General features: G+C 31.2%; 1 protein-coding gene across 1 annotated transcript; it reads right to left on the reverse strand.

The window, feature by feature from the left end:
* Positions 1 to 18,163: 18,163 nt before the first annotated feature.
* Positions 18,164 to 30,619, reverse strand: LOC124371699 (the record flags this gene model as incomplete). Its single annotated transcript, XM_046830037.1, has 2 exons — positions 30,499 to 30,619; positions 18,164 to 18,312 (listed from the first exon to the last, which is right to left on the reverse strand). Coding segments are annotated over exons 1-2 (270 nt in total), but the record flags the coding sequence as incomplete, so codon positions are not given.
* Between the last annotated feature and the right edge of the window lie 22,732 nt (positions 30,620 to 53,351).

The following is a 53,351-nucleotide window of genomic DNA, read 5'->3' on the forward strand; positions in this document are numbered from 1 at the left end:
TTTAGACCATCAGGTTGTTGTTATTGCCAAAAATCATTTTATGGTGAGATAAAGCGGATTTGCAGTGAAGTGTATTCGTATCTCGTAAAAAATTTGATGTTATTTAGCCATCATTGATGTTTTTTGGACCAACACATATTATTTTGAAAATGCAGGATTTGCAGTGAAATAATTGTACCCCTTTTAAAAAATTTGATTTCTTTTGGGGGACCCTCAGTGGTGTTTTTTTCCCCCACAATCAAAAATTATCAGTGATAAATAGCAGTATTTGTAGTGAATGTATTTAAAACCCTCAGTATAAAAAGGATGTTATTTCCCCACTGTGTTGTTTTTTGACAAAAAATCAATTTTTTCAGTGATAAATAGCAGTGTTTGTTTTTGTATTTTCTGTATAAAATTGTGTTATTTAGCCATAGTGTTGTTTTTTTGAAAAAAAAAAATTATTACATGATAAATAGCGGGATTTGTTTTGTATTTCTATCAAATTGATTTTTTTTAGACCCACTTGAGTTTTTTTTTGACCAAACCCCAATTTTTTCAGGAGATTAGCAGTGATTTGCAGTGAGTGTTTCGTATCCTAGTATAAACTTGATGTTTTTAGAAACTCCGTGTTTTTTTTATGGACCAAAATCATATTATCAGTGATAAATAAAAATGATTTGCGGAAAAAAATATATTGTTTTCTTCAGTTAAACTTGATCTTAATTAGTTCACTATGTGGTGTTTTTTGACCACAATCTATTTTCAGTGAGATTCCGTTTTTAGCGGAAAAATTTTTTGTTTTTTGGAGTATAAATTTTGATGTTATTTAGCCATCACGGTTATTTTTATTGACCAAAATTATATATTATATATTTATAAAATATATATAAGTAGATATGAATAGGGTTCTAGTCACTTTCGGAGAACAGTAAACAAAGGAAAATCGTTTAAAGGAAAAAAAACGAATTGTAAAATAAAACAGTAATCACGAATGAAAATTCCCGAATTTAAAAGTGTTTGCTTTATTTCTCAAATAATCTATCAAAATGTTGTACGACGAAAAATCTTCTACTCTAAAAATTGATAAAAAACACGTCTTTACTTTAATAGTCTTCTTTCCAGAACAACCAAGTGTAATTTATCATGTTTTTAATTTTTTAAATTTTTTTTTATCAAAAACAGTCAAAAATCTGTTGGAAAATGTATTTAAAAAATCTTCCCCAATCGGCAATTTTTTTTAAAAACCCGAATTTATCTTTATTTTTCCAGATTCAAATTTTGTATTTCTTATTTTCTTTAATTCCTTAATTTCTTATTTCTTTGTCTTTAAATCAAAACCTTTTTTTAATCTTTTAGTACCCCTTTTTTAAAAAAGAAAAATTTTTTAAAAAAAGGTTGTAAGAGGAAAATTTAAATTCTCTATACTATTTTTTTAAAATATTTTAAGTCTTGTTTAACATTTTTTAAATAATAAATAAAAGAATCTACCCTTTTTTACCGAAATTGTGTGTTTCTGTCAAATTCAAGTAAAAATATTTTTTTTTTAAAAACTAAATTATTGAAAAAAAAAATATAGGTTTTTAAATTCCCCTACAAACTTAGTTAAAAAATTTTTTTTATATAAAGGGGGGTGAAAAATAACATGTCGTTTTGCAAAAAAAAAAATTTTAAAAAAAAAACTTGATGACATTATGGCCCAAAAATCCATGCCAAAAAAAAAAAATTTGAAAAGAATGAATTTTTTAAGCAATGGGCTAAAGAAAATAAATTGTCGAATGAAAGTGACAATATAGAAAATTGCGTAAATTTTAAAGAAAACTTTAAAGGGAAAGAAAAAAAAGATTCAATTTTTTTAATGTAAAAAATTAATCAATCGCTGAAAAATTGTATTGAAACAAACGAAAAATAAGTCAAAAAGACGAAAAATTGAAAAAACTTTAACAAAAAAATGAAAATATCAAGATGTAGAAGTTTTATTCTAAAAACCGGTTTTTTAAAAAAATATTTTTCAATTTTAAACGTAATTCCTGTTCAATTTCAAATATCTATAATTTGAGGCCCAAAAAATTTAAAAATTTAATAAAAAAATTTAAGAGAATGTAAAAAAATTAAAGGATATTCTTTTGGAATGTGAAAAAAAAAAGAACTTTAGAAACGGTGACCGAATTGCCAATGTATTTTACAAAAAAACAGACGAAATATTTGATGTAAAAGACTTTTTTTAAAAAATTTAAAAAATTATACATCGAGAACAGACAAATACCCCAAATGGGGTTCAGGATGGACATTTTAAAAGATGCAAACAACTATTTTTTAGTTAATAAACACGAATTTATGAACGCAGGATCATTATGATTTCCAAAAAGATAAAAGGAAAAAAAAGCTTGTGAAATATAAAAATAAAGTGATTTTGTTTTGTTTTTTTATCGATGTGCAGGGGAAACCCGAAAAGAATGCGCAGAGCAAAACATACGAGAAATTTGTAAAGACGAGAATTTTCGGGCTTTGATATCCCCAATGTCTTTAAAAGATATACAATTATTTGAGAAAAACAGCTCCCTTCCAATACAAAAAACAAAAAGTTATCAATGTCTATATTATGACGAAAACTAAATTGTTGTTTCAAAATTTTGAAAAATATGATGCGGTTAGAAATCTTTTATTGTATGGGTTAAAAAGAAGAAAATCTATTTGTTTGATAACCCCGTTTAAATAAACTGTGAGTTTTCAGTTATAAGTAAGGAAAGAAAATTTTTTTGTAAAAGATGTTTAAGCCATTTTAAAATTGGAGATTTTAAAGATCATTAAAAATTTGCAAGAAATGAATTTTTTAACCAAATTATGCGTTTCCCGGTCAAACAACAAATTTACAAAATTTTAAAAAAAGTTTAGACCGTAGTTATTTTAGGATTTTGGGATATTAAAAAAGTTTCCGAATGCAAGAACAACCCCCAAAATGATAAACCCAAGATTCGAAATATTCCTTATGGTTTTACAATTTAGTTTCGAATGTGCCAATGATGTAAAAGATAGTTATCGAGCCAAAAATGAAAGATTTCCCCAGTTCCCGCAAAATTTTTTTGAAGAATCAAAAAAATATAAAATACTAGTTAAAAATAAAATTCTAAGAACAAAAAACTATGAAATTGACTGAAGAAGAAGAAATTTTCCCCCAAAAAACAAACGTTTGTATTTTGGGAAAATGGTCTGCTTTGATGTTGAGTCAATTTAAAAGTAGGTTTTTATCCTGTAGTTGGAAGAAAAGGGTTTTAAAAAAAGGAAAGAGTATTGCTTTAAAGGTAAATTTGGGCGCAGCTAATTTTTTGTAACTAAATTTTAAAAATTTTCCACAAAATTTCCCCTTTTTGTCACAATATGAGAATACGACCCCATTTGTCATAAAAAATTTGGCTAAAAATATGGAAATGGATTTGATCGAAAACACGTAAAAGATATATAAATTATTCGTAAATTCTGGATATGGAATAAAATTCGAAGGTAATAAACCTGAAAATACATTAAGTTTTTTTCGTGTTTCAGATTTTGGCCCTCATCTAAAAAAAAGTTAGAAAAAAAAATTAAAGAAGAGATTTTAAAATAAAAAATTTTTAAGGGGGGGAAGAATTTTGAAAAAAATTCTAAAAAGACAGCCAAAAATGCGAAAAACGAGTTTTTAAAATTCTATTGGAAAAGGAAAATATTTCCCTTGAATTTATCTTTTAATAAAAAAACTTGATTCACAGAAGAGCTAAAATTAAAGATTTCTTTCATTTTAAAACAGAAGGGCATTTTGGGGGGAAAGATTTTAACATTATTTCTGTTTGGAAAAATTTTAAAGGTAAAAATTTTTGGTAATTACTAGATTTTTTAACATCCAAGAGTTTTATTTTTTGTGTTTTTTGAAAATTCAGAAACATTTGTTGAATTTTTAAAAAAAACTGCCCCAGAAATTTATTGATGTAAGTCTCGCATGGGAGCTATGTTAAAATTAACGAAAATAGAATTACATTGATTGTGTTTAAAATATTTTTTTGATGATTAAAAAAGGCATTCGTGGGGGGTTTTTCAAGTATTAAGGATATGTTAAAGCAAAAAACAAATTTGAAGATTCGTAAAAAAAAAACAAAAAAACTATCTGTTGTAGTCGATGCAAAAAATTTTGGGGTTAGGTTCTTATGCAAAATTTACCATATGGTGAATCAAGGGATAATCTAAAACATATAAAAAAGAAGAGTGGCAAGAAACAATTTTAAAAAACTCAGGCGACGAAGATTATGGTTTAATTTTTGGAAGTGATTAGGATACCCAAAAAAATTTCATGCATCAAAGGTTTTCCCCTCTTCCCCCCGAAATTATAAAAAAAAATTTGACAACTTACGGAAAAAATGAATAGTTTTTTTAAAAGAAATTTGAAATTTTTTTGGAAAAGGTATGATTTTGAAAATGTGAAGGTTATAGCATTCGATCAAAACCCCTTTTATGAAAAAGTACATTGTTTTAAAACACAAACTGAAAACCCAAAAAGAAAAAGTGTTTTTGAGAAAGTTTTTTAAAGTGATGAACACTTTTTTTTGGAAAAATCTATGGAAAATGTGCAAATAGATGTGATATAAATAGGAAAAGAAGAATTTTCAATGAAACAGGCAAGAAAACGAATTAAATGTTTCAATATTTTTGACGATAATGTTAGCGAGTAATGTTCAAACCCCAAAAGGTTTTAAATTTTAAAAAAACGATTACATGGAATTTTCGTTTTTGCCTATCAAAATTTTAAAAGTATGAGTTTTATTACGATAAATTAAAAAAAGTTTGACCAGATTTGAATTGTGTTCTGGATACAGAAGTTATTCTTGAATTGAAACGGATCCTTTTAAATTTTTAAAAAAAAATATAGATGATTTGATAAAAGTGATTATCCAAAAGATCAAAATTTTCCCATAAAAATAAAAGGTAATGGGGGAAATTAAAAAAGGTTAAATAGCGAGTTTAGAAAATTTTGGGGTTTGGGTCGAAAATGTATGTACAAATATCTAGAAAAAAAACCGTAGATGAAAGGGGGTTAAGAAAGCGTTGTAAATAAAACAATAATATCGAAACTTAAAAAAATGTTTTTTTTCAAGATAAAAAAAAATTTAGGGGATGACATAATAAAAAAATAAAAACATGATTTTTTTCCCCGTCACTTAAAAGTTAGCACTGAACGAAAAATGATAAGAAATTTTTCTAGAAAAATAAGATCGTTTCAGTACGTATGGTATAAAAGGGGAAGAAAATTGTATATTGGGGGAATTAAAAAGTTGGAAACTTTGATATTAAATGGAAGATGATTTGATTCCCCCCCCAAAGTAAGAAAAAAAACGAAAAATTTAGTTTAAGATTGTTCAAACTCAAAAGGGTTGTTAGAAAATTCAGCAAAGTTCAAATGTAAGAAAATAGAGTAATTTTTTTAAAAAATCCTTTTGAAAAAAGTAAAGAAAAATTAAGAATAAGGGGGAAAAAAACGAGATGAGCTAGAGAAATTCATGCACCATACGAAAAAAAATTTTTTAAAAAAGAAAAAATTATAATTTAGGAATTTCGATTTATGGGCAGCAGATTTTTTAATAATGTCTAACTATTCAGATCAAAAGAGGATTTAAAGTATTGTTAAATGTTATTGAACTTTTCAAAAAAAGTTGGCAAAAAAACATCAAAAGAAAAAAGGAAGGATGTTTTTAAAACTGTGTAAAAGATGTTTTAAAGGGTAATCACAAAACCCCTAACCTACTTATACAGAAAGGGTTTAGATTTAAAAAAAAAGAATTTAATGATTGTTTTTTGAAAATACAAATTAAGAATTTATCATATGAAAAAAAAAGAAAAATCAAGATTTTTAGAGAGATATAACAAAAACTCAAAATGAGGAATGAAAGTAAATTTTGAGATTAATAAAAATTTAAATGGATGATATTTTCAAAAAATCGTAAACAATTATAACGATACAGTTCACAGCACAATAAAAATGAAACCGAAAGACTGATAAAGATGAGAAAAGGAGTTATTGAGCCTTTTTTCAAGTATATTCCACCAGAAATTCAACAAAAACTAAATTTAAAGTCATGATATGTAAGAATTGTTAGTAAAAACAAACTTTTTCAAACAAATATAAGAACAATTGGTCAAGAGAAATTTTGTGTTTTTTACAATTATAACCAAGATCCTGTAACTTTTAGTATAAAAAATTTAAATAAGAAGAAATAACGGAAAGTTTTAGAAATGAAGAGAAGCAAAGTGTAATTTTTTCTATAAAAGGGGAGGTCAAAAAAATGTACAATTTGTAAGAATATAAATATTTTGAAGAATTTCATAAAAAAAGATAAAAAAGGAGGAATAGGTCTATGTGTAAAGTTTGTCGTAGTAAATATGAGAGAGAATTATCGATAAAATAGAAAAATAAAATTAGAAGAGAAAAATGTTGCTTTGAAAAAATTAAGGTATTTCCAAATTTACGTTTGGCTTTTATAGTAGAGATAAAAAAATACCCCCATTGTAAAGTTTTTGTGTATAAGAATTCAACGAAAAAATCAAAAGAAACCGATCTTTGCGAGTGTGGACGAATATTCAATGGTTCCCTTATCTTCAAAAAAACATTTACAGACAAAATATTAATTCGAGAGTTTAACTTTTCATCGTTTTAATATTTGTTCTATATAAATGGAGTCTCAAAAGAAATGTACAAAAGTGTCAAGGAAATTTTATAAGGAAAAGAATAGAAAGACTGTTATTGTAAGGAATTATATGTTAAAATGGACAATTAACTTTAGAAGAAAAAAATTGTTACTTTTGTAAAGAAATTAAAAATATTTCTGAATTTAATAACTGGCAGTATAGTAAAGATAGAAAAGAGCTTTTTGCAAAGATTGTGCTAAAAAAATTTTCAGCGAAAGTTATAAAACGAAATGCCTTGTGAATATGAAAAAAAGATTTTACAATGGTTTCCTAGTTATGCTAAACATTTTACAAACAAAATATAATAAATCGAGAGTTTTTAGTAAAATTTAGAAACAATTTTCATCGTGTAATTTAGATATTCTATAAATCAGTCGAGATTCTGCCATTATTTGTAGTAAAATGATTTCCGTTGTATAAAATATTCAAAGATTCTTTCATTTGGTTGTAGAGATTTTATACTATTTGGATCCCCATGTCTTAATAAAAATTTCCATTTTCTGGGTAATGAATTTCAAGTTCTTTCAATCTTTTCGGTATTTCTCTCTTTTGAGCTCTGATAAAGTAATAAGGATATTCCCACATGTGATTCTTCTTAATTAATACAAAACATGGTGTTTTTTCTTAGCAAAATCTTTAACAAACAAGGTTTGGTTTCATTAAGTCAATTTTTACACTTTGTTTTGCGATTATTTCCGTTTTGATTTCATCTTTAATTTGCAAGTGTTTTACTTCGTCCTCTAAAAAATTTAATCTTGTTTTCAAGTTTGTACTCACCAAATTTACGATACTTGGCAAAACTTCTTTTGTAACCCACTTTTTAAAACAATTCGATTCTGGCTATTAGATCTCAAAATTAAAGAATATAAACCAGATTCCATTAACGAAAATAGTATGTTTTTGAATATTTTTTTCGGGGTCTATGGTAGATACTGTAATTTATACATTCCAAAGTTGTTTTATCGTTCATTATCGACATTATTTATGATAGCTTGCCTTTGTGTTTTCATTATTCTAAAATTTCTGCAACATCTTTTGCTTTGAAAAAAAATTTCGTTATTTTCGTCAACCAATCGTAAAAATTTCTGTATTATTGAATTTGAGTTGATTATTTATTTGATCTAAAACTGTCACCATTTAGATAGAAAAGAAATTTAACTAGTAATTTTTATTTTGAGTGTAAAGTCCAGATTCATTGATAAAAACAGTGTTTTTTTTTGAAAGTTTGAAGGTAAGAACGATTCGTTCCCCCTTGATTCATCATTCTTTCGACAATCTAAATATATTGTTGTTTTACTCTCATTATTAATTAAATTTCCCTCAGAGTTTGTATAGTTAGAACGATTTTTTGAATTCTTTTAATATTTTTTCTAATTGGAATATAAATCGAATTTCATTCGGTTTTTCATGATTTTGATCCATAAGCAACATTGGGAAAAAAAGTGTACAAAATTTCAGATTCTTTGTGTAAATGTTCGGTGAGTTTCAAAACTAGGTTCAACGAGATTACAATGTACTTCAATTACATCAACGGTCTAAATTTTGGCGTTTTATTTCCTAAATATACCTGATTTGGCTCAATAGTTTCTTGAAAAACCCAATAAATCTACTATAATTGCTGAAAAACATTATTCTTACTGGTGATGTTATTTGAATTTTATTAGAGAGATAATTTTTTGCATTTCAAACTTGTTTTTTCGTCAAAAGTTTTAAAGATTTATCTGATTGTTTGAATGTTTTCAGATAATTTTTAAGGGAATTTTTTATTTGATCGAAGGTATAATATCTTTGTTTAAACCATAAAATTTTGTTATGTTCTTCTCACTAAATCCTTTACAATAAGGAGAACTTTCACTAATATTTATTACAAAAATTGTCAGAATAAAAACCGCTTAAACCGATGAAATAATTTGATTCTTCCTCTAAATGAATAGGATGTTCTAAGTTTAAAACTAATTTAGAGCTTTCTGAAGTCAACTTGAACAGCTCCTTTTCGCTATTTAAATGGAGAAATTTTTAAAGCAAAAAGATCAGATAAAACTTCAAACGTTTGAAGAAAAAAAAGAAAGATCAACAATCAGATTGTTAAAATTGTTGGTTCAAGTGGGAAAAATTGGAAAAAAACAATTTATTATTGAATTTTATTACAATAGGTTGATTTCCTTATTCCAATTTGTATGTTTTTAGTAAATCTTTAGAACAAGACGTATACAAAAATTACAAGACAAGATTTGAAAATATTGAGAAAAACTTAAACAAAGAAATATCACATTTTTAATAATGCTTTTGAGGACATAGTCCGTTAAGCAAATGTAAACCCAATTCGTTAATCGTTTTTGATGATTGTATTTTGGAAAATCAGGACGTTATTAGGAATTTCGAATGTCTCGTCACAAAAACATATCTTGTATCTATCTTTCCAATGCTTTTCAAAGGTTGATAAACAAGTTTTTAGAAATAATTTGAATATGTTGTGTGTTTTTAAGCAAGACGATCACTATTCGAGAAAGATTTACAACAATTATATGGGATCTGTTTATGAGTTTTAACCACTTTAATGAATTGTGTGATAAAATTTGGAAAGAAGACTACGGATTTTAATATTAATCTAACTTTGAAGCCTAAAAATGGTAAATATTTGAATAAATTTTCTAATATAAATGCTGCTCAATGGTATGAAAATCTATTTTGATAAAATATTTGTTACAATTATTTTTACATTATTTTACTTTTTATTTAAATTATAAAAAATAAAAGAAAAACGGTAAATCTGTTCACGTCACGTTCACGTTCATGTTTCAGTTCGTGTTTTACGTTTCACGTTCATGTTTTACGTTCGTGTTTACTTTTCACGTTCGTGTTTCACGTTCGTGTTTCACGTTCATGTTTTACGTTTCGTGTTCACGTTTTTACGTTCCACGTTCGTGTTTCACGTTCAATGTTTTACGTTTCGTGTTCACGTTATACGTTCCACGTTCACGTTTCAAAATTTTTCTAATTTAAATGGTGAAGTAACTTCTGAAGAAGCGAAAAAACTTGATCAAATCGAAAAGAAATTAATCAAAGAATTTTAAAAACAGATTCGAATTGATGAAAAAGAACAAGAAATTTATTCAAAAAATCAATCAACCTGTAACTTCTGCAATAAAAAAGTTGAGGGCAAATTGAAAATGTTTTAAGTGATAATCAAAATTTGATGAATTTGTTCAGTTGTACGACAATTTGCCGATATTTCAATTCCAGAATCTGAAGAGTTTGAAATTGCCAAATTACCATCTTCAACACCATTTAGACTCGAATCATTGGAAGACTTACCATAGTTGAACCAATAAGTCCTGGAAACAACGGATATAATAATTGGTGAAATTGGTAAAAAATTCCTTCCTAGAGTAAAAGATGATAAATTTGGTTTGTATTGGGATAAAAAAAAGAAAAGTTTTATGATTGGAAATTTCCCCCCTTAATTTTGGCATAATTATATCATTATTAATGGAAAACATATGAAGGAATCAAGGTTTATGGACATTATTAACAGACTATGGCGCTCAAAAGATAATTTATTTTGAAGAAGATTTAAAAAGTTACGAAATTTTATGGGAATCTGACCATTTACAAAAATAATGTCCACACTAAAGCCTAATAAGTAGGGTAAAAAAATAATGAAATTAATTAAACCAATTTGGGAAAAAGAATCGAAAGGCAGGTAAAAGAAAATACGTGATAAAAGATTGAGTAAGATATATCGACGATTTGACAAAACTGTGGAAATTTTAAATTATATTTATGCCAAGAAAAGGTGGAAAAACAATTTTTTGAACGAAAGAAAGCGATTAAGGATTTTATTTGAAAAACTTATGAAATGATTGAAAAACGAGGAATTAAATATTAAAACGATTTTGCCGGCAAAAATTAAAAAGGTTGAAGGAGCGGATTTGAATAAAATTTTTTAAAAAAATTTACCTTTGAATTACACGTACAATTATCAGTATTGGGGCCTGGCACAAAATCGAAAAAAACTAAAAAGAGGAGATCCTGGTAAAATAAATTAGATCAAGTGCTATGGAACCGATATTTTTAGCAAAAATAGAGACACAAATTCCAGAAATATAGCGATAAAGTTTTGCAAGAAAAAAGCAATGGTAGATTTTTATCAAAAGATGGCTGTTTTGGTGAAGTTTGTTGCGTTCCAAACAGCTGGAGCAATGTTTTTGAAGAGAAAACTAGAAGGGAATCGAAGAGAATTGAAATTTTAACATATAAATGGAGGTGAACGTAAACTTAAGCAAAAATAGAAAGAAAAAAATAAAATGTTTTAAGAAGAAAAAAACCCTTAGTATTCATTTAAAATGATCAACTAAAAAATGGCGAAGATAAGATATTTTTAAAAAAGACAATCAAAAACTCGAAAAAACATAAGAAAAAAAAAGGACCAGAAAGAATTTTTTATAATCAGTTAAAGAATTAAAAATGGGGATTTTGAAAGATTTATTAGATTTTGGAGAAAATAATTCCAGTTTTAAAAATTTGTTCCTTATTTCGTAAGCTGCTCCAATCGTTAAAAGGATGTGATTCCTATTGTTCGAAAAAAATTTTAAAGGTTAGAAAAGAGTTGGAAGATGTTACAGGATTGGATTAGAGAAAAAACTTTGAATTACGTGAAATAAACATTAAAAAAAAATTTGAAATCAAACCTTTAACTTCGGGGGAAATTGGAAAAATCTGAAAAAAATATTAAACAAAAGGAATCTTCTAGAAGATCAACGGAAAATTAAAAATTTAATGTGGAATTTTTGGAATTTTAACTCTTAGGGAAGTGGAACTTGGTTTTGTTATTATAAAAGATAAAATAATTTTATTTTGATTGATGGAAGAATTGAGGAAAACCCCTAAAGAATGATAAATATTTAAAAAATCAAGCGTCACTACAATGATTCTCAGTTAAGACAAAAATCCCCAATTTGTGGTCATTTTTGTTTTTTTTTGTTGAATGAATGAGGATGGAAAGTTTTAAAAGTTGTTAACAAATTATTACTTAATAAAAAAGGATTAAAAATTTTTTGAGTTTGGAACACAAATTATTCAAAAGTAGATAATAGTTTGAATTTTGATAGTTTGGAAATGATTTGAAAAAGTTAGAAAATTTTTTACAAACCTTCCAGATTAGATATGTTTGCTGGAGTTGAAGATTTTAAAGCGAATATTAACAAATTGCAAATTTCATGAGTTAAATGAAGTTGTGAAAAATAAAAAAAGGAAAAAAATCATGTGGTGTAAAAAATTTAATTACCAATTTAATGTCTCAATTGAAAAAGTATAAAATTACTGAAGCGTCAAAGTTGAAAGATTTTGTTATTTGGCAAATAAAAAAAGAATTGTCGGTGTTCGACCTGGTATTGACAAACATGATGTTGTTGTTAAGAAAAATTTTTAAAACCTCTAAAATTATGAAAAAACATCGATTTGTTGATTTCAGATCCAAAAGTTTAAAAATCCTTAGATTTTAAAGGAAAAAGAATTAGCATTTTTGTAAAGGAATTAATCCATTTGATGTTTTTGTAATGATTCAATTAAAGATCCTATTAAAATGTTTAATGAACTAAAAAAAATTATGGAATATAAACAGCTGTTAAAGATTTTTACAACAGAAGTCTATGAAAAACTTGATGAAAGAGTAAAAAAGTAGAGATGTTGGTGGAAATTAATGAAAAACTTACTAGTTTTTTGGGTTTTTTTGATAATTTAGTTTAGATGCACGAAAATTTTGGGGAAAAATTGGGGTCCTTTTGTGAATAAAGATTTTTTGGTAAATTTAAAATTAAAGAAAAAATTAAAGTTGAGGAAGATTTTGAAATAGGTTCCTTTTAGGGTTTTAAGAGATAAAAATTTTTATAAAAATGGGCCATATTACTGTGTGAGATGTAAAGAAAAAACTCAACAAGTGATATAAAATACTATGCAAAAATCAATGGGTTAAAGAGTTTTGGAAAAATGTGGAATGTAACGCTAAAAAGAGCCAATTTAAATAAAAACTTGAAATTTTTTCTTAAAAATAGGATGGCGGGATTACGTCTTTCGTCTTTTTAAATGCAAAAAAGAGATTTGAAAAAAGAACATTGGGATATTTTCCAAAATATGAATTATCCGGAAAAATTGATGAGATTATACGTAAACAAATTGAATTGGTATAAACTTTGCTAAATACAAAATCTGTCCCAGATTCATTCAAGAAAATATACATTATCAATTAAAAGATCTATTTGTTCTTTGTCTCATCAACATTGGTATAAAATTTTTTGGTAAAATAAAGTTAAGTTGATTGGAACAATATTATAGATAGCGGTTTTTCCTGGGGGCAGATTTTATTGAAATATGTACCGAGATCGCAAAATTTTGGAAGGAATCCGAAATGACGAAGTAGATCATTAAAAATGACGTTATCTGTTTAATTTTTTTACTAAAATTTATATTTTTCTTATTTAAAAAAAGTACTTGACGATTGAAAAAGTGTATCTTTCTTATAAGATGTTTTAAAATTTCAAATTTTCTCTTATTAAATGGCGGACACAGAAAATATTTGATATTGAAAGGGGCGGAGTTTAAAAATTTCCTATCCAAGTAGTAAAAAACTTTGAATGAACCGTTAAAAAAGAACTGAGTTTAATATTTTTTGGGATAACTTTTGCTCGTTAACTTCCATTTTATATTTCGGGAAAATTTAACAAAAACAAGAAGGTCAAGCATATCTTTTGGGAAAATGATAATGTTAGTTAATCGATAATTTTATACCGTTTTTATTTTCTAAGATTGAAGTAAGAAAAACAATAAATTGATAGAAGAAGTTCGAAAACGTGGCCATTAAGCCGATTAAAAAGGAACATTTCGATTCAAAAAAGTGATGTTATTTCTCAAAATTAAGGCTTTGAACAGATTTTAAATTTGGTGTTTTTGAAGAGCTGGAAATTTATTCATTTTGGGTTGGATTTTTTGAAAATGTTACTTTCCGATCTATAAAGGAGGATTTTATTAAGTTTTAAAGAAGAAGACGATGATTGATTCTGAAGACTGCAACTGGAAATGTTTATGCCGTTGATGGAAAAAATAACAATAACAATTTTTTTATTAGAGTTCCATGATTGTTTATAAAACCCACGAGTAAAAATAGGTTGATTGATGAAAATTACAAAAAAGTCAAAACTTTGTTTAATTTTTAGATGGCAATGTATTGAACAAAAAGGTTTTCCGGAACAATTATTTCGTTGAATTACAAATTTTTATAGAATATTTCAATCCCAAGTTCGTTATCTAGGTTTTCAAACAGATAACGAATAATCAAGAAAAAAATCCTTCAAAGTTTGTATTTGGGAAAAAAAAATATCAGAGTAAAATGAACGGTTTTATTACCAGATGAATATTACAAAATTTAAAACATTTCAGGAGGTCTTTTCAGAATATGTATCAGATGTATCAAGAAATTTTTTAAAAAAGTTTATGTAATAAAAGGAAAGTATTACAACCTAAAGAATTTTTAGCGAATAGACCTTTTTAGTTGATACAACAAGAGTTTGACAAATATTTCTGGTTTAAAGAACGATATAATTAACAATAGGTTTTCAAAATGTATACTAATCGACAGTTATGGGTGGGTGGTTCTGGAAAATTTTTAGCCTATGATGTGATTAAGAACGATATTAGAGAAATTCAGTAAAATTTTTGAAAAAATCGTCTTATTGTCTATATTATTCATTGGATAATTCTACAACTTTACAGAATTGTTAAAGACATTGATATAAGTATTCATTTTTAATTTCAAAAGAATATCTTAAAAAAATGGGGATGATATTAACAAAAAATTTCCAAGGTCATCTTAAGGGTTGGACCGGAAGTTATGATTTTAAAAAATATTTAATATTTATGGTCTATATACCAAATTTCAGCAAAAAAGCTCCAATAGTTCTCGAGATATAAGAGTATTAAGATAAGGGATGATTGGGGTAGATTTTGAAAATTTTGTTATTTTCATGAAATTTTAAGTTGAACTCGCTTGTTTTTGAAGTTTCAGATTTTTCTGATTATGTTTTTATGAATATTAAGAAATAGGGGATGATTTCACCCTTATGGATAGTTAAGTCGAAAGAGTTAAAGTATTTACTATATGTGTACCAAATTTCATTAAAATCGGTTGAGTGGTTTTTGAAATATAAAATTATTAATAAATTTGTAAATAGCACTCCTAATTGAAAACTTATATAGTTATAACTGTCGAGACTCTCCGTAGCTCAGTTGGTAAGCGCTTGCCTTGAAAGCTTGAGGTTTGGGTTCAAAATCCAGAGCTTCAGGCGCGCTTTTTATTGAGGAAGACATGGTTGTCGTTCAGTGGTTGGGGACAAGTCTTTACACGAGTGGCCATAGTGTAATGACTATAGAACAAGCCGAGTTAATGACAACTGTGGTTGGCGCGCCATTTGCTTCCTCACCTTTCCACTTCATTCCTTAATTCCTTTCTTCCTTAATTCGTTCATTACATTCATCATTCACATCGTTCATTAATACAACATTACACTTACAAAACACCGACACAAATTCCCTAATTGAATCTCTCATCACTTCTACACAGTAGTTACCAAAGAAAAAATGAGATTGGGAACAAAAAAATTCCAGAGTCTAAGACCCGAATTACAGCTCCTAGCCATTAACTTGGTTGGACAGTAGCAGTGCAGGGCCAAGTCTCTAAACAATAGAACCGTAGAAGTTGAATGTGATGTGATTCCCATAGCGCAAACACGCACACTAACAACACTACACCAGAGACACAATCATTCATTTTGTATGTCTTTCATTATATCGTAATGAATTGCTGAATGGCAACGTTTCTCTTTTCTTCGTCAGAACCACACACACACAATATATCTGTTTCGTAAATGTTTTTTCATATAATTTATCCAATCTACAACAAAAGCGTGATCTCTTATAAATTCCTTTGATAAATCTTGTTGTTTACAAAGACTTGTTAAAAAACTAGCTGGTATGCATTATTTCTTGTCCAGTATGGATATTGTCTTCTCAAATTTCAACAAATAAGCAATGAAATTTAGCATAAAAGCGATGAAAAATGTCAGATTGTTGGTGTTTTAGTTTATTTTGTAAAAATCGGAATATTTTTTTATTTTTCTATTATTTAATTTAAAATTCTCCTATTACATTTAACATATTTATACTATCTAAGTTGTCTGTAATAAATTGCATTGAACACTTTTTTAGTATTAAAAGTTCTCTGAATTCGTTTTCATTTAAGGATTCGTTTTCACTTAAGGAAAAATATCAACATTTGTTTAACATATTTAGGTAATTCAAAGAAGTCTTTATAATATTTCCTGTGGTAAGTTCTTTAAATGCTAGAACTGAAGTGATTTTGGAGAGTTCATGTTGTTTGATGACTATTTAGTAGAATAGATTTTTTATTTAAGAAAAATAATTTGCTAAATTATATTATTCTCTTTCATTCCTTCTAAAACTTCAAAAATATACTCTTTCGCTGATGAAAAATCTCGATTTCTTCCGGAATAATCTTTGTAATCATAGACAAAATATCCTAAATAGTTGTACAATAGAATGAAATTATTTCTATTTATTCTCTGTTGTAGAAATGTAAACACAAACATTTGCGCTGAAAAAATTTATATCTCGGCAGAGTTAGTTCCATAATCTCCATTTATAAAAAAATTTTTTGTTTAAATGGAAGAGTATAATGCCAACTGTTACAAGTGTTATAATAGAGGAGAAATTATTGATAAAAAATATTTAGTTTGTAGAGATTGTAATTTAATTTTGTACGAAAGACCTAAACCTAGGAAATTTCGAAATAAACTAACACATTTGAATAATCTGCTTACAAAATTACAATACGGAGGTGAAAAACAAACAAAATTTGTTACAGAATTTAGAAAAACAGAATAAAAATTTTTACTTATCTCTTAGAACCATTGAAAAAAATTATTTCCTTTTCAAAGGAATACTTTTGGTTTGTAGATATCGATACACATGTTTATTATGAGAAGATTTTACTATAATCTTTCACTATTTGGATATTGAATTTGATTACGATTTTAAGCCTGAAATCTTTGATGATTTTATAGTACATTTGGAGAAATTAAATGAAGAACCTCGTCAAAAGAATGTGGTTTTACTCACATTCTCCCCGACTTCTCGAGTGATTGTTAGCAAATTCCATCATTTCCGTTTATAAGTTTTAATTTATAGTTTATTCGTAGCAGACATTTCAAATAGATTGATTTGACAGCTCAAGAAAGTAGAAGCAAACAGCTATAGATTCGGTAATTTTTCATTCGTGAGTTACTGTTTGATTTTACAGATTCGTTTATTGTCCTTTAAACAGTATTTTCCCTTGATTTACTGTTGGCTCCGAAAGTGAGCTAGGAACCCCATATTCATATCTACTTATATAATATATATATATTTATATATATATATATATATATATATATATATATACATTCATTAAATTTGTTATAAATGGCAATGAATGGTAGCACATTACCCGGCAAGTGAGAGATCCGGGTTCGAGTCCCGGCGGAGCAAGTACTTTTTGCAATTCAATGTTTATTGAAAATAAATTATATATATATATATATTTGAATTACTGAACGGTGGAAGTGTCCGAAAATATCTTGTTACACCAGTAACATGTAATACTGTTTTACGATAGTAATATAGAAATGTGTGAATGAGTTTCATGTACTGCCGTACTTGCAGGTTACAGGTTGTTAGGTTGTCACTTTAAACTGAACCGTTAATGGTGTGAACTTCTCAATACCCCCCCCCCCCCCCACCCCCATACAATTGAAAATTTTGATATATACAAACAAGCGCGCGCCCGTGTGGTGTGTGTGTGTGTGTCTGTTTGTCTGCATGTCCTTTATAGAATCGTAAACTATTTTACCGATCATTATGAAAATTTGTATGTACATGCCGAAGGTATACGGAGAAGGTTTATATGCTATGCCCATTGACGTAAATCGCCACCAGGCAGCACTGCAAAGATACGTTTTCAAAGTTCCTGCACTTTATAAACTGCAATTACAAGAGCGTTACGTATATTAATAAGAGCAAAACACTATTTGAAGGCGTTAAGTTATAATGACTACTTGTTTTTTAAAAATTAACTTCTGGTTAAAGCTTGAATGTTAGACCACTTTATAATAAAGTACATGTACGCACACAATGTCTATAAACATACACTTTTGACAGATTTTCTTGATCGTGGCAACAAGGCAAACTCTACACCGGCATTGAAAAATATAGTTCACCTGAACCAAAATTGCTCATTCACGGACAAAGTTTACGAAAAGCGTGCGAAGCCGCTTTATAAGGATTTTATAAGGGAATTTATAAGGAAAAGCGACAGTATCATCGTTCTCCAATATGTTCTCCCAAATCACTTGACTACTGTTCTTACCACTTCTATATGTAAGATGGTCACTTTGAAGGTGACCTCTGTGACGTTGGTGTGCTGCGCGGGTCGAGCGAACTTGTCGTACTTCAACAGCAAGTCATGTTTCAACTCGTCCGTCCACGTAGCATTCCATAGAGGTGGCTTGCCCTTGGCTGGAAACAGAATTCAAGTGTTTAGTTTTGTAGAACTTAAAGTACGCTAGAATAAGTATATCACGAACTGTAGACCTACCGCGCATACACGATCACAGCCAGGTGGACAATACTGTAAAGAGCTCAGGAATGTTATGGTTCTTTGTTTAAAGGTTAATTTTGACGATGGAAGGATTGTGAAGGAAACAGGATTTTTCCGGGACATTTGCCATCGTTCAGTGGAACAAGAAATCAGTAACACTACGTTTCGAGATCTGCAATCTGATCTCTTCTTAAGGTAAAGAACTAACCTAATACATAATTACAAACTAGGTTAAAATAAACAAAACCATACCAAAGCGTTGTGGCACGCCTAAGTCAAGACTGTTTCCTTCAGTGGTATGGTATTGTGGGGGGGGGGAGTGGGGTATATTTGAGCGAATTCCTCGTACTAGTTCCATAAATATGCCCGTTGTGTTTTCCTCACCCCTCTACTACAGTATAAATTCATCCGCACTGTGTTTATTTGCCTTATTCAACTTAAACGTGCCATTTTAGTCGTTGTTAACAGTATAGTTAATCCTGTGCATTATTTAATTAGTACTCGTAATTTAGGAGTTAACGAAATTTATTTAATAATAATTGTACGTTTAACATATATATATATATATATATATATATATATATATATATACAACTTATTATTTAACTAAAATTTCCTAATTTATGGTAACAATTTCAGGGTGGCCGATCTTTTTCTATTTGTGTTTATTTTAATGCGTGTAGTTTAAACGCATGAAAATAAATAGATAAATATAAAAGTAACAGTAAAATTAATAATACTAAACAATTGTTGCAATCATATTAAAATAATTACCAACACTAGAACTAAAATAGTACTAACTATTAATAAAACAATACTTTTCAAATATGGTTTATTTTTTCGAGGCCTTTCGAAACCAAAGTTTTCATCATCAGGTGACTCCACGAAAACTCTTCGGACAAAAAAACCTAGTAACAATATGATATTTAAACAATGGGGTTGTATGCTCGTATTTTCCCTTGCGACATATCGCGCACAGAGCAAGGTTTTGTGCTTTAACAATAGGTTTTGTGATAGTATTAAAAGTACTTCCCGAGTGAATAAGTCCATACCTTATTGTAGATTCAAACCATAACGAGTAAATACCTTATATCCATTGAAGTGAAATATAATAATAAGATTAAATTTGTTTTCTGAAAGAAATATTTAAAAAATACTATGCACCATATTTTTTCACAAAATTGGAAATTAAATTAACAAAATTAAAGCTAATATTGTCTTATAAGTAAATTTAAGAAACCGATATTTAAATTAAAATAAAATAAAAATTCACTTACATGTTCTTCTCTAAAAAAATAATAGGGTCTGAGAGGGCAAAAGCTCGTTTTGAGGTTCCTTTAAAAAATGAATTTAACTTTCAAGCGCTAAAGAATAAGATATAATTTAACTTAAAATTAAAAACCCGCTTTTACTTAAAATTACAAAAAAACATAGGCACAATAATTGTAACCTTTGTCCACTAAATAAAAACTATTAAAATTTTAAAACAGAAGTTTCGAATTGCAATTTAATTAAACTTGTATTTTAATAATTGAATAAATGTATTCAAATTCGGTTAATCATACCTTAACTCATTTTATGAAAAAGGTATACACTTTTAAAAATTTATAATGTTATCCGGAAGTTTATTTTATTATGCACTTTTGGACCAAAAAGTCAAAAGATTTCGTGTAAAATGTACAGTTAGGTTTAGATACATGTGTGCTTTCTTAAAAATTTTAATTTATTTTTTAATTATTTTTTCTTTTAGGTACATTAACATGCAATAAATACTTCAATTTTAATACCTTGAAATAAACATATATTTTTAAAGAAGATTTACTGTCCCAAAAAGGGTTGTGATTGCTCCGTTCTTTATTTTCTCGTAATAATCTCCTTAAAATCTCTTTTGACGTACATAAATTGAATTTAATGCAGTTTCAAATGCCCCCTCCAACAAAACAGACCATATTACCTATATATATGTTTTAAGTAAATAGTCAGTATAAGTCTCTGACAGAAGCCAAAAGTCAAAGTATAAACCAAGGTATTTTAAAGTACCGTATAAACAAACTTTATTTCCTCACTGTTGCAGTCCATACAAACAGGAATGTGAGAGTGTCATACATGTGTCTTTACAAAATATTAATTGCCGATAGTCTATTTTTTATATATAAAAAAAGAAGAGAAAGGGTATATATTTTTGTATAATTAACAATTATTAGATCCGTATTAGGATATTAGGAAGCTGCTGTCATAGCACATTATCTATATATATATAATGCGAATGTTTGTTTGTATGTTCCGTTATAACTCTGGAACCAATGAACGAAAAATCGTGGAAATTTTGTACAGTGATTCTACACGTTCCTGGAAGTAACATAGGCATACTTTTAGAGATTTTAATAGTTTTATTTCATTAATTTTTTAATTATAAATTGTTGTTGATGTTGGTGTGTTTTATATTGGATCCGACAGACTGCGCTACGAAACCTAATACAAAGCGAACTGATACTTAACAGCTGATAATACTTTCAGCTGAAGTTCATCAGAGGCAGAAACATTAGTTTACATTTAAAATTTAAAACATTTTTACTGTAAATTGCTTGATCAGTAGTGTTTTTAAATTCAGATTGCATCAGTGATCAATAAACTATTTAATTCAAAGAAAATACTATTAAACGCTATTATGTAAACAACCTCATTATACAAATCCGTGAATGTTTGCACATAAGGTAATCGAATTTGGTTACATCGAAGGTAAATGAAAAGAGCCTAAAGAATACAGTTTATGATCGAAACTTGGTTTCTTTGATACATTTTCTTGAAGGAACACTCCTAAAATAATACTGGAAATATCTTAGACAGAAAATTAATTTTAACAGACCGAATGTGATTCTTTATAACCTAATTAGTTTACCGAGATTCATCCGTATACAGTAACTGTTCTGAATAACTTATCAACACCTAGCAAAAACCACGAAAGATAGAGGCAGGAATATGATACATACCTTCATAATGCGCCCAAGAGACTCACGAAGGAACGAATGTCAATTATCTCAGCAATGTTTAGAATGTGATAGAAAAAGAATAAGTGCATATAGTGTACTGTTTTCAACGGGAAATTGCGTGCGAAGCCGCGGGAAACTGCTAGTTGAATTCATAAGTACAAGGAAACCCCAAGGACATTAATTTCAGTTGAATTAACTCATGTTAAAAGAGAGTTGCATTTTCGAAATATTATGACCTGATGAATTATGAAGTACAAAACAAAATTAAATATCCAAAGTACAGTAACTTTGAAACATTTTAAATAGTTTTATGTAGGTTGAAGTGTTAAGTTAGCCATATACTATTTAATCAGACCTGTGAGATTACTAAACGTAATATTATAGAAGATAAGAACACAGGAAGTTAGCAATCATATATATTACACTAAAACTTAACAAATTAAAAAGTAACTTAAAAGCAAGGTTTAATTTCTGAAGCAACTTAATTAATTTTAGACGTAAGATATTTGAATTAGGAAAATGTGTGAGAGTTTCAACAACAAAAGAGCAGTGAAGAATGATTAAAACGGGGTTAATTTATCTTGATTGGCGTACACAACAATACTACTTAGTCTGGTTCTTGTTCTTAGTCTGAAATTGTTTGACAAATGGATGGTGGATTATTTAGTTTGTGTGTTACCCACCAACAATGGTAACTATTCCAAGTAGAGTGCACTTTACTCATTAAACAATGATGTAATATTCAATGGAAATGGATATTAAAGTCGACGTCAACTTTCAGAAGAACGATTCAAGTTTAACTCAACTTTTAACGGGACTTTCTCGCTTAAAGAGAACCATTTTCGTGATTGAATCCGTCCATTAGCAGCTCTTGTTTCACTGAGAAACTTGGACACGATTTCAGCGACTTCTTGCCCTTTAGTAAGCTACTTTAAAATTTTTGCGATTTTGTCACGCCACGGTTGGTTTATAAAAGAATATCTGCAATTGTAAAGTATAATGTGTTTCGTAATCTATGATGATCCACTCATATAAACGAATTTGCACACCAGGTGTAATTACTGAACATGGTAACTCATTAGGAGAATTGCACAGTTTAATCTTTTGTATAATGTTGTACGAAATCAAATTGTGTATAACAATCCCGAGTTATATTATGCTTAAAGTTGAGCATTTAGCATTTAGAGCATTTTCTGTTTTTAAAAATGTATTACTGTCAATGAGCGATTTCAAAGGATAACGGTTTACGGTCATTTACAATTCTTAATGTTAAAATTACAACATACGTTTTGGCTATTGTAATCCACCCTGTTAAGAATGCTATATTAACTGGTGAGTAATTGTTTAAAACTTTAAATTGATAAAATTAAGAAAATACGGGGGGTTAAGATATTGCGTGGATCTGTAGGAATCTGTGTGTGGTTGAGTGTTCAGTCATAATTTTAACAGTGTGTTGATACAAATACAGGTGTAATTTTAAGCTAGTAAGTTGTCACATTGCATGCATCTGAGAATGTATGGTCTACTAGTTATACCAGACCGTAAGTCTGGCTGCAATATTTATTTTGAAATTTGAACTCCACATTATTGAACTAATGTATGAATTTTCAAGATCAAAATAAATTTTAATTGGTCGAGGCGTGAGTTTATTATGTGTTATCATGAAGCCTATCAAAAACCATATTTGCGTGCCTAGACGCTGAGTAATTTTAGGTAGGATGCAAAATATACATACAAATATACACAGATACATAAAAGATACAAGAGACGATATAGTAAACAGTAAAAAGACTATACCAAAATTAAAAAAAGTACGGAAATAAATTTAACTGTAAACAGTACGCACAACAAACTGCACTCATTAATCGATTCTTACTATTTTAAATATGTTACTGATGTACTTGAATGTCCTGGAGAAACAGATAACTGGTTTAACCCCTAAAACATAATGATACTACTGCTATAAAAATTGAACACTAAAATAAGACAGATAAACAATTGTTATACACATTACATGATATATAAGCCAATAAATTACCCCTTTATTTGGTATTAGGCATCAACATGTCAATAAAGTTAACAAGGCTATGTCATAATACTGGAAGAATGTGCATACAATTGTGAACATTTTTTAAACGAATTTAACACACTAATAATTCTGATTTTTTACAAGTAAAATAGTGTAAAAATAACCAGATATTATAATAGTATATATTCCATATTATGTTTGTTGTTTTATTATTATTATAAAATGATCAATATTCTTTAACACTATAAAAATAAACCTATACAGAGAGTGGAGGAACCTTATTATATACAAGAAAATATCGAGGAACCTGACAGAATATAACGAGAAGTAGCGCACAGACGGACCAATATATGTACGTAATGCCCTTTGAACTTAAGCAAAAGATATGGTTAGGGTTATTCCTTGGATCAAAAGCATTTTATGTACCAAATTTAAGTCTTTAGGACCTTTATATTAATCGTTATCTCATAGGTGGGCACTTCAAAATAAAAAGACTTCTTCCATGGAGCAATAGAAACCTGTATAACAAATGGCAAGTCTTTAGGACCTTTCTATCACAAGTTATTACAATAACGGACGGATGGACGGAGGGCAATAACACGATTGTCAATAACGCCCTGCGGATCCTTCATTATAGTACTACACGGAATGTTATTGTTATTGTTCTAGGTTTGTTGTGACATGTAACGTGTCTAGTTATAATGCATTGTTTCTCCATATTTGAGGTAACGTTTAAAGCAAAATATATTGTGCAGTTAATTGACAAATTAATACAATTTTTACTTATTTGTGCAAAATATCTACTGAAATTTGTTTATCCGCGTGTTTCACGTTTTAAAAACTGTCACTTATCAAAATCTGTTTATTTTGGTGTAATTAAAATATCCTTACAAAAAAGAAAATGCAATTTTTAAATTGTGGCTATTTAAAAAATTATATTCAAGGAAACTAATTTGAAAACTCAGGCGGTTTATAGAAACAATTTTATATAAACATGAATTTCCTCCAGGTTACAAATCATCACTTGATCTCAGAGCTGTTGAAGATCAGGTCAACATCAACATCAACATTGCTGTAGCGAACATTTGTCAGCACAATTGGTGCTGATTACTTCCATCTCAACATCGTTCAGACTTCAGCAACTCTCCAATTTACCGATCGCACTGAACTTATTCTCAAATCGCTGGAAAATATTTAGTTTACCTCTGCAAATAAGATACGGCTTTTACGAGTAGTTCTTTCTCTGGCAAAATTTAATTCCTGGAATAAATGTTACCAGATTAGTGGCTCGTATTTCGTAGCTGGTGTGTTTAATCTGCGTATTTTAATATTATTATTGTTAGAATATTTTACCTGCTTTTCTCTTTATTAATTGTTTTATTTACGTTATAAGTTACACGATAGCACTGATCGCTATGTCTTCCCTTGAATGTAAGAACAAGATAAGGTTCCAGTCAAAGGTTTTTGTAAAGAACAGAAGTAGCTTATATGCTTATGTTTCATAAATTGTTACCTGAATTTTTTTAATGGTGACGTTTACAAACTTAATATGGGATCCGAGAGTTCTAAATGTTGTTCATTTCACAATATATGTCAATATTCTGACTACTCGTACTTGTGGAGTCTGACGCCAATATATATTTTGTAGGTGAAAGTGTCTGAGATTCTTTTTCTATGGTGAAGATCATCATTGAGAGAATTAATAATTTTCTTTAATGACTGCTCTGTAGTAAAGAAACACATCACTGTTGATGTCATCGGTAATTCCATAGGTATAGTCTACTGCGGAAGATGACTGTTGGAGTTGGTGGGGTTTGTTCCCTAAGAGTCAAAGGTTCTTACCAGCCTAAACATAAGGTGTGCCACCCCCTCCCTGTTTTGACTGGAGAGGCTGGTCCTTCTTCCGAGTGGACATGACTTGAGATTAGTGCCCTAAATCCTCACGAATCTCGACAGGAGGCGGCCCCAACTCTTAACATTATCCATCCAAAATACCCTGTCCCTCCGGAAGCAGCGCAAAGGTCCTTATAGCACTAGGTGTAATTTTCTAAGCTACATGTCCTAAGAAATAAATGCCTGAAAATGCTTCAACAAGGTGTTCTTGGACCAGAAATAAGGTTCCGAGCAGGTATTAAAAATGTTGTGAGAAACTTTAAGAAATAAACTAGTACATAGAACATCATCACTGATGATTAATGTTTGAATTTATAGATTCAATAACAGTAACAAAAGAACATGAAAAGATAACAGGACATTGAGGATTAAAAGCCACCCTCTTCTTCAGATGTCATAACTCTTTACGAAACATTAACAATGGGCAATGTATAAAGCAATTTATGTACAGTATATTATACAACGAAATAAAATAAATAATTATTGTGAAATAAAAAGTACACACAATAAACTTCTCAACCTTCTAAAAAAGTAATTGTTTTTATTCCTGGGAAAATCACTAGCATTGGGTAAGGCGCTGTAAATGGCAATGCCTAATAGTTTCTGTCCTTTAATATTAATGATCCTTTCACGCGAATAAGTCGCTCAATGCAAGCAATATACTACATGTGGACTCAAGGTAGCTACTGAAGGTGGCGAATAAGAGGTCAGGGACAGGAAGCGGTAATAGACGGGCAGATTGTCAATAAACGAAGAGTTATGAGTAGTAAATAACCGGAGCAGAGACCCAATTAGGTTAGTAAACTGCTCCCCATACTTAACTATGTAGGAACTTCAGGCAGCTTCTGCAGGTGGTGTAGAATATACAGGAGGATTGTCAAGAAATCAAAGATATGGAGAGGTGGTTGACCACTTTGCTACAAAAAAGGAACTTATATAGTACTATTTCGTATCTTTAGCTATTTACGGGCTCGTAGCAGATGCGAGCCCGTAAATAAATGCGAGAATAATCATTTTTTATTCTTCCTTGGTATCTAACCAAGGAAGAATAAAAAAATGATTGCAATTGTTGATCATATTATCAATAAAAAATACTTTATGACCAGAGAAAGGTAAGGTTTCAACAAACATGCTCAATCAACAATGCTAAGCAGATTTAAAAAAGGTCGGTTGTGAAAAGGTAGATTCCTTTATTAAGATTATTGTATGCTACGATCTAGAGATCAAGACAACGGAAGGAATGTGGATTTCGAATAAAAAAAAATAATGCTGACAGCTTTGTGATGACTTTAAAAGATTGTATTTTGAGCTAATATGGTGCATTTTAGATTATTTCAGGTTCGGTAATAGTACCGTTAGAGTAAAGTTTCAGATATTGAACATAGTCAGAAACCTGCGAGGGTTGTTTACATAAAATTGGCTTTTGTGAAGTTTGAAAACTACAATACACATTTATTGGATTTAAATAAATTCAGTTGTGGAAACTAGAATTTAAAGATATTTGATTGATTTTAATAGTAAAATAGTAACACTTATATGTTGTATTAACGTGGCTACTGCCTAAATAATGGGTTTGTCATTGATATCAGCGTAAAGAACATATAGTTGGATAAATTTAATTATAAATTTATTTTAACGTCATTACCTTAGTGATTTTAAAAATTCTAGAGGTCAATCGAAAAATTAAACCCTTTATAATAGTAGTTTGTAATTATATAATATAATATTTTCAGTCTTAGTGGTTCTATTAAAACACTCAGTTTAATTTGATATTCATAGTTTAAACAAAAACCAAAACACCTAGGGCTTAGATTACAGCAGTGATTGTTTATGTCGGGACCAACCAAAACACCTCGGGTGTAGATTGGATTACAGCAGTGATCGTTTATGTCGGGATCAACCAAAACACCTGGGGTGTAGATTGGATTACAGCTGTGATTGTTTATGTCGGGACCAACCAAAACACCTAGGGCGTAGAGAAGATTAACAGCAGTGATTGTTTATGTCGGGATCAACCAAAACACCTGGGGTGTAGAGAAGATTACAGCAGTGATTGTTTATGTCGGGATCAACCAAAACACCTAGGGCGTAGATTGGATTACAGCAGTGATTGTTTATGTCGGGATCAACCAAAAACACCTAGGGCGTAGATTGGATTACAGCAGTGATTGTTTATGTCGGGACCAACCAAAACACCTAGGGCGTAGATTAGGCTGCAGCAGTGATTGTTTATGTCGGGATCAACCAAAACACCTAAGGCGTAGATTAGGCTGCAGCAGTGATTGTTTATGTCGGGATCAACCAAAACACCTGGGGTGTAGATTGGATTACAGCTGTGATTGTTTATGTCGGGACCAACCAAAACACCTAGGGCGTATATTGGATTACAGCACTGATCGTTTATGTCGGGATCAACCAAAACACCTGGGGTGTAGATTGGATCACAGCTGTGATTGTTTATGTCGGGACCAACCAAAACACCTAAGGCGTAGATTAGGCTGCAGCAATGTTTGTTTATGTCGGGATCAACCAAAACACCTAGGGCGTAGATTAGGCTGCAGCAATGCTTGTTTATGTCGGGATCAACCAAAACACCTAGGGCGTAGATTAGGCTGCAGCAGTGATTGTTTATGTCGGGATCAACCAAAACACCTAGGGCGTAGATTAGGCTGCAGCAGTGATTGTTTATGTCGGGATCAACCAAAACACCTAGGGCGTAGATTAGATTACAGCTGTGATTGTTTATGTCGGGACCAACCAAAACACCTGGGGTGTAGATTAGATTACAGCAGTGATTGTTTATGTCGGGACCAACCAAAACACCTAAGGCGTAGATTAGGCTGTAGCAATGTTTGTTTATGTCGGGACCAACCAAAACACCTAAGGCGCAGATTAGATTACAGCAGTGTTTGTTTATGTAGGGATCAACAAAAACGCCTGATGCGTAGATTAGATTAAAACAGTGGCTATTTATTTATGTTGGGACCAAACAAACCACCTAAGGTGTAGATTAAAGTACAGCAGTGATTATTTATATCCGGATCAACTAAAAACATCTAGTATATGTATATAAATAATACTCGAGTGTATATGAGAGAAGTGTTAATAAACCCTTGATACCAAGTCCTTAATGTAGATACTGAAAGTGTGGTTGCTATTTTACTTATACCAAGCAGTGTAGTTAGTAAATACTCTATTAGTTAAGGTGATGTTTTCCGTTTTTGGTTAGAATAATTATTTTTTAATTTTTAAACAAAAGTTTTATCACTGTCTCTTTAGATAGGTACCCTTTTTCTAGGCAAAAGTCATTTTTTGAGTAAGCCCATAAAACGGTAAAAATTACAAGGGAATTAAATTTGTCATAAAAAAATATTTTTTTATGAAAAACTTAATTTAAATGCATATAATTTACTTCAATTACGTCAAATCGTTGTCATAATTCATAAATCATTAAAAAAGCATGTCCTATTGAATTTTTAAATCATGTAAAAGTTCACATTCTTGTCTTCATCAGTTTTTATTTGGGTTTTGATCTGAAAATGCCTCGATTTCCTAATTTAAATACTAATAATTGGAGTGATAACATTTTTTCTATCTTCAATGTAGTTATTTTAAAAAGTTATGTCTTAAAAAATTATTATCACAACCGAAAATCAATTGCTCCATCCGATATTTTGTATTCATGTAAATAACAGTAATTTTGGCTGGTTAGATCGTAGAAAACAAAATATGTTGAAAGGGCCTCAAGTACGTGTATGATGAAATTATACCCAGCCTTGCTTGGTAATTTATTACCTTAGGAGTACGTTTCCAAGGTGTATTCCTTGAATTTAAATGATCTGGTCAGTACTGATAGTGAAATATGTAGCTATTATTTAACAAATATTATGGTGTTAGAACAACATTAATGCGGTACTCGTAAACACCATATATCAAGCCGAGAATATTGAATTTTTTGTAAGAACAACATGAGTGGTATAACTTGCGTCACCTTGCGATCAGAGGTGACTTTGCAGATCTTCTGCATGTTACATCAAAATCAAAACATAAACTCTCCGAAAGGTAGATCAGGCCTATGGAAGTACCTGTAAATTAGATTTTTCTCGGCTAACATGTATGAAGTTTTGAATGCTGAGGTTACAGGTACTATTACTACACAGTAATTTTATATGTGTAGTCATTGTGATGAATAAGCGTCAACGTGGAATTACAATCGATAATTGTTATACGTTCCTGTTAGTAACATTTTGGTCAGAATTTGAATGTTCAGTAAGTTAAGTGAAATATTGTTATAAAATTACTTCCAGGACGTAGCAGTTTTAGTACAACATACTCAATGTATAATCTACTAATAAAACTTTGCTGTTTTGTTTTTCAGATGCAAGAAAAAAATGTTTACATAATTACTGAAACTGTTTGAATCACTATGTTATTAATCGTTGGGATCTGGACTCAAAAATAGTCAAGATATATATATGTCCAGTGTTTAATTGATCAGGAAGAAGTAAAATGACGAACAAAACCAGCTAATGCATATTGTGCACGTAAGCGAAGTTCATCTTATCGTTATCGTAATCCAGAAGTAAAAATAGATTTCTCGATACACTTTTAACTGACGTCAGCTGAAAAATACTACAATAATGTTGAACAAGAGGACAAGAGAAGGACTAGACAATATTTTCTACTTATTTACTACTTATTTACTATCAACTAATTTTAAACATATATAAAATATTGTTGTGCGTTTGGTTTTCCATTATTTAAAGCAACTAACAAGTTGGCAAAAATATTAATTTCTCGGAAATACAACATGCCATAATACTTTAATTCAGATTGTGATCGTACGGGAAGAATTAAAACAAATATGCTAAAAAATGTTACTTTTTGTCTTGCACCAGAAAAATAACAACGCTGTGAGATAAATGGAGAATAAAATAATCAGTTTTTTGTTGTTTTTATAATTCACGATTCTTACAGTACTAGGAGAGCGAGATGAGTTAAAAATCGTCTCAAAACGAGGTTATTAGACACGGACGTATGGAGTTTTAAAATAATTTATATTCTATAAAATTGAAAATCTAAATGAGTAACAAAAATTTTTACAAGAGGATTTAAATATGTTAAATACGTTACCAATAATATTTTCTCAAACATGACTCCAGTAAATATCTCACGATTAAGAAGTTCCTTACCGGTATTGGAGGGTTGAGGAGAGCTGTCTGCTGAAGTAAGGGTCAAGGAGGTGAACAACAGAGACACCAGTAGCCAGGACATCTCACAAATGACTGACTGACCGCGAGCCATCGCCCTCATGGCTAAGAGCCAAATTACTACCTATCTCAATCCTCTGTTGTGTACAAGGCCGGTGCTCTTGGATTCAATCTATTTAAAGGCTAATTTATGTTCGCTATAACATGATGATTTTTATTTCTCATGTAACGTAAAATTGCGAATGAAATTAAACACTCTAAATTAATACAGGTATAACCAATTATTCTTTGTTTTAAGTTTGTTTTTGACGATTGAAGGATTATGAAGGAAACAGGATTCTCCGGACATTTGCCATCGTTCAGTTATAGAAATAATTAACACTACGTTTCGAAATCTGCAATCTGATATCTTCTTCAGGCAAATAACTAACCTAACACATAATTAGAAACTAGTAGATTAAAATAAACAAACCAGAGCGTTGTGACACGCGTAAGTCAGGAATCACATAAAGGCCTACTCCTTTCTTTCCCTTCTATTTTGCCGCCATCTTTTTTCTGCCGTGACGATTGCCATTCGATATTGGCCTCTGGTAAGTCGTAGGTGGTTGGTCGGCGCATGCAGACATATTGTGACCTCCATTCCGTAGTTCATAATTAGTGTTGTGTTAAGTGCTTGTTTTAGTGTTAGTGAAGTTGACACATAACATGGTGGTTGTTATTCCTGACTTAGGCGTGTCACAACGCTCCGGTATGATTTATTTATTTTAACCAAGATTGTAACTATGTGTTAGGTTACGTATGTACCTGAAGAAGAGATCAGATTGCAGATCTCGTAACGTAGTGTTACTGATGTTTTGTATCACTGAACGATGGCAATGTCCGGAAAAAATCCTGTAACCGAAGATGTTTCTATATTTTCATAGACTCTTTGGTGTGGAGAGAGAGGTAGTCATCTAGTTCACTGACCGGCTAGAAATTGAGTGGGAGAATATTAATCAGTAGGTACAGCACTTAGACAGATCAGTATGTAAATAGACCTAATAATTTATTCTGTCAATGGCCTTTGTTTTTTATTTTTTACGTAGGTCTTGCAATGCCAATAGTGTTTTAATTTATAGCACTGAACGTTTATGAAGAAAAGGGTCAAAACTAACTTACAAATATTTATTTACCTCCCCGAGAATCGAACCCGTGACCTCTAGCATAGAGAGCCACATCTTTAACCCTACGCTACGGTGAAGGTCAACTCAAAAATGATTTTAATCCTTGGAAATTCTCAAGTACTGTACCTGTAAAATTAAACTTTTTTGTAAAATATATTCTTCAATTAGTGATAATTATCCATAAATAAGATTAATATTAAGCGTTCAACAGCAATTTGTATATATTTTTTATAATTTGAGATATTTACCAACCCAATATTTACGAATTTATTATGTTCAATTCACTCAAAAAATAAAAATCAGATTATCCCACTTCGAAACTAAAATATTTATTTTGAGCTTTGTTTTATTTCTGTGATACATTACATTTATGTGACAGCTGTAGTTATAAAAATCACATCGGATAGGTTAAAAGTTATAATAATCAACGGGAGTGTTCACTTCTGAAATAATTATACCTTCCAGTTCAACAAACGCGGGGTTCAATAAAAACCGATTTGTGATTTATATCTTGGCAGCCCCAAGGATGTCCACAAGAGGCACATTATTGAAAGCAGATTTAATGTCAAGATATTGGATCAACAGGAGATTAGTAGGTCTAGCCTAGAGCGAAGGATGACTGTCGTGTTGGGTGGAGTTCTCTTAGTCTGTTGCTAGCTTGAACATGACGGATGTACATCCCCTACCCGCTTTGACTGGACTAGGTTGGAACAGAGCTTTGTCCAGTGTTTCTGTTTAACGTCTGTTGACAGGATATGGATCTCTACAGCAAGACAGAGATATGTCACGATGTTAAATGCGTAAGCAATGTACCAATATGATGTCAACCACGAGAATTTCACTTTGGATTGACACCTACCCCGTAAGCCTAAGAACTGGGGTATCTGATATTTTATAGTGATGATGTCAAGTAGGTTACACTCGCAGAATTTGAAAAAAATTCACATAACAATTCATCCTCGGCGTGTCCTTAACCATCAATCCTTACTTAACATTAAGAATATCAACTAATATAATATCTACTACATAGTTGGTGGTAAATGGTTATAATGTGTAATAAAAAAATAATCCTCCGCGTATCCTTAACCATCAATGCTTACTTAATATTAAGAATATCAACTAAGACAAAATCTACTACATAGTTGGTGGCAAGTGGTTATGTTGACTAATCGAAAAATAACCCTCCGAGTATCCTCATCCATCAATGGTTACTTAATATTAAGAATATCAACTAAGACAAAATCTACTACATAGTTGGTGGCAAGTGGTTATGTTGACTAATCGAAAAATAATCCTCCGAGTATCCTCAACCATCAATGGTTACTTAATATTAAGAATATCAACTAAGACAAAATCTACTACATAGTTGGTGGCAAGTGGTTATGTTGACTAATCGAAAAATAATCCTCCGAGTATCCTCAACCATCAATGGTTACTTAATATTAAGAATATCAACTAAGACAAAATCTACTACATAGTTGGTGGCAAGTGGTTATGTTGACTAATCGAAAAATAATCCTCCGAGTATCCTCAACCATCAATGGTTACTTAATATTAAGAATATCAACTAAGACAAAATCTACTACATAGTTGGTGGCAAGTGGTTATGTTGACTAATCGAAAAATAATCCTCCGAGTATCCTCAACCATCAATGGTTACTTAATATTAAGAATATCAACTAAGACAAAATCTACTACATAGTTGGTGGCAAGTGGTTATGTTGACTGATCGAAAAATAATCCTCCGAGTATCCTCAACCATCAATGGTTACTTAATATTAAGAATATCAACTAAGACAAAATCTACTACATAGTTGGTGGCAAGTGGTTATGTTGACTCATCGAAAAATAATCCTCCGAGTATCCTCAACCATCAATGGTTACTTAATATTAAGAATATCAACTAAGACAAAATCTACTACATAGTTGGTGGCAAGTGGTTATGTTGACTAATCGAAAAATAATCCTCCGAGTATCCTCATCCATCAATGGTTACTTAATATTAAGAATATCAACTAAGACAAAATCTACTACATAGTTGGTGGCAAGTGGTTATGTTGACTAATCGAAAAATAATCCTCCGAGTATCCTCAACCATCAATGGTTACTTAATATTAAGAATATCAACTAAGACAAAATCTACTACATAGTTGGTGGCAAGTGGTTATGTTGACTAATCGAAAAATAATCCTCCGAGTATCCTCAACCATCAATGGTTACTTAATATTAAGAATATCAACTAAGACAAAATCTACTACATAGTTGGTGGCAAGTGGTTATGTTGACTAATCGAAAAATAATCCTCCGAGTATCCTCAACCATCAATGGTTACTTAATATTAAGAATATCAACTAAGACAAAATCTACTACATAGTTGGTGGCAAGTGGTTATGTTGACTAATCGAAAAATAATCCTCCGAGTATCCTCAACCATCAATGCTTACTTAATATTATGAATATCAACTAAGACAAAATCTACTACATAGTTGGTGGCAAGTGGTTATGTTGACTAATCGAAAAATAATCCTCCGAGTATCCTCAACCATCAATGGTTACTTATTATTAAGAATATCAACTAAGACAAAATCTACTACATAGTTGGTGGCAAGTGGTTATGTTGACTAATCGAAAAATAATCCTCCGAGTATCCTCAACCATCAATGCTTACTTAATATTAAGAATATCAACTAAGACAAAATCTACTACATAGTTGGTGGCAAGTGGTTATGTTGACTAATCGAAAAAAATAATCCTCCGAGTATCCTCAACCATCAATGCTTACTTAATATTAAGAATATCAACTAAGACAAAATCTACTACATAGTTGGTGGCAAGTGGTTATGTTGACTAATCGAAAAATAATCCTCCGAGTATCCTCAACCATCAATGCTTACTTAATATTAAGAATATCAACTAAGACAAAATCTACTACATAGTTGGTGGCAAGTGGTTATATTGACTAATCGAAAAATAATCCTCCGAGTATCCTCAACCATCAATGCTTACTTAATATTAAGAATATCAACTAAGACAAAATCTACTACATAGTTGGTGGCAAGTGGTTATGTTGACTAATCGAAAAATAATCCTCCGAGTATCCTCAACCATCAATGGTTACTTATTATTAAGAATATCAACTAAGACAAAATCTACTACATAGTTGGTGGCAAGTGGTTATGTTGACTAATCGAAAAATAATCCTCCGAGTATCCTCAACCATCAATGCTTACTTAATATTAAGAATATCAACTAAGACAAAATCTACTACATAGTTGGTGGCAAGTGGTTATGTTGACTGATCGAAAAATAATCCTCCGAGTATCCTCAACCATCAATGGTTACTTAATATTAAGAATATCAACTAAGACAAAATCTACTACATAGTTGGTGGCAAGTGGTTATGTTGACTAATCGAAAAATAATCCTCCGAGTATCCTCAACCATCAATGGTTACTTAATATTAAGAATATCAACTAAGACAAAATCTACTACATAGTTGGTGGCAAGTGGTTATGTTGACTAATCGAAAAATAATCCTCCGAGTATCCTCAACCATCAATGGTTACTTAATATTAAGAATATCAACTAAGACAAAATCTACTACATAGTTGGTGGCAAGTGGTTATGTTGACTAATCGAAAAATAATCCTCCGAGTATCCTCAACTATCAATGCTTACTTAATATTAAGAATATCAACTAAGACAAAATCTACTACATAGTTGGTGGCAAGTGGTTATGTTGACTAATCGAAAATAATCCTCCGAGTATCCTCAACCATCAATGCTTACTTAATATTAAGAATATCAACTAAGACAAAATCTACTACATAGTTGGTGGCAAGTGGTTATGTTGACTAATCGAAAAATAATCCTCCGAGTATCCTCAACCATCAATGGTTACTTAATATTAAGAATATCAACTAAGACAAAATCTACTACATAGTTGGTGGCAAGTGGTTATGTTGACTAATCGAAAAATAATCCTCCGAGTATCCTCAACCATCAATGGTTACTTAATATTAAGAATATCAACTAAGACAAAATCTACTACATAGTTGGTGGCAAGTGGTTATGTTGACTAATCGAAAAATAATCCTCCGAGTTTCCTCAACCATCAATGCTTATTTAATATTAAGAATATCAACTAAGACAAAATCTACTACATAGTTGGTGGCAAGTGGTTATGTTGACTAATCGAAAAATAATCCTCCGAGTATCCTCAACCATCAATGCTTACTTAATATTAAGAATATCAACTAAGACAAAATCTACTACATAGTTGGTGGCAAGTGGTTATGTTGACTAATCGAAAAATAATCCTCCGAGTATCCTCAACCATCAATGCTTACTTAATATTAAGAATATCAACTAAGACAAAATCTACTACATAGTTGGTGGCAAGTGGTTATGTTGACTAATCGAAAAATAATCCTCCGAGTATCCTCAACCATCAATGGTTACTTATTATTAAGAATATCAACTAAGACAAAATCTACTACATAGTTGGTGGCAAGTGGTTATATTGACTAATCGAAAAATAATCCTCCGAGTATCCTCAACCATCAATGCTTACTTAATATTAAGAATATCAACTAAGACAAAATCTACTACATAGTTGGTGGCAAGTGGTTATGTTGACTAATCGAAAAATAATCCTCCGAGTATCCTCAACCATCAATGGTTACTTATTATTAAGAATATCAACTAAGACAAAATCTACTACATAGTTGGTGGCAAGTGGTTATGTTGACTAATCGAAAAATAATCCTCCGAGTATCCTCAACCATCAATGCTTACTTAATATTAAGAATATCAACTAAGACAAAATCTACTACATAGTTGGTGGCAAGTGGTTATGTTGACTGATCGAAAAATAATCCTCCGAGTATCCTCAACCATCAATGGTTACTTAATATTAAGAATATCAACTAAGACAAAATCTACTACATAGTTGGTGGCAAGTGGTTATGTTGACTAATCGAAAAATAATCCTCCGAGTATCCTCAACCATCAATGGTTACTTAATATTAAGAATATCAACTAAGACAAAATCTACTACATAGTTGGTGGCAAGTGGTTATGTTGACTAATCGAAAAATAATCCTCCGAGTATCCTCAACCATCAATGGTTACTTAATATTAAGAATATCAACTAAGACAAAATCTACTACATAGTTGGTGGCAAGTGGTTATGTTGACTAATCGAAAAAATAATCCTCCGAGTATCCTCAACTATCAATGCTTACTTAATATTAAGAATATCAACTAAGACAAAATCTACTACATAGTTGGTGGCAAGTGGTTATGTTGACTAATCGAAAATAATCCTCCGAGTATCCTCAACCATCAATGCTTACTTAATATTAAGAATATCAACTAAGACAAAATCTACTACATAGTTGGTGGCAAGTGGTTATGTTGACTAATCGAAAAATAATCCTCCGAGTATCCTCAACCATCAATGGTTACTTAATATTAAGAATATCAACTAAGACAAAATCTACTACATAGTTGGTGGCAAGTGGTTATGTTGACTAATCGAAAAATAATCCTCCGAGTATCCTCAACCATCAATGGTTACTTAATATTAAGAATATCAACTAAGACAAAATCTACTACATAGTTGGTGGCAAGTGGTTATGTTGACTAATCGAAAAATAATCCTCCGAGTTTCCTCAACCATCAATGCTTATTTAATATTAAGAATATCAACTAAGACAAAATCTACTACATAGTTGGTGGCAAGTGGTTATGTTGACTAATCGAAAAATAATCCTCCGAGTATCCTCAACCATCAATGCTTACTTAATATTAAGAATATCAACTAAGACAAAATCTACTACATAGTTGGTGGCAAGTGGTTATGTTGACTAATCGAAAAATAATCCTCCGAGTATCCTCAACCATCAATGCTTACTTAATATTAAGAATATCAACTAAGACAAAATCTACTACATAGTTGGTGGCAAGTGGTTATGTTGACTAATCGAAAAATAATCCTCCGAGTATCCTCAACCATCAATGGTTACTTATTATTAAGAATATCAACTAAGACAAAATCTACTACATAGTTGGTGGCAAGTGGTTATATTGACTAATCGAAAAATAATCCTCCGAGTATCCTCAACCATCAATGCTTACTTAATATTAAGAATATCAACTAAGACAAAATCTACTACATAGTTGGTGGCAAGTGGTTATGTTGACTAATCGAAAAATAATCCTCCGAGTATCCTCAACCATCAATGGTTACTTATTATTAAGAATATCAACTAAGACAAAATCTACTACATAGTTGGTGGCAAGTGGTTATGTTGACTAATCGAAAAATAATCCTCCGAGTATCCTCAACCATCAATGCTTACTTAATATTAAGAATATCAACTAAGACAAAATCTACTACATAGTTGGTGGCAAGTGGTTATGTTGACTGATCGAAAAATAATCCTCCGAGTATCCTCAACCATCAATGGTTACTTAATATTAAGAATATCAACTAAGACAAAATCTACTACATAGTTGGTGGCAAGTGGTTATGTTGACTAATCGAAAAATAATCCTCCGAGTATCCTCAACCATCAATGGTTACTTAATATTAAGAATATCAACTAAGACAAAATCTACTACATAGTTGGTGGCAAGTGGTTATGTTGACTAATCGAAAAATAATCCTCCGAGTATCCTCAACCATCAATGGTTACTTAATATTAAGAATATCAACTAAGACAAAATCTACTACATAGTTGGTGGCAAGTGGTTATGTTGACTAATCGAAAAATAATCCTCCGAGTATCCTCAACTATCAATGCTTACTTAATATTAAGAATATCAACTAAGACAAAATCTACTACATAGTTGGTGGCAAGTGGTTATGTTGACTAATCGAAAATAATCCTCCGAGTATCCTCAACCATCAATGCTTACTTAATATTAAGAATATCAACTAAGACAAAATCTACTACATAGTTGGTGGCAAGTGGTTATGTTGACTAATCGAAAAATAATCCTCCGAGTATCCTCAACCATCAATGGTTACTTAATATTAAGAATATCAACTAAGACAAAATCTACTACATAGTTGGTGGCAAGTGGTTATGTTGACTAATCGAAAAATAATCCTCCGAGTATCCTCAACCATCAATGGTTACTTAATATTAAGAATATCAACTAAGACAAAATCTACTACATAGTTGGTGGCAAGTGGTTATGTTGACTAATCGAAAAATAATCCTCCGAGTTTCCTCAACCATCAATGCTTATTTAATATTAAGAATATCAACTAAGACAAAATCTACTACATAGTTGGTGGCAAGTGGTTATGTTGACTAATCGAAAAATAATCCTCCGAGTATCCTCAACCATCAATGCTTACTTAATATTAAGAATATCAACTAAGACAAAATCTACTACATAGTTGGTGGCAAGTGGTTATGTTGACTAATCGAAAAATAATCCTCCGAGTATCCTCAACCATCAATGCTTACTTAATATTAAGAATATTAACTAACATAATACCTAATATACAGTTGGTGCCAAGTACTTGATTACAGTATCGATTAATCGTACGGGCCAATCGGATTATTATTGTTGCAGTCCTCCTATTACAAACACCTGGAGCCGTACACACATGTTTCACTCGCTGGTCGTATATCCTACTGTATACTCGATAGTTTGTAGTCTGATACAGTCAAATATTTGTTCCCCACCGCGACTGTTAGTTTTTCCAGGGAATTGCAAATAGTGTTGTAATATTTACATGCGGTATTATATAAATACGATAGTGCAAAATGATTTTCTCCGAAAAAATGAATAAAAGAGGCTTAGTTAAAAATAATACATGGTCTTAAAAGTCGTAATAAATAAAAAATAAAAACAAAGAACTGTGTTTTTACATTAAAAGTATTATAAATAGTTTATGTTTATAAAGTGACTACACACTATAAACTGCAATTACGAGACAGTTACGTATATTAAATAGCAAAATACTATTTGAAGGAGCTGATTGGCTGCGGCAAGTCGGGACCCTGACAACACCGCTTTCACCTTCCCGGTACCAGGTTTGTTTTACTTTTAATTCAACTATACGTTCTATCGGGTACTTAGATAAGTTTTATTGCTTAATATTTCTTCAAAATCATATTTGATCATACTTTCAAAACGGATTTGACATAGTTTTGGTACTAGCTGAGTTTTATTTACGACTCCAGCTGCTAGGTGCTCACTAAAAATTGCTAAAGAACTTGAACTGAAACACCGTTCCATAAAATTTGTGTCAAACTCTTTTGTTTTATCTGAAAAAATTACTCACTAATTTCACCGTGACTACCACCATGTATAGTAGTCTAGTAACTAACTACTAATAGATTCACTCTTACGAGTAGAGAAGTGTCAGTTTAATCTTCGTCTTTACTATAATACTATAACCGCTTATTATTCGAGTGACATGTGTAGTTTAATACGGTTGATGATTCTTATGCCATATTGCACACCAAATCCAAAAATATATTAAAAATCTGGGATATTCTTTCATACCTTTATTTTTCAAATATTTATCAACTTCGTAATGATATTTAATCCACTTTTTTAAGCTTAATGATTAGAGTAAATGTAAGTTTGGAACGAATCAAACTTGTTTCCAATGTTTTTGTTTTTACTTCGAAAAAAAGCAGCAGAAAAGTTTTCATAGAAAATTATAAGTTTTGATTGATTTTTAGATAAGTAACAAATTACTGTCATTTACCAACTGTTATGAAATGAAATTAATCCGATTAGTGATCTGAAAGGTGCTGAAACCTAATAGACTCGAGTTGGAAGTAATCAGCACCGATTGTGCTGACAAATGTCGCCGGAGCGATATTGATGTTGATGTTGATGTTGACCTACTGATGGAAACGTTCAGCAGTTCTCGATTTTGCTGTCTCTGATCGACATTTATATGGAACTTGATTTTCCAGTTTCTATTAATCAAACCTATCTTGATGTAAACGTCCAACACTTTATCAGTTCTCAGAAGTATGAGATACCGCAGTAAGATTAAACTAGCGATTACGCCATAGATAGCAACATGCTTCTACCTTTTCTCGGAGAGAAGGAAACTTCACTTTACCCGAACAAAACTTGCCTTGGGAGTAAATAAAAAGACATAAAATAAATAGATACTGTACTAAGTAAAAATCTATTGTACTTCTGTATTTAAGTGATATAGTCATTAAAAAACCTCATGTTATGGAATGAAAGAACAAGAAAATTTACAACGCGGCCTGCAGGATAAAATCAGAACTACTCTTTTGGAGTAACTAATACAAATCACACATACACACATACACAACACGCACACAAAATAAAAATCTCAAATTTATAAAAAATATAACTTTTTTATCTTTTGCTTCATTTCAAGAACGCGTAAGCCCTCCAACTTGACGCACAAAGTATATTTTCTTATCTATATTTGCTTTCTCCTAATTACTTTATCTATACCGGTTTTCCTGTAAGACTAATTTATACTGTAAGGGGCCAAAAGTAGTAATATGAGAATTTTCACTACGAGTCTATCTGAGTGATCTTTAAAATGTCATCGAACCTCGTGCTTCTTTGTTTAAAATTCCACGAAGGATGATTTTGAAGCCGAAAGGTGTTGTCCTTTCTAAAATCCCTATACCTAATGTCGGCCGTAATCAATGTATTAAACACCCACAGTTCCCTGCGGAAAAATCAAAAAGCATTATTTACATTTTTCCTGTATTCAGAGAAGTCAGGTTAAAGAGCTGTGACTGCGAAACAAAAAGATAAACCCACAAAAAGATTGATTACAACAACTAAACGTAAATTGTCAGTTACACATTTATAATCTGATTCAAGCTAAGGTAATTAAGAAACAACGTTTCATTTGATTTCGACGATTTTTAATCAATTTTATACATTTAGTCAGATGGAAGAGTTAAAAAATAATTAAATTACAAGCCATCAAACGATGCACAGAATTTTCCTTATGAAATTACGCTTATGGAATAAATTAAAATAGTTATTTATTGTTTCTTTGTTATTACGTTGACTAGTGTTAAACACGTAAATCAGCTGTTGCCTACATATATTTCAAGTATATTTAGTTTATTAAATAGTAAACATAATTTCAGAGTTGAGAGTTTAGGATATTGTGATCGCATACAAAAAGGAAAGTAAAATAATAATTATTTATTAGGTGTATATTTTACCATCTTGCTACTTGAAATAACTTCTCTTATTGTACATATGAGAGACTCATTGCTCGCGTAGGGTACACCGGTGGCCATCTTGCTACTTTAAATAATGCAAATTATTGTACACATGCGAGACACATTGCTCGCGTAGGGTACGCCGGTGGCCATCTTGCTACTTTAAATAATACAAATTATTGTACACATACTAGACATATTGCTCGCGTAGGGTACGCAGTTGGCCATCTTGCTACTTTAAATAATACAAATTTTGTACACATGCGAGACACATTGCTCGCGTAGGGTACGCAGTTGGCCATCTTCCCACTTGAAATAACTTCTCTTATTGCACATATGAGAGACACATTGGTCGCGTAGGGTACGTAGTTGGCCATCTTCCTACTTGAAATAATACAAATTATTGTACACATGTGAGACACATTGCTCGCGTAGGGTACGCCGGTGGCCATCTTGCTACTTTAAATAATACAAATTATTGTATACATGCGAGACACATTGTTCCCGTAGGAATGTTGCTATCAATAAACAATGCGCATTTCTTGCCACAGGAGCAGGATAAATTTTATTCGATTAGTGAAATTTTTTGATAATAATCACACATGCAATAATGTCTATCCGATTTGGGAAAGTTGTAGGTCAGTGGACAGTCGTACGTTATATGAATAAGACTTTAGTACTGGAAATCACGGTTTAGATGGGCGTAGTGCTGGTAAAAGTATTATCCTATTGCGTGAGAATTTCACGAGTCATTTACTAACATAGGGATACAATTTAGGGAGATATTAGGGATCGATTGTAAAACATGAGAGTAGATCTAAACTAGTATACACCTCCCAGTCCATGTCTATGAATACACGTCATGAGATTAGGGATGATAATGATAAACGTACTAATGTAATAGCTCAGTAAATTTATAAATACTAATGTTATATAGAAAACACAATTAATTCATAATTTAATTTTTCTTCCAACTTATTATTTTATCCAGCCGTTACTACTATTAAGAGGTATATGTAGAACTTATAAATATATTAAAAATTAAAAATAAAAATATTGCATCAAGAACTAGTTGAAGATGGTAATTAGACACGTGTCTGTGACAACAACAAAATCATACTAGATGCTACAAACTAGTCTTCAATTACAAGTTGCCAGCTCCGGCAGTTTACAAGTTCCCCTGTTTACAAGGCACGAGCTCACACATACTTGTTACAAAGTTTGCGCTTGTAGAGTGGTTTTTAAGTTTCATGCCCGCTACCTTATATTCTTATAACACCAAAGTGCAGAATTTAAGTTACTGAAATTTTATTTTTAAGTTCTAGAAAAATAAAAGTAAACTAAAGATGTCTAATTTTACCAGGCTAAGTTAAGGCTAAGAAGCTCTCCTTGAAACTTAACCTGGGGACCAACGGCTTAAAGGTGACTTCTGAACTACCACCAATGGCCGGGCAGGCGGGCTGCTTGGAAGGACAGGATCGTTCAGCGGTCACCCATCCAAGCTGCAACAACACTCGACGTTGCTTGATCTGGTTTTCTTGCGATGCCGCCGTACTCGCTACGCTGCGACATTGGTAAAAAAAATTAATGCTAATTAAGGTTAGCAGTTTCAATACAAATAATTATAATTATTATGTTATTGTTTTCTGGATATATGACAAATATCTTTTGTGTACTGAGAAATAATAAATGATATATTCACATTTTAATTCAATCAGGTGTGTTTCCTCGCAATTTTTAAATAATAATAAGAATTTTAATATGAATCTAAGTCACAAAGTCACCAAGTGCTTACACTGTATGTGTTGGCGTAGTTTGGGTACTAGTGTGCGCCACATGTTAAAATGTCCTAAGATTGTACTCATCAGGTACACAATTATTTGCACCACGATGTTTAGACACGATATTAATTCTCTGGAGCACATTATTGTTATTTGAAATATGGAGTTGTATTACACTCACAAAGTTGAATTCAAATGCTGTAGTTGAATTTAACTTATTCCCTTGTTCTTCACTAACTGCGTTCTATTAAACGGGAAATTAAGTGAGGAGGCAACTAACGAAGTGAAGTCCAAAATCATTTTATAGTTTGGACTTTCGTAGAATTTCCGAAAAAATTGGCATCTTTTGACATTAGAGACACACAATCTACAAAAGAACTGTGTGTGGTAAAACACGACAGCCATCTAGTGTAGTTTTGGGGTATTTTTATTATCTCATACGTTGCAAAATTTAGTCAACTACGATGGTTGGACTTGATCGCAGTTCTTTGGGGCACAACAGTGTTATTTGTAATACATTGTTGTTTCCTGCGCCGCCGCAGGAAATTATTCCTGTTATTATATATTATTATAATATATAATAACATTATAAATTATTAGCTATTATAAATTATTCAAAGTTACAATTTCTTCTGCCTTAATGCTATCCCCAACGTTTCTAAAATGTTACAGGTTTGATCACATTTCTTTTTCAAGAAACACTAATTTATTCGATTTGAAGAAAACCAAGATCGTGTGCTTGTTTATACAATGCAAAATGAATCTTGCATACCTCCCCCTTCAATCAAAATGTTTTTAAACACAATAAATATTAGGTCATACCTAATAAATATTCATGCTTGTTTACTTGAGGTCTTCTGCATTTTAAAGTTTTTAGAGATTTAATTAAAATAATACTTTAAAAAATATTGTTTACCTTTAAGTTTAAGTTGCCTCATATGAAATCTAATGCATCAGGCTTTTCAAAATCAACGCATTATTACATATATATATATATGTAAATAAAATCCAACTTAAATAAACAAAACCATAATTTTTTTAACTAAAATGGGTGGTAAGTAAAATTATTATTATTTTGTTTATAAGTATAAAATGTAAACGTTAAGAAACATGCAAATAGTTATTGATATAAACGATGTATTACTTATGTATAAAATTAGATAAATCTATGGATCATCACACAAAAGAGTAGTATGGCGAATGAAATGTGCAAAAACATATATTGGGCTAAAGATTGCATGCATAAAACTAAGACAAGCAGAGCTTCATCTATTGAATGAAATCACAGTGGAACATAGGTTCGACTTTATTAACTGATATTGCGCTATTGGTGAACAAGATTCCTTGATTCTATGTCATTTTTCACATGATTCATCCTAAACATTGTATATTTGTAATAATATAAACATTTATTAACTTAATTACGTGTTGCATATTACTTATGTTATTAATTACATTTAAACTGAACATTACGTTTAAATGTTTACTGAAATGAAAATGAAAAATTCTTTATTTTTACAGCCTAGCATGGCCCTTTCTTACGCCTTAACCTGCGACAACGTAAAAATCTAAAAAAATTAAATGAATATTATCTTAAGAATAAAACAAAAAATAATGATGATAATAAAATAAAGAAATAATTACATTTACACAATGTGGTGAAATTAATGTAATATTTCAACGTGTTATAATTAAAATTTAAACACATTAATAAATTAACTATCTCTATTATTCTTAAAATATATAAAATAAAATTATATTTTTAATATAAAAATGAATTAAAGTATTTATTGCTAATGAATCCTAACTTTTATTACACACAAGCTCACATTCATCCCTCTGCCAGTGTCACGCCCACAGCATCTCAGACCGGAACTGCCCCGGCTAACCGCTCAAGATACATATCTTTCAGTTTCGCCACAAACCGGGAACGGCTATCGATGGAAGTAATTGTTTGGGGAAGGGCATTCCACAACCTACAAGCCATTACATGGAATGACTTATCAAACACTGCAGTCCTGTGCTGAGGCATTCTCAAAATGTATGAGCCAGAGCGAGTGCTTCTTACACCTATATGAGACACAGATTTAAACTATTCAGAAAAATATCTTGGAAAACCACATTTAAATATTGAATGAACTAGTTATAGAATTTTGACGGATTTTTGATCTTTTAATTTTAGAATATTTGACTGAATATAGTACGGTGTGATGTGCTGCTCCAGTCTCACATCGTAAACGTAACGTATACAATAGTTTTGGGTTCTTTGCAGCTTTCTCACTAAGTACTACAGTCATATCATTGGTCACGGAAGATACGGAAAAATCAAATAGACGAAAAAATACATTCATAGCAGCAGATAGAAGTTTGAAATCAAATTATGGTGATGTTTCTTAGTATGCTTACATATTGTAAATTTGTAGACTATCACTACTGCCATTTATGTTGTAGTTTTCTTTTCTTCTATTAGGACAAGAACCTGAGAAGTCTCTCATTGTGATCAGGCCTTCCAGAGTGGGAGGATCTTCAGGACGGTTAAGTTTAGAGTTAAGGATCACTCCCTGTCAAGATCCTATCTCAGTCATATCACCTTGGAAGAAGAGAAGGCCATCTCCGTTGCAGCCTTTCCAGTCAACGCCGATAGAGAGCATCATTCTCTCATGTCAAAACTAGTAACAGCCTAAGGGAACTCCACTCACTCCCTCCGCATTAGACCAGACCTATCCATCTACCCTTGAACCAAAGATATCTCGTTTGGGGACAGCGATTTGCGGCTCTTGGACATTCATAGGGATGCCCAGATATAAGTGATCACCTAAGTTTTTGCTACACCCGGTGTAAGTTTAACTGGAAGGAGTACACCATACAGAAGTAAACCCTCCTGTGGGTCAGATTGTGGGTACTTTCAAAAATATTTTGGGTGAACTATAGTTTTTGTTTGTTTGCTCGTGGGTACTTCTCGTTTTTAACTTCAGTTTTTAAACATCTGATGATTGGAATCTCGTCTCGAAATATATAGTGTAAAATCTACATCAAACTCATGTTTGGAACTGATTGAAAAGGTAAAGTACCGAATATTTGTTTGAAACTGGGATGTTTATGTGTACGATAAAATGTTTAGTTCGGCAATGAGAGCGATGATTTCAACTTGGGTTCACGAGGATGAATTTAGCCAAAAGACAAAATATAGATGATCCGTCACTCGTCTGAAACCTCTGATTTATATAAAGTAATATGAATGCGTTCAATCTCATGATTGAATATGACTTTTTGGGTGGTATAGGTGAAAGTAAAATGTATTTTTATCAGTGAATGAAAAATATGAAACAAATTATTAAATTGAACACCATTCATCAATCATTGACAAACAACCCCAGGGTAGTGATATCCGAATACCCATGCGAGAGTTGGATTGTGTTTGCTTCAAAAAATTGGATGGGCTGTGACATTTGTAATATTAATTTTGTCACTCACTTTATAAATTAATTATAGTACTAATTGGGTCAATTTTATATTTTGCTTATAGAGGTTATAAATATAAATTTGGATATTGGATACAATTATAATTAGTGTTTTTCCTGAAACATGTAGTGAATGATATACAAGCTTTGGAGGGGAGTATAGAAATAATTTGCTTGGCGTCCCAAAATCATGTATTAACAAAATATAAAGTAAGTAACCAACTTATTTATTTTTATATCTTTGAAGAAGAGGTGTTGAACCCTGACTTTGTACCACGTTGAAGCAGAGGTTGATTTTATACTTAATATTTAAGGAAACATATGTAGAGAAGTTCTTGAAATTCGTATAGTAATTAACCAATTATGGATGGCCGAGAAGAAGGCGACTTGGTTCTGAATAATAATGTGAGATATTGTAAATCACGTTATTTTAAAAATATTTTGTTCAAAATACGTCAGTCAGGGTTAACTGTGAACATTACCCAAGCATAAATAAACTTGATAACAGATGGGTTTCTTAAATAAATCTCACTTCTTTAAATAATTTTATTTCACTACTGCAGGATAGATTCCAAAGTCCTGTAGAGGCAGCATAAATGAATTTTAAATATTTTTTTTTATTTGGATATATCCCGATCTCTTCATTCTCATAAACGGGATGTCTAGTAAACCCGTAACAGATTTCGCCTGGAGTTAACTGGATATATATATATATAAACTTTTTCAATAATTTCCTCCTAGTTTCAATAAACTATAATATTTCCTCCTACCATCACTAACGATATTGGGAGGAGTTGCACTCAATTAGTCCTAAAAGGTGGCACTTTGTGCTTGCTTCTAAAGTTATAGGATTTTCAGGATGGGTGAGGTTGGTGGTAGGAACAACTAACTGCCTGTCGAGATTCTATGAAGAGTATTGGGGAGCCTTTTATCTCAGTCATGTGACCTTTGAAGAAGGGGAGGCTAATTCTGTTCCAGCCTATTCCAGTTAATGTGGGTATAGGAATGTACTCCTTCATGTTTTGGCTAGCAAACAGCCTAAGGATGTTTACTCACTTAAACATCCATAATTTGCTGTAAAATTGATCACCATTTTATCCGAATATGTGGATATTTGCTTTTAGTGATGTGCCGTTCCTAGACATCCATAGGATTACCCAGGTGTAAGTGAGAACGATATTTGGTGTAGGTTCACCCGGAAGGTATAATCGTAAAGGTAAAAGGTAATCGGGTTTGAATCGTCCTGGGGATAGAATAATACTTAGTGTTGGATACTTTTTTATTTTGATATATACTGTCCTTACACGTCTATTTAGCATGAAGACTTTTGCATGAATGACAAGTGAAATCGTTATTCTCTCTTTTTCATGCTTCGTTTTCGTAAGAATTTACTAATCTTACCATTATCACCCACTGTAAATCTGGATAATCCCTCACCCTATTACAGTTGATAAGTGCTACATTGTTTATGCCCTTATATATGTAAGGATTATTTTACATAAATCGCAACTTTGTTTGTTTCATATCCAAATTTAAAAGAACAAAAAAGAGATGATAGAGAGGAATTAAATACTCCAATAAACCTAAGAATGGTATTGGTGATATTTTTTATTAAACTTCGATAGACAGATCTTCAACAATTTAATAAATACATTCAGTTTCCACTATTAGCTTAAAATGTGCAAAAGCATTATTATTGCAAGTTTGCAAAATTGATGAAACACATTTCTAGAATACTTGTTACGGATTGGGTTTCTTGCAAAACGTAGATAACTTTATTGGATTCATATACAACATATCTTTTGATATAGTAACTTCTTTTAGCCTCATGTGTTACATTTTGGGTTTTAGAGTACTATACATGTTATGTAGTAAAGTATGATTAGTGCAACAGATACCGCACGTGCAACAGATACCGCACGTGCAACAGATACCGCACGTGCAACAGATACCGCACGTGCAACAGATACCGCACGTGCAACAGATACCGCACGCACGTGCAACAGATACCGCACGTGCAACAGATACCGCACGTGCAACAGATACCGCACGTGCAACAGATACCGCACGTGCAACAGATGCCGCACGTGCAACAGATACCGCACGTGCAACAGATACCGCACGTGCAACAGATGCCGCACGTGCAACAGATACCGCACGTGCAACAGATACCGCACGTGCAACAGATACCGCACGTGCAACAGATACCGCACGTGCAACAGATACCGCACGTGCAACAGATACCGCACAGGATTATGTACCAGTATATTGATAAGGCAAAAATCAACCCGAAGTTGTCTTTTCACCTCTCAGTCTCACATACCGGAAATACCTCACATCCAGAGAACAATAACTCACAAATTGAATATGGAGTCAGATTAGAAAACACAAAAACGAGCTGGAAATACTTCGGCAGACTAGAGAAACTGGGCTCGGGCACGATTATATGCCTGATATATGCATTAGAAGAATGTAAAATACTTAATTGAAGCTAAATTGAAGCTTAAAAGTTCCGTAGCTCTGGTGATTAATGATTGTTTAATGAAATGGCTGAGTATTTTTAGGATTGTGAACATGCAGCGTGGAGGTCCATTACGTATTACCGAGAACTTTTGTAGGTAGGTATATCTTTTATCAGTAGTAAAGTATGTCCGAGGAATGTTTTACCAATATCTGAAGTTTTGTAATAAACGAAAGCTAACTGCACTTAAAGAGAACGTATCTTCTGGCGATCAAACTCATAGCCAACACAAAGTCATTGAATTGTATTTTGGAAGCCAACCTCATAAATTAAAAAAAAATTGAAATATGGCACATCTAAACGTGTGGAACCCTACGTTTTTAGCTATCGCATATTTTATATTCTCAATGTAACATGCTTTAGTGGTCCACCAAACCAAGCTGGGTGACAAGCATTCGAAACTAATTTATGCTCGATATGGGTTATTAGAGGGTGAGAAACTTTCAAAACTAATGTAGGTTCGATATAGGCTGTTAATAGGGTGAGAAGCTTTCAAAGTGGTGTATGTTTAATATGGGCTGTTAAGAGGGTGGGAAGCTTTTAAAACTAATTTAGGCTCAATATGGGAAGTTAAGAGGGTGAGAAACTTTCAAAACTAATGTAGGCTCGATATAGGCTGTTAATAGGGTGAGAAGCTTTCAAAGTGGTGTATGTTTAATATGGGCTGTTAAGAGGGTGGGAAGCTTTTAAAACTAATTTAGGCTCAATATGGGAAGTTAAGAGAGGGTGAGAAACTTTCAAAACTAATGTAGGCTCGATATAGGCTGTTAATAGGGTGAGAAGCTTTCAAAGTGGTGTATGTTTAATATGGGCTGTTAAGAGGGTGGGAAGCTTTTAAAACTAATTTAGGCTCAATATGGGAAGTTAAGAGGGTGAGAAACTTTCAAAACTAATGTAGGCTCGATATAGGCTGTTAATAGGGTGAGAGAAGCTCTTCAAAGTGGTGTATGTTTAATATGGGCTGTTAAGAGGGTGGGAAGCTTTTAAAACTAATTTAGGCTCTCAATATGGGAAGTTAAGAGGGTGAGAAAACTTTCAAAAACTAATGTAGGCTCGATATAGGCTGTTAATAGGATGAGAAGCTTTCAAAAATGGTGTTTGTTTAATATAGGCTGTTAAGAGGGTGCGAAGCTTTTTAAAACTAATTTAGGCTCAATATGGGAAGTTAAGAGGGTGAGAAACTTTCAAAACTAATGTAGGCTCGATATAGGCTGTTAATAGGGTGAGAAGCTTTCAAAGTGGTGTATGTTTAATATGGGCTGTTAAGAGGGTGGGAAGCTTTTAAAACTAATTTAGGCTCAATATGGGAAGTTAAGAGGATGAGAAACTATCAAAACTAATGTAGGCTCGATATAGGCTGTTAATAGGATGAGAAGCTTTCAAAATGGTGTTTGTTTAATATAGGCTGTTAAGAGGGTGCGAAGCTTTTAAACTAATTTAGGCTCAATATGGGAAGTTAAGAGGGTGAGAAACTTTCAAAACTAATGTAGGCTCGATATAGGTTGTTAATAGGATGAGAAGCTTTCAAAGTGATGACGATTTAATTAGCCTTTGTTTAGAGTCCTATTGGATAGAATACTCTTTATCTTGATGGCGTTGGAATCAAACAAATAATTACCAATCAGTCTAGGATTTACGTTGTTATTGATACAGTTTTTGTATTATTGTTGATAAAATTACGTATTCATCAACTCTCAAACAATGCAAACATTGAACATGTAAGCCACTCTGTTTGATCAATGATCCTTTTAATGAGACACAGTAATGGGCTTGAATTACTCTCTGTGCTGTTGGTGATAATTGGACAAGTTTGAATCAACAAAAAAGTCACGTTTCATGTTATAATTAGCGGCTTAGTTACAAAATTTAGGTTGCGAATCCTGAGTTATAGACAGTTTAAAAAGAGTGACGTAGCAATGAAAACCATATAACTGGTCTATTGTTTTTGAAAATAAAAATAAAAATAGTAACATATATTTATGTTGCATTGTGTTCCTTTGAAATATTTCATTAAGAAACAAGGATTGATTTTTAATGATTAATTAAATATTCAAATTGTATAATAACACAAACTAATACGTATTATTAAATAAGACAACTTATCTTACCTTAAAGGGAATAAACATTTAGCGAGAACTGTAAAAATCTCTAAAAGACTTTCAGAAAAACATGAATAATTTTTTTCCGGACTTTACCAAAAATAATAAATAGTATATTTAAATTTAAGAATCTGATGTTTATTACTATAACACTTATAGAATATAATCTTGTAAGAGTAATGAAAACCACCAGCGATTTTTATATAACATTTATTGATTAATACATTTATTATAACACCATTGATTAACAAATCATGCATTAAATGAGTCAAATGAGCTAACTTTAATGTGTCAAACTGTATTTTAAATGCAACCAAAACAGGAATTACTACTGGTTTTTTGGGTTTTTAAACTCAGATAAACCAACAAACTATCTTAAATTAATTCCCTTAATAGAAATGGTAAACCTCAGCTAACACAGATTACATTATTTGATAAAGCTTCGTAAAATGTTCTTAGCAAAGTTTATAGCTCTTGTGGTTTTAAGTCATTATAGATTATTATATTCTAATATCGTACAATAGTATACTTTAAAAATATAAGGCATGAAAATATGACTACCAAAAACTATACAAGAAGAAAGTAATAATGAATTGTATGAATATTACTAGTATACATAAAATGAAATGTATTCATCCACTATTTTAACAAATCAAAACATAATTATACAGTGGGTTATCATTGCTCTTTACAAGAATATATTCTATAAGGGTTACAGTAATAAACATCAGATTCCTAAATTTAAATATTGCTATTTATTATTTTTGGTAAAGTCCAGGAAAAAAAACTATGTTTTGCTGAAAGTCTTTTACATATTTTTACAGTTCTCGCTAAATTTTTATTCCCGTTTAAGGAAAGATAAGTTGTATTATTGAATAATACGTATTAGTTTGTGTTATTATACAATTTGAATATGTAATTGATCATTTAAAGATCTATATTTATTTTTTAATGAATCAATTTATTGAGTTTTCAAAATCAGCCAAGCAGTGATATGGAGTTCCACAGTGATACATACTCATCCCAATTTTGTTTTTAATGTAGGTCAAAGAAAACTGATTCTTCTCTACAGATCAGGAATCTACTGAAGTACGCAGACGACACGACTCTGAGTCAGTGTAAAATCATTAGTTTTGTTGGAAAATGTATTTATGTGGATTTGAATAGTTTTGTTTAACAATTCATGTAGATTATCTAAAAACAAGCACTGCAAAATAATACTTTTAAACATATTTCTCTGCTCTCTCTGAATTTTGCGAAGATGCAGCTCTCATGTTTGATGACTCATAGTTGAGGAAGTCCATTCAACTAAATTCCTACGAATATACCTTGATCAAGGTTGGAATGTTCATATCAATTATGTGTGAAGACAATAATCCTCAGGCATTTATGTCTTGAGAAAGTTGGCTAAATACTGCTCTACTGTCGAATTATGACAGCGTATTATGGACTGATTTACCCACATTCTTCCCATTGAGTAATACTGTGGGAAACGATGCAGGAACAAAATTTCTTAGAACATTTTGGCTGAAAAGAATAAAAGTTCGATAAATTACTAATTTGGGACAAAGAGGAGTCATGCAAAACAACGTTCGAAAA

The sequence above is a fragment of the Homalodisca vitripennis genome, unplaced genomic scaffold (genome assembly GCF_021130785.1).
Source record: "Homalodisca vitripennis isolate AUS2020 unplaced genomic scaffold, UT_GWSS_2.1 ScUCBcl_1868;HRSCAF=6024, whole genome shotgun sequence".
NCBI classification, from domain to species: domain Eukaryota; kingdom Metazoa; phylum Arthropoda; class Insecta; order Hemiptera; family Cicadellidae; genus Homalodisca; species Homalodisca vitripennis.